The sequence below is a fragment of the Carettochelys insculpta genome, chromosome 1 (genome assembly GCF_033958435.1).
Source record: "Carettochelys insculpta isolate YL-2023 chromosome 1, ASM3395843v1, whole genome shotgun sequence".
NCBI lineage: Eukaryota > Metazoa > Chordata > Testudines > Carettochelyidae > Carettochelys > Carettochelys insculpta.
The window spans coordinates 17,569,872-17,625,587 of record NC_134137.1 but is presented as its reverse complement, the minus strand read 5'-3'; the positions used below and the strand labels follow the sequence as shown (position 1 = coordinate 17,625,587).

The 55,716-nt window shown below is 47.5% G+C and overlaps 1 protein-coding gene across 1 annotated transcript; it reads right to left on the bottom strand.

Annotated features, from left to right (window-relative positions):
* Nucleotides 1-706: 706 nt before the first annotated feature.
* On the bottom strand, nucleotides 707-42,413 carry DGAT2 (diacylglycerol O-acyltransferase 2). Its single transcript, XM_074981141.1, has 8 exons — nucleotides 42,278-42,413; nucleotides 30,722-30,841; nucleotides 29,412-29,519; nucleotides 27,741-27,811; nucleotides 6,098-6,302; nucleotides 5,037-5,211; nucleotides 3,638-3,840; nucleotides 707-2,181 (listed from the first exon to the last, which is right to left on the bottom strand). Exons 1-8 carry the CDS (start codon nucleotides 42,315-42,317, stop codon nucleotides 2,027-2,029), a joined length of 1,077 nt encoding a protein of 358 aa, XP_074837242.1. The 5' UTR covers nucleotides 42,318-42,413; the 3' UTR covers nucleotides 707-2,026.
* Nucleotides 42,414-55,716: the final 13,303 nt, after the last annotated feature.

Sequence of the window (55,716 nt, the reverse complement as noted above, 5' to 3'; positions counted from 1 at the left end):
TTATGAAGTGTTTCAGCATTTTGCAGGGCTGTCCTCCAAACATGGAACTCATGAAGGACCTCAGAGAATTAACAGTCTTAATTTCTGATAGGTAGAGAGGGGAAGAGTCAAAATTCACTACTGGTTAACCTGTAAGTTGTTACTGATTTAATGCACATGCACCCAGAGTGCGTTAAGAGCACTTGCAACACAGTCTTAAAAAAAAAAAAAAAAAAGGCAGTCAAGTAGCACTTTAAAGACTAACAAAATAATTTATTAGGTGAGCTTTTGTGGGACAGACCCACTTCTTCAGACCATAGCCATACTAGAACATACTCCATATTTAAGGCACAGAAAACCAAAAACAGTAATCAAGGTGGACAAATCAGAAAAAAAAAAATCACCTTGATCATTTTTTTTCTGATTTGTCCACCTTGATTACTGTTTTTGTTCTCTGTGCCTTAAATATTGAATCTCTTCTGGTAGGGCTATGATCTGAAGAAGTCGGTCTGTCCCACGAAAGCTCACCTAATAAATTATTTTGTTTGTCTTTAAAGTGCTACTTGACTGCTTTTTTGTTTTGATAGTACATAGACTAGGACGGCTCCCTCTCTTTTACTAGTCTAAGTAAAATAATCCAAAATAACTAAAGATATTTAAGGAAACCAGCCACACATTTGTATGATGCACAAGAGAGTAATGGCGCAGGAGAAAAGGGTCTGAACAATGTTTGCTCAGATTTATTTCTGTAAATGTGTACAAAAAGTTTGGAAGTAGAATAATATTACATCAGATATGAAAGGATGAACACTTAATTTTGATGCAAGATTCCAGGACTGTCTTCTTGCACAATACAAAGGCACGTTTCAGAGCTTAAATACACTCAACAATGAGCTGCTGAAGAAGGCAAGTTACACGTGCAGTAGTGCAACAGTTTAAATTATATACACACATACACATTGTATTCTGAATAATAAATCTCACTACAAGCATCAGTGTCAACATCCATGTAAACATTTAAAAAGTCACTAAATGTATATCCTGTGCAGAGAGGCTACTCCCTTACATTCACAGCATGGAATAGATTAAATATATTTTTAACAGTATCTTTAAAAGAGCAGAAATCACTCCCAACATTATATTTGGACCCTAGTCGTGTAAACACGTGTATCACATTCTGCATACGAATGGTCCCATTGGATTTACCCTGTCGCACATCCCTATGTGTTTGCAGGATCAGAGCCACTGTTACCATTCACATCAAATTGCACCTCCCAATACTTCTAAAGTTTGTTTAAAGTTTTGCTGGCTAATACTGAGCACTTCCAACATTTTCTCCTACAGCACACATTCAAGTCCCATCTAAAGTCAGACCTGCTTATAAAGACATTCAATATTAAAATTATATATCTTGGGAAGCGAAATATACAATATAATGTATAGAAACAGCATGGTCCATTAGTTATAAATTCTTTTGGTTTCCAACCCCATGCACAGCAGAAGCCATAAACTGGGGCCCAGCCACCGAGTTGCATTGTTTGTGCTTTCAGACGGGGCTTTTTCCAGTTAGAAATGCCCTTGTGCTATGTCACTACACTGAAAAGCAATTCCTGTGCAATGCTCCTACAATACGGGGGTCACTATCAAATAAGTGCTTTCTTTGGGATGGGTTGCAAAAGGAACAGATCCTACTTCTCCAGCAGAATCTGTGCCATTGCTGGTAATATACGGTAGCAGCAGGAATAAAGTCTGTCATCAGAAATATTACATATCAGATCACACGTTCTTCTGTCTCCATTCCCACAGCTATGGAGAATTGTAGTGTTCCTCTTGATAGCAATTTGTAATGGGCTGTATCCAAAGCAAAATTGTTTTTATTTTTAAAAAGGTCTAACTTTTGACTAGTTTAACAGCTTTTTCTTTTAAAAACAGACACCCATTCACACATGCTGTCAGATTTTATAGAACAAAGACCATGTGGACTTCTGGAGACACCATCTCCAACTCTGATTGTGAGCAACTCGCCGTCAGGCTAAAAGTAGCTCTCTCAGTTGATGTCCAATACCTCAGTCTCTGGCAGACCAAACTTCATCTTGTACTTGTCAAAGAGTTTAATCAGAGAGCTCACATACATGCTGTGATAAAAATCTATCTCCTTCTGGCTTGGGTGGTCGATTTTTGGGACTGTGATAGGCTCCCCCACTGAAATGGAAACAGAAACAATCCAGAATGTTAGACAGGTTTTCTCCCAAGGGAGGACTGGAGATTCCCACACTGTCTAGAGACCCCTCTTTGCTGGAGTTTTGCACTGGGGTAGCTACATTTATGCAGCCCCTGATGTAGATGGCCAGCGAGAGTGAAGATACGGCTTGCACCAGAAGTCTCTAAGAGCAGCTATTGCAAAGGTTCCCACTGCTTTCGAGGGCTCAGTCAGGGTGCTAGTCACACTGGTACAATCCCTGGTTGCCAGTCGTGCATTATGTCTTCATTAGCAAATTACTGGACTGTAGCAGAATGAATGCAAGTCCCTGCCACTGCACCAGGTGGCGTCAGACCTTCTGCTGCTTCAGAGCAGCAGTTTACTACCCCTGCTACATCCCTCTAGGACAATGTCTCCTAGTGCAGTGAAGCTCATGCATTGCCCAGGACTGAAAGGCAGAATGTAGCCCACTGAACTGTCTCGGACAGTCCACACCAAGTACATTGATCTTCTCTACTCTGCTGACTTGGCTGTTGGTTCGCGTGCTGTTCCTATCTGGGTCCGGAGCAGAGATGCTACTGTACAATACCGTGAATAGGATATTCCCACAGCATCCACATGGAGGGAGAGGGGAATGGGGTACGGAGCAATGACAACTTCGGACTGCATATGGAGCTTAAACCATGGGGTGGGCCATGTGCCTGGTGGGCTGCCACCCACTAGGATTTACCTGGACCTCCGCAGGTAAAGGCGATTGCAGCTCCCATCAGCCGCAGATCGCCATTCTTGGCCAATGGGAGCTGCAGGATGCAGTGTGGACGTGGACACCGCTTCCTGCAGCTTCTCTTGGCTGGGAACAGTGATCCACAGCCAACAAGAGCTGCAGTCACTGGTACCTGCCAGGAGCTAACCCTGGGGAACCAGAGCCAGCCTGCAGGCTGGTGTATTCACACCCCATCTTAGACAGTTGCCATAGGATGGGTGATTCATTCGCTGTGGCTCCATTAGCTGACTTCAGAAGTCTTAGTTTCTGATAGAGCCAAGCAACGACTGTGTTATTAAAAACTGATTGGAGACTTGATCAGTATGCTGCGGTGGAAACACCAGGAGAGAACTAGGCTGCTTTTCCCTCCTGAAAAGCCTGGTGCTTTGGGCAGGGAAGAGTAGAGGGGGCTCCATGTTGAAACAACCAGTCCAGAGCAGGCTCCAAACACAAAGCTGGATTCCAGAGAGAGAGCCAGTGTAACAACTTCTCCCAGACCAACAGGGAAACAACATGAAACTTAGCTATTTATAGAAGGATAAAGGGCTATGTTGGCCCTCCTGGAATCTGAGCCCTTAGTTCTGGGGAGTCTAGTTATCCAAACCTCAGCACGGGCTACTAAACCAGTCTCTTCACCAGTCAAACAGACCAGCACAATGCTGTATGTCATGTAGATGTTCAAAGCCAGCGCTTACCAACAGTGGTGATGGGCTTAGAATAAGGTAGCAGTCCCCAGGTGTTAGGGGAGAAAAGGCCACGGCCATGGAATATACAAGGAGCAAAACCAATGTGTTTCTGAAACTTCTTCTGCACCCATCTTCCCCAGGATCCCTCCTCGAAGATCACCTGCTTGTAAACCTCGTTCTCACCAAACGAATACACGGGGACCAAATCCGCTCTGCAAAGAGAGAAACCAGTCGTGTGTCAAAACCTTGGTTCCAGGTTCAGTGCCAACAGACCTACATCTGAACAGAGAAGAGCAGCAGAAGAGGCTTTTTCTGATTTTCTGCATGATGTATTCACTGCAACTTGGTCTGCAATACACACAACCAGCCTTTGCTTTTGCTAGGAGTTACTATGGTTCACAAGATACAAAAATGTGGGTACCCTGTCAGGTGTTCAGATAGTTACAGCTCTGCATGAATACAAAATATGTATCCACTTCTGCATCCATATTTGCCAAAATGAGCCATGGATAGCTGCATCCATATCTGCTGATGCAGATATCTGCAAATTTGCAGGGTTCTAGATACAAAATTTGTATCCAAATCTTTATCTGCAGAAAGGAGCCATGGATACCTGCAGACATAAAGCGGACATCCATGGATTTGCAGGGCTCTACAGATAATCAGAAAACAAAGTCCAAATCCAAGAGGGAGGATGCTATTGTGAATAAGACACCAGATGCACTCATGAGATCTGGGTTCGATTTCTGGCTCTGCTATGGATTCCTTACAAGACCTTAGGCCAATCATTTAATTTTTCTGTTTCTCATCTGAAAGGAAGAATTTCTCCCATTTTTCTCTGTCTTGCAAGATCTGCAGGGCTGGGCTTGCCCAGGTACATGTACAGCCCCTAGCACAGTGATTAGAAAAAGCTGAGCTAGCCACAGATCACTTACACTAAAACAGCACTTCATGGGAAAGACTGAAGCAAGCACCTGACATGTCAGATTCACACAGGTGCGCACACACAAAAAGTGAATCCAGAGCAAGGCTCTGGAACTGGAACAAAGTAAAGGACTGCACGGGCTTTGGAATAGCATCAGAGCCTTACTGCATTTGTGCAATGGCACAGTGGCAACTGTGGATGCTGCAAAAGCTGTTTGATATCAAAGCAATAACAAAGGAAGATGATGCCTCAGGTGAAATAGCTCCATTACCCTAAGCCAGCTGCTTCCATTACAAACTGCTTCCCCTATATGCTGCCCCAAAGGGAAACCCAAGAGCAAGTTTTCATTCCCGAAATCCAAGGAATTCATTTCTTCATGTAATGACTGAGGTAGAGCATACAGGAAGAGGCTATTACAAAATCTACCCCCTACAGATGTGCTGTAAATTAAAGTGTTATGGATTTAGCGGATTTCTCTTTTACCCATGTCGTAAAGCCAGCTTTACAAATCCCTTCCGATTTTTCAGAGTCACCGAGTTCTTCCCCGGCGTGCAGTTCAGGGACTCCGCAGCTCCCCCAACCACAATGACAATTGCATTTCCACTGCCGTTCTTGGATAGGATATAATCAATGCTGTCACGATTCACAGGACAGATACCTGAGTGTTCCAGGAAAGAAAAAAATCTGGCTAGGAATTATTGAAGACTTGCTGTTTGCAGTGCACAAGATGAGTGGGTAAGGAGCCACTTTTGGTTTTCAGAACACAAAGCTCCTCATAATCTCCAACTTTAAGAGTATCTCCCTGGACCCCACAGCGCAAAAGATGGCACATTCAGTTCCAGTTGTTACAGATTGGCTGGATGGTCCTAAATACGCTGACCATCCTCCTAATTTAGGGTGAACAGCTAAAGAACAGCACAGAACACCAAGAGCCAGGACTGGTGGCTGGAAACAAACTTTATGGGATTACAGGAAACTTGGTCACACCCATGACAAGTGGTAGTCCAGCTAACTAAAATCATGCCAGATTATGGATGTTGCTGGGATGAGAGAGTTCCAGATTAAAGAGGTTCAACCTGCACTAACAATTTTCAATAGCTCTTCTGGTAATTACTGTAAATATAACAGGACTGAGAAGCAAAGTTAACCACCGTATTAAAATATCAAGCACTGAAGAGGACACAGTTGCTAGACAAATCTGGTGTGTTTTTTCTCACCACCTCCAACTGCTCAACAGCTCTTAGGAGCTGGAAGAGGCTTATTGCCTACTTTAGCCCACGTCCATTCAAGCCACTGGTGGATCGGTCACTTGCAGTGTTTCTTAGAACTATGGCAAGACATGAACTTCAATGTTCCTTTATCTTCATGCAAAAGAACCCTCAGTCTCAGCCAATCCAGATTCTGGAAATAAACCAATTTGAACCTCAGGCTTTGGACGAGGCTAGGAGCAGCCACAGAGGGACTGGGGGGATTTCTGGAAGCTTTGTTAGACACCGAAATAGAGACCAGGAGAGAGGAAGACAAGCCAGATCTTGTGCTCTTACCGCCAGACATTAAGTAATCCCTCAAGATAGGCATTCTGAAGTTCCCAGCTAGCGTGGCAAGGTATGGTCTGATACCAGGAAACTTGTGGCCAACACCTGTGGCTTCTGTGCTGAAGTTGCAGAATGCGCCTAAGCCCATGATTCCATGCGGGTGGTAACCAAAAATGTAATTCCTGTTGGTTAGCAGATTGTGGGTTTTCACCAGCTGAGAAAGAGAAAAGGAAAAGTTGAACAATTGTTTGTTTAAAGTGCCAGTGAAACTGCATGCAGAAATCCTCTTGCATGAGGCAGCGTGGGGCTAAGAGAAAAGGAAGGTTTGAAAACATGCATTTGACACTAAATTCTGAAATCCACCAAGTGCCAACAGTGCCCAATTCAACAATGCACATATTACTTCCTCAGCCCTACAATTAACCTCTCATCATCAGCCACCAAAACAAGATGTGTCATCTGGAGTTCAGCTGGGAAGAAGGAAATGAAAGAGAAATCCAACAGGAAGATCCAACAGGACAAATTGAAGAGACAAATATTGCAGGGATGGGCATTCCCTGTCACGAGACCACAGGCTCACTTTGCCACTGTTAAGGGAGCCACTGTGTTTAGGTAAATACCATTTCCCTTCAATGCCCCTTCTGCCATCTCTGCACCCCTCCTGCCCTGAAATCATATTCTTTGCTGTCTTAGAAGCAGCAGCTTGTACTTCATGTCACAAAAGCCCTTGACACTGAACTCCTACACAGGGCTGCTACAGGGACTAACATTTCTTGTATTCACGATCCTCATAGCTGGTAACAAAATGAAAAGTTTTCTGAGTACCCGACTGCAGGCTTGGTGACTTCCTAACACCCACAAGGTGGGCTGCTTTGTGCTTCTAGAGCAGTTTACTTATAGCCAGCTCACCACATAAGCAGCCTTGACTTTCAATTGGCAGCAGAGAGGTCTGAACATTTCTCTTCCCATGTGAGATCTTTGCTTTCCTCTTGCAGCCTTTTCCAACACTTCTAAAAAGCCCAGGGCAAGTGCATATGGCCTTCCTAACCCATGGCTGATACTGGTCAGTTGCTGGAGGAAATGGACAGGAATCCAAGTGCCAAGCCTTTTCAAGTCAACATTGGGAGTGTTTCTGACCATTGGAAAATAGAGAGAAGAAAGACCAGCACAGACTCAACCCCTCCTGGACAGACTCCAATTTCATCAGTGCATGTCAGTTCTCAGCCACACAAAGTGCAGAGAAGAACCTGAGTCCCTCCTGAAGCCATGCCAGTGGCAAACAGGTTTCACTTACACAGTAGAACACCTGCTGCTATTTAGCACAAAGGCAAAGCCTGAGTGGGAAGGACAATCCAATAACAGACCTATGGTTCAGTGTGCCTCTACTCACAGTACATGGCTGTGCTGATGTGAATGACCCTCTCTGCCACTAAAACCTGGATACCTTATACAGGCTGTCAGCTGGTCTTTCACAAGGCAGAACAGAATTACCCGGGGGCTGCAGGAACAGCGACTGGCTTTGTTTCACATGGTGTATGCACAATCAGACTGTACAGATTCCGCCAGGTTCCAGAAAAGCAGAAACTTTTGCTGCTCTGGGATAGTACAGGCTACAGCACACTACAGTCTGAAGGCTGGTGTCCGATATCTATCTGCATCTTGCATTATAGTCAGATTAATGGGGGAACTGCAGAGGGAGCTGCACTTATTTATGGGTCCTGTGGCAGCATTCACAAGCCATAGTCATGAACCAGGATCCCAGAGCTAGGTGCTGTACAAGGAGAACAAAAAAGCATTTCCTTCCCCAAAGAGCTTACCAGTCTCTCCTGTGTCTGAGGGCAGAATAGAGTCCTGCGTATACATGTGGAATAATTTGTACTAGAAAGAGTACACCTCTCTCCACCTCCCCTGCAAAAAACCCCCCACAAGGATGCCCATCATGTTGCACCATCATAGCTGATTAAAGCCAAGAAGTTTTTGGCAGTATACCAACACGGCTAAACAAATTGACAGAGCACTGACACCCTTCTCTGTGGGCCTAATGTGTTGCAATTAATCAAATGGCCACATGTTTGTATGCACGTGCAATAGGTTACATTGACGAGTATGCAGCAGCTTTCCAAATAGCTGATGAAAGCAGGTTTGCCCCATCACAATGCATTTCAGCCAAGGGGTTTCCAGAAAGTAGATGTCAATTCAGGACAAGACTTAACAAGAGCAGAGATCACCAAAAAGCACCTAATCAATCAAGTACCCACGAGTTTGAATCACACAGAGGATGGTACCCTCTAAAACAACGTGCCACACAGAGGCTGTATTTCAGGGGTAGCCAACCTGTGGCTCTCAAGCCACATGCAGCTCTTTGAGCCATTAAATGCGTCTCCTCCTCAGAGCTGCATGACAGGAATGCCATCTGCCACTCCGCACACGCACCCCAGCGCCTGATGCAAGAAGTGCATGATGGCATTGGTGGCCCCAGTGAGTCACCAGCATCAAGTTAGAGCGGGGAGGGACTGAAGGTACGCAGCTCTGGGAGAGAGGGAGGGTATTGAGATAGAATGGGGAGAAGGCGAGCGGGGGTGGGAGGGGTGCCTGGTTCTGGGAGAAGGTGAAGGCACTGAGCTACATATTATGTTTCTCGCTCTCAATATACATTATATCAATATAGATAGATAAAATAAATATATAACATGTGGCTCTTTGCACTCTATCCACATGGCTCTTAGTCTCTATCTTGTTGGCCACCCCTACTGTACTTGTTCTGAAAAGCACGTAAATGATAGTAGGTCAAACACATAGATTATCTTCTGCAGGGACCGTCTCTCTCTGAGAGCCTAATATACGGGTTATAAACATGCTCAGAGATTTACTCGGTTCTGGTAGCAGTGAAGAATTCCTGCCCATAAGGGGACCCTATTTTTGCTAAGTGCTACCCCCCTTGCTCTCTGAGTCAAGCTTACCACTTTATAAATTAGAGCAATATTCATCAGTGTTTTCTTCCCTTTTAATCTAACGAAAAAGAACCACCAGCAAGATGACATGATGCAAGTCTATCTTCCCCTCTCTGGAAGGAGAAACCCCAAGGGCCCATCTTTGGGGACCCAGAAGATAATCTCTATCTGTATTTCTGAAGATGCTCAGTTATTTATTGTTTGTACTGCAGTTATATCCACTCCCAGATCAGGACCCCATTGTGCCAGGCGCTGTCCACACCCGGAACAAAAAGACAGTCCCTGCCCTAAGGAGCTTCGTATTGTATCATGGCACTCAGAGTTTGAGAATCAGGCACTCCGTGCTTTTGGAGTTAAAATGTTCCACATCTGGATCAGCAGACAAAGAGATGGATACACTGTTTCTGCACTGAACACACAGCTAGGCATTGTTAAGTGGCTCTGCAGTGCTTGTCCTGCTGTCTTGCCTTGTTCCAGCACCTGGACAGAGCAGGAAGAACATTCCACATCTTCATGGCTTTGAGAGAAAAGCAAATGTCAGGAGCCCACACTGCTTTTCAGGAGCATCAGGGTTGGTTAAGTGGAGGAGAACGGGTGGAGACAGTGAAAATTCCACTCTGGGTCCAATAGCATTATCTGATTTCTTCTGCCCTCGTACAGGGAGACAAGTAGCAAACAGGCATTAGGAGCCCAGGGCCAGGAATGTGCCCACAGTACACCCAGAGTTTGGGTTAACCATTCTCAGAGCCTAGAGGTTACATGGAGTAGGTTTATTCATAGTCTTAGTGCTTTAGGCTCTCGGCAGTTAATGTGCTAAAACTCCTCTATCCTTTTAACTTAGGCGAATCTGATTATCCCTTTGCCGTCAGGCTAGCAGTACAAACAAGTAAGGACAGCTCTCCTACAGCTGGGGGAGTCTAGGTAGTAGAGGAGGACATGGAGTCAGGAGTCATGGGTTCCACTGCCAGCTCTGCCACTGACTTTCCGTACGACCTGGGAAAGTTATTTGATCTCAGCGGCTCAGTTTCCTCAGCTGTGAAGGGAGGAGGCCATGCCCCTCTTTCAGGAGCAAGTCTGCTCTGGGGTACAGTTCAGAGACCCTCTAATTAAAGATACTGTGAGGGCTGGGTTACATTTCTGCATTCTAATGATGCCCATGCAGAGCCTGCCTCAGTGATCCCACAATGAGGGGGGGGACAAGAGAGCCAGCTCATTCCCGCAGCTGTGCTCTCTCACCCAGGATCCCACATGCTAATGTTTATCCAGAAGTCACTTGAGGAGGGCATTCATGCCCTTCAGGGGGCTCTGAAAGCTGTGCTACAGCTGTGTCTGTTTCCACCGGACAGGAGGCCTGGCTACATCCCTGCCAGCCTTTGGAAGGCCAACACAGCAATGAGGAAGGCCTCGTTACTACTGCTGCACCCTTCTGAAAGAACTGTGAATGGACTATAGAAAACACACAGGCATGCCTGCATTGCCGTGGGGAGGTGGCAATGCATCCTGGACAAAGACCTGAGCTAGTTTTGAGTGAGCCAGCTCACTAACAGTAACAGCATAGCTGGGGTGGGACAGACTAACCACTCAAGTACAGTCCCGCCCTAGGGCTCTCGGCACTCCCTTGGCGAGCTGGCCCCAGCCCCTACAGTAGTAGGATTACCTTAGGTGGTGCTGGTACACCTATGGCCCTGTGCCTTCTGCAGTCACCCCTCCTGAGTGCAATGCAGACAGCTGCCAAGAAACAGGTGCAGCATCATGCTGAACAGAACAAGGCCCCGTTGGTGTTGCAGTGCCAGTTCCAGGGATCTGAGCACCATGCACAGCTTTTGTGTGTGGAAGATGGCCACACATGTCCCACACCACCTCCAACCTGGTGGACATGTGGCACAGCAGACAACCATGTCAGAAAAGAACATCCTTCCTTCTCCCCTCTTTATTATACCACAACTCATTGCCACTCCTTCCGGCAGCAGCACAGAAAGGTGGATCAGGCCAGCTGGTTTCTATAATGCTGCTAATCAGGGAAAGCGCCTGGGGACTACAGTGGATGAGAGCCTGGATATGATTCAACAGTGTGCCCTTGTGGCCAAGAAGGCTAGTGGCATAGCGGGGTGCATTAGAAGAAGCATTTCCTGCAGCTCTAGAGAAGTTATTTCCCTCTACTCAGCTCTGGTGAGGCAGAGTGACTGTTCTCACTGGTGACAGATGGCAGAACAAGGAGCGATGGTCTGAAGTTACAGGGAGAGAGGAGTATGTTGGATATTAGGAAAAACTGTTTCACCAGGAGGGTGGTGAAGGACTGGAATGCGTTACCAAAAGAAGTGGTGGAATCTCCATCCCTATAGGTTTTTAAGTCTCCGCTTGACATAGTCATGGCTGGGACGACTTAGATGGGTGGATCCTGCTTTAGGCAGGGAGCTGGACGAGATGACCTCCTGAGGTCCCTTCCAACCCTAGAGTTCTATGATTCTAAAGGGGGAGGGGGGTTCAGACAGTTGTATCCTGAACAGAGGCTATGAAAAGCCACACCTGGGGGCGATGTGGCATTTCCAACAAAGCAAGGTGGCTTCCAAAGGGGAACATTCGGGCAGAGGAGGAAGAAAAATCCAGAATGAAAATAATTAAAAGGACATGAGTTTTGGAAGCACAATAGATGCTTCTGCACCAGGGCTTCAGCCAAACCCACATGCAGCAGACTACAAGGAAACTTGTCCTGGGGGAATGTTACCCAGGACAAGTTCTGCAAGATATCTTCTACCTTCCTCTAAAGCAGTGGCAAAACTAGACTAGATGGACTCCTGGCCTGTGTGTGGCTGTTTCCACATTGGCCTGCAAGGCATGCCTGCTGATTAACAGTCAGGAAAACAAAACCTCGGCTGCTGTGAACTGTTCTAAGTACCCTGCTTTAAGTCAGAGATCCTGAAGCCTCCCGTTGCCCCCCAGTACCTCACTCTCTGATCCCTCTGAAGCCCTCTTCCTCCATTGATTTTCCAGCCCTCACTTGGTAAAAGGTTCCCTAATGTAAAGCTCAGCAGCATGGAATCTACACTTCCTCTTGCCTCATGCAGCTCAGCAGTGACTAAAGAGATATTTCAATAGGGTTACCGCCCCAGACTGAGGCTACGACCTTCGGCCCAGTGCCCTGAGGTTGGACTTTCGTCCCTGCCACTAATAAAACTGATGCAAACATGACTCTGGGTACCCTGGGAAGACAGGCAGCCGTCACATCTAATGCAGTGATGGAGCATGTGCTGAGACATGCACATTGCCAAAACAACAGGACATGGTGCAAACAGAGGGCATCAGCAGCCTGCAGTGTAAGAGTTTGAACACCTTCCACCCCGAGGAACAAACAGGCCTTGCCCCTAAGACTTTGGTGTCCAAACTGATTTGTAGACCAAAGCTATGTCTACCTGAAGTGGGAGGTGCTTGAGGAGATGTACTCACGCTGGCAGGACAGCACAGTAGGAGAGGTGTGGTGCACCAGCTGCCCTCTGCGATATGCCTAGCACATAGCCAGCTGACCCATCCCACTGCCCCCACCACTCCTACACCATTGCTAGGTCAGGCACGCATTGGGTCTTGCCCTGTGCACAGGGTGCATCTGCTCAAGCTGGTGCTACCATCCACAGGTGGACTCGAACCTAGAACCTCAGCACACAAGCTGCTACAGTTTGAGCTAAAAGCCAGCTGGCTCTCTGCTAAGGCTTGTTCTTTCTCTGTGTAAGTGATCTTAGCGCTGCTGCATGGAACAGTGAACTACCCCCAGTTGGCCTGTGAGTTACACTGGGACTTCACATGCCCCCAAGAGCAAAGGAAAGAAATGCAGCTACAAGCAGGGGGCCAGAGGTAACAGGGGATACAGGGCTAGTTCCTGTTCATATTTATTCCTCTGCATGCTGGACCAGCATGGACCATGTGTGTGTTTGCATGTGTGTGGAGTGGGGGAGTTGGAACAAGCAACCAGAGCAAGGCGTGGTGAGGACTGTGAGGGAGAAATGGCCAGACAGTAAGAGAGCTCCCAGGGCTGCACGCGGGCTGCTGACATCACTTGGACCCAAAGCATCCGGAGCAACTGATAGCAGCCAGGCAGCGTCCTGGTTCATGGTGCCAGGAATGCCCCTGCCACTCACAGAGGCAAGTTTGAGTTTGTCCTACTGTGCTTTCTTTGCAGCCCAATCTCTTGCGCCAAGAATGGAGTGCTAAGAACCAAAGCCCAGCTAGCACTCCTCTGGTTCAGCAGAGCAGCTGGGTGTTACTGAAATTAGGGACCAAAGAAAATCTGCTTCATCGAGTGCAGGACATGCAAGCCTCTGCTTCAGTTCTGCTGCAGCACACCAACTTAGGAGGAAGGAAAATGGTCTCCTGTATGCCAACTAGGCCAGCCAGATCAAAGGGATTTGGGAGCCAGCTGGAAAAGCTCTTACAAGCCTCATTTGGCATGCATGGAGCAAGGCCACCTTTGACTCTGCTAGTAAGGTAATTGTCTGGGGCTTATTTGAAATAGTATAAGCAGAAGCTGGCTGCAGCCACAGTCTCTGCTCTCCAGTGGCTTCAGCAGACCTTTAAGTAGCCAGTCTTAAAAGACACACAGCGTTTTGACTGTGCATCTCTTCTGGTAAAGCAGGCACTTCATAAACTGAGCAGTCAAGGGTCAATAAGCATAATCACTGGTTTAGAGCAGCAGTTCACATAGGCCTTCCAAGGGGATACATTAACTCATCTAAGCTAAGGCTACACTGCCACTTTACTGCACTGCAACTTTCTACCTCAGATGTGAAAGAATGCCCCCTTTTTCCCCCAAGCACAGCAAGTTACAGCATTTTGAAGTACCAGTGCAAACTGGGTTACAGCACTGGGAGCTGCACTTCCAGGTCAGTTAGCTACTTCCCTGGTGGAGGTGGTTTACACAGGATGCTCCCACTGCTCCTGCTAGAGGCCCTTACTTTCACCTTAAAGCGCTGCCCCAGCTCCACTTGAATTTTAGAAGTATAGACAAAGCCTTGGCGTTTACTCAGTTTTACAACAGGCTACAGAAAAGCAACTAGCCAATCAGTACCAAGTACAATTTCCTATCTACCCTGAATTGTTTATATAGCTAAATCTGGGGGTGAGGCTTCCCACAATTGTAATAATTCTGCGGTCAGCAATTTCAGTAACAGTGGCACTGCAGTACTTTGTGCCTGCTTTTGTAAGCTGGTAGTTTTTAGGGGAGGTGAAGCTTGGGGTCTGCAAGAAAACTCACATGCCAGAAAAGGGAACAGCAGTCTGGAAAGCCAGCCAGCCACGAGTTTATGGAGAGGAACTGTGTCAAGTGCCAATGTGCACCAACCTTTATTAATGGGGCATGTTCCTTGAGAAAATGCAGGCCTTTAGTTTCTGGCCCAAGACCAAGTTACATAATTACCAGAATGTTATAATGACCGTAACCAGATAAGCAAGCCCAGCTTAGCAGAGCACACTTGGTAATTAGACACTCCAACAGGAGACTGCAGATACAGGTAAATATTAATCATGGCACCTGGCTTAGATTGACAGCACCAAAAGGTTAGGCCTTATCTTGACTGACACCCCAGGCTGCAGCACTCCAGAAATTGTTCTAGAACAGCCATTTACCTACATTGCTAAGCTCCAAGAACTGCTACTTCCAGGGCAAGGCACTAAGTAGGTAGCAGACATAAGCCTTCCTAAGCCAACAGCTTCCTAAGCTTATTTCTGCCCCACTAACTGAAGTTATTTGCTCTCTTACATGCTGACCTCACTAAATATATCCCCTACGCTTTTGGCAGCAGGTCAGTTGTGCATCCATCTGAAAGAGAGGACCTGGGATTCACACCTAGCCTCCTCTGCTTCCCAAGCCTTGGCATTTTCAAAATACAGCACAACCTCTACGACAGGCACCTTGCAAGGCAGAAGGACCAACCCTCACCTTCTCAGAGGCTTTGGGTACTAGGTTTCATCAGAGGCGAAGCAGGCCACACCCGTGAGTATTCCATTCGGCCACATGGCAAACTTGGCAATAGGGATTGCCAAAAACAATCAAGGCAGGACATTTTGATGAGAACGTGACTCTGGCTGGCTTCCTTGCTAATTCACAAAAGGTCCCTCTGCACCATCCCTCCCAACTAATTCCAGCAATCATTGGTCCTCCCACAGTATGCTCCTGTACAGTTGCAGACCCTGCCAGACTAGCTCTTCAATCACTGTGCATGTGTTTTAAAATTTAACAGTTGTTTGGTTACACTAACCTCTCGTGGCACCATGGCTCAGTGCTCTACGTATTAGTGGGAGGTAGGTGGAACCCCAGCTTGAAGGGATTTACAGCCTAAATAGACAGGATATCCAAAAATGGGGTGTGTGGGGTGGGGGTGATAGCAGAAGTGAAAAAACAATCACAGAGTTGATGTGACAAGTGAAGATCACAGAGCAGCTGCCTGTAAGGCTTAGATCTGAACTTAGCCCTGCACTGACTGACTAGCTCTCACTCCCTCCACTGTATACTTCGTTTCTAGTGCCCCGTACCCTATCTAAGGCTGCTTTATCCATGGCAATTTGCCTATGGGAGAGATACAAGTTGATGGTGGTAGGATACCCACCACACACACCATAGGGATGCAAATATTTGACACGGTTTTGCACCTTAAGAAGGTTTGCTTTGAAATATAATGAGTCTGGTACTGCTGCACCCCTCACTTTTACAAAACTGGCCTGTTTGACTGTGTAGATCAGACCAGGAGGAGGAGAACTAGGTGGTGATTGTAAAAGCTGGAGGCAGACATGGAAGATAGCACTGTAACTCAATGACAATGGAAGAGAGTCAACCAGAAGGAACTTCTCTATCAAGAAGCATGGTTCTTCCCCTCACTACCTTAATTAAGCACCGCAATGGACTAAGATCCTGCACAATTCTACTGCCCTCTGCATGACACCCATTACATGGCTATGTAAGTGCTGACAAACGTTCAGAGCACTTTCTCATGGGGCCTTTATCCCCAGCATCCTCCCTCTACACTAGGCACAGCTGTGCACAATCCAGTGTCCAGTTTCGTTGGGGGTCACCAGCTTGAGCAGGTTGGTTTAAAGTGACATTTCACCATTACACTTGGAAATGAGGACATATTTCTGTTCTGGACAGGTGATTAAAACTGCACTCAGTGGCATCTGAGCACCTCCAGTAGGTTATTTGTACTTCCTCCTACTCCCAAGCAGTCATAGGACCACCCCTGCTCCTGCTGCTTCCAAAGCCTCCCTGTCTTAGCATCAGGCAGCCAGTTGTGGATTAACATAAGGGCAAAAATGGCAGTGACCCTAGGGCCCTCAGGCATGAGGGGCCCCAAGGCTCCATAACTCCATTTTGTTTAAACAACTCACTAACAAAAACGTGTCACATTATTCTTATTTTAAAATTAAAGTGAAGTATTACGTATCATGAGCAATACTAAGTATGAATAGATTTTAAAGCATAAATAATGACATTTCATTAATATTTTAATATATTGGGGGGGTGGGGGGGCTTGTGACTGTGTTGTCCCAAGGCACCACCTGTTCTGAATCCACCCCTGCAGGCAGCTACCCAACCGCACCTACTTATGCATTTCTCTCAGCACCCCCATCTCCACTGCTACAAATGCCATCTCACATGGTCATTTCTGCTGGCTAACAATGGTTTATGGACAGGATCAGCATCAAGAGAATGCTGCTTTCACGGCTGTTCAGCCACATGGCGACAGCCAAGTTAAGTCTTTCAGAGGCAATAGTGGGACTTAGAGTAAAATTTGGTCAGGATTTGTCTGAAGCCAGAGAACATAATTAGAGAGTCAGACTGGCTTGCTTTCTCCTGCGAGCCTCTTAAGAGGCAACAGAAGCTTGTTCGGTATCAGCCATATGCAAAGCAAAGTGTGTGGCTTGTAGCCCCATAACACATTTCACCTGTTCTTTATGGTATATTTAGCTGCTCACTACTTGAGATCAGTTCCTTTTTCATGTAAGAGGCTCCCCTCTCATCTGCACCTAGACACTCTAATACACAGCCCTCATTTATATAAGGGTTACCATATTTGAACTTTCAAAAAAGACGACACCCCGCGAGGGTACACATCTATCAACTCAACACTGCATTAATGTACTAGTTGGTAGATACTGATGCACTCCTGAGAGGGAGTGTCCTCTTTTTTGGACATTCAAATAGGGTAACCCTAATTTATGTTTACATAAAACCTTCCCTCCTAAGGCTGGAGTTTGCCGATGGCTGTTCAGATTAACCCAGGCTCTGATCAGAATCACAGATACCAAATTGCACCATGTACTGTCTCAGATCCTACCCCAGGGCACATTTGACCCATTTTAGACACTGAGCAATCCCTGCCAGTCTTAAGCAGGTTTGTAAATGACATGGTCCTTACCCCCTTAACTCTGCCCAGGCATCACTGTTGCCTCTTCCAGTTTATCTGCCGTCTGATGGGAAAGCAGACACTGCCCCGTGTGGCAGACCCATGAGGGAACGGGTGTTCTTACCCACTCAAGTTGATCACACCCACTATAATGTTAGCCATTTAACACACTACAGAATGTACCTGCCTCTCAGAGGCCGCGTCTACACGTGCACGCTACTTCGAAGTAGCAGCGCCAACTTCGAAATAGCACCCGTCAGGGCTACACATGTTGGGTGCTATTTTGAAGTTGAAATCGACGTTAAGCGGCGAGACGTCGAAGTCACTAACCCCATGAGGGGATGGGAATAGCGCCCTACTTCGAAGTTGAACGTCGAAGTAGGGCACGTGTAGCCGATCCGCGTCCCGCAACATCGAAATAGCGGGGTCCGCCATGGCGGCCATCAGCTGAGGGGTTGAGAGATACTCTCTCCAGCCCCTGCAGGGCTCTATGGTCACCGTGGGCAGCAGCCCTTAGCCCAGGGCTTCTGGCTGCTGCAGCTGGGGATCCATGCTGCATGCACAGGGTCTGCAACCAGTTGTCAGCTCTGTGGATCTTGTGTTGTTTAGTGCAACTGTGTCTGGGAGGGGCCCTTTAAGGGAGCGGCTTGCTGTTGAGTCCGCCCTGTGACCCTGTCTGCAGCTGTTCCTGGCACCCTTATTTTGATGTATGCCACTTTGGCGTGTAGACATTCCCTCGCAGTGCCCATTTCGATGTGGTGCTGCCCAACGTTGAAGTTGAACGTCGAAGTTGCCAGCCCTGGAGGACGTGTAGACGTTATTCATCGAAATAGCTTATATCAATGTCGCTACATCGAAATAAGCTATTTTGATGTAGAGTGCATGTGTAGACAGCCAGAAATCAGCAGCAGGGGATGTGTCTGCACTAACTGTTCTGAAAGCTTGCCCACCACTGCTCATCTCGTGCTGCACTGCTTCACAACCTGGGGTTGTGCAGAGAACTCATCTTTTCTGGGAAGTGGGAATCCCCCACAGAGGGCAGGATACTTGCTATCAACAGGGGAGCTAGGCCATGGACAGCAGGAACAGGAGAGTGTAGCCAGGTTCCAAGACCACTGGGTACCAGGGGAATACTGGAATATTTAAAAGGTACACAGCTTCCAATCTCTGGAGAGAAAGGGCTAGTTGTGCTGCTGGCTGTTCAGCAGCCTCACCCTGTAGCTCATGTGTCAAGGTTGGAGAGGAAGAGTGCCAGTGCCAGAAAGCTGTAGTTGTGTAAGACATGCATCTTTCAGACTCACTTCTCGCTAAGCGGGACTTTATCCCTGCTGCTCTACAGCAGTATTTCTCAGCCAGGGGTACGTGTAGCCCTTAGGGGTACAGAGAGGGCTTCTGTGGGGTACATCAATGCTTCTAGATGTTTGCTGAGTTTTACAACATGCTACATAAAAAAAACCCACAGCAGTAGAGTTAGTACTAGCTAAAAGTTCTTTCAGAGAATGGACTAGTTTCTACTGCTTCATATGCTGAAATGTGAGTACAATATTTCTGTTCCAATTCATTTATTTGATAAGATGGTAGAAAACCAGCAAGTTGCCAGTAGTTGTCTTCTGTGATATTTTTGTAAGCAAGTAGTTTAAGTGAGGTGTAACTTGGTGGTATGCAAAACAAATCGACTCCTGAGAAGGATACAGTAATCTGGACAGGTTGAATGGCACTTGTTGCAAGAGCTCAGATTACCTTTGGATCATGTTTCTTATGCTGTGGTATGCATAGCCTTAGGGGTATGCAAGGGAAGTCTGGGGTACTTATTTTTTGAAAAAGCAGTACTTAATTAAAAAAAAAAAAAAAAGAGGTGAGAAACACCGCTCTAGGGGAGGGGTGGCCCTTGCATTGCCATTCAAACAGGACCCTACCCTGCAAAAACTCAGGATTGCGTGCAACTGCTTTACATCCCTGTCACACCGTCAGGAGCACTCACTTTGACAAGGCTGGGTCACAGGCATAGGCCTGGCCTGCGTCTGTCCTCTGGTCTTCACTCCTTCTCCAGACTGAGTTATATGCACTAGTGACAGAAGAGGGGGCAGCATTTGGCTACACTAGAGGGGGCTCAGGAGGAGAATGACACATGCTGCAGCCCTGGAGCAGGTACCACACCTGCATACTCCAGCAAGAGAGATCAGTGGCTGCAGCTTTGCTAGCCCCACCTGAAGAGGCCTGCCCATTTGCCACTTTGGCTCTTTGTAAGACCAGTGCTCTCTGCCCACCTCAAAGTGGCAGATGGCTGCTGCTGAGACTGCAGAGTTAGAAGATAATCCAGCCAGTGTACAGGACAGCTGAAGGGACCTAGCAAATAGCTGTTCCTCCATTTAATAGCCTCTTCCCCACCACTGCCTTCTTGCTGCATGACATTATCTGGCACAGATGTCCCTGGTCTGTGGTGAATCAGTTGCTGACTTCACACTCCACTGTTTGTGTGGCCAGTAATCAGTGCTTATCTACATGCAGGGCCCAAGGTTCAGTGAAGCAGCTGTACACTCCCACATAGCTGCAGAGAGATGACAAGTCAGCAGGAGTCCCCTGGGTTTAAGAAATGGCATGGGGAGGGAGGTGTTCAACATGCTTATCACAGACAACTCAAAAGTAGTTTTGACAAGGTGCTGCTCTTTAATGTGCTTAGTTTTGTAGCAATGCAATCCGATTACTAAAGCCAGCAAGGGTCACCATTAAAAAAGACAAGTTACTCACCGTAGTAACGGTGGTTCTTCGAGATGTGTCCCCGTGGGTGCTCCACAATAGGTGTCGGGCTTGCCCGGCGCCGCAGATCGGATCTTCCAAGCAGTTTCTGCCAGACCGCGCATGCACCAGTGCGCGCCGCTCCCTTGCGCGCTCCTGGCCATGTGCGCGATCCGGTCCCCGCCAGTTCCTCGACCAACCGCCTCGGGTGCCCCTGCAAAACACTAACAGAGATCCGAAGCGGGGAGGATGGGCGGGTAGTGGAGCACCCACGGGGACACATCTCGAAGAACCACTGTTACTACGGTGAGTAACTTGTCTTTCTTCTTCGAGTGTCCCCGTGGGTGCTCCACAATAGGTGACTACCCAGCAGTAACCCAAGATAGGAGGTGGGTAATCGGATTATGTGCAGCTTGTCCCCGAGAGGACCGCTGCAGAGAGACGGGTATCCTCTTGGAATACCCTGTGAAGGGCGTAATGTTTGGCGAAGGTGTCGTAGGATGACCAGGTCGCCGCTCTGCAAATGTCTTAACGCAACGCCCTTGAAAAAGGCTGTTGATGCCGCCACCGCCCTAGTGGAATGAGCCCTGGGAGTGGCCGATAAAGGAGTCTTTTTGAGCTCGTAGCACATTTTTATGCAGGATGCAATGTGCTTTGAGATTCTCTGCGAGGAGAGACCTTCTCCTTTCGATTTGGGAGCGAGGGAGACTAGGAGTCTATCCGTTTTCCGGAAGGACTTGGTCCTTTCTACGTAGAAGGCTAGCGCCCTCCTCACGTCCAGGAGGTGTAGGCGCGCCTCTTCGTTGGAGTTGAGGCTTTGGATAAAACGAGGGTAGAACAATAGGTTCGTTAATGTGAAACTCGGAAGAAACTTTGGGAACAAAGGCTGGATGCAGCCGTATGGTTACCACCTCCTTAGAAAAAACAGTGCAGGGTGGCGTTGCCATGACTGCCGCGAGCTCACTCACCCTACGAGCTGACGTAATTGCAAGAAGAAAGGTCGTCTTTATTGTAAGGAGGCGGAGGGGAACTGTGGCCAAGGGCTCGAACGGTGGTCCCATTAGCGTGGTAAGCACCAGGTCCAAGTTCCACGAAGGTGGAATCGGTTTCTGAGGGGGGTATAGGTTTACCAACCCTTTGAGGAACCTGGTAACCATAGGGTGGGCGAACACCGTGTGCCCTTCCTCCTCATGTCTGAACGCCGAGATGGCGGCAAGGTGGACCTTCAACGAGGATAGCGAGAGTCCTCCTCTCTTGAGGTCCAGTAAATACTCTAGTATTGTAGGTATAGGCACCAAAAAGGAGGGCCAGCTGTTTGGAAGAACACCAAGCCGTGAAGCGAGTCCATTTTTGCTTGTAGGTCTTCCTGGTGGAAGTCCTCCTGCTACTTTCTAGGACTTGCTGTACTTCCACTGTGCACGTGCTCTCTAGGGAGCTGAGCCATGGATTAACCACGCTTGCAGTCGCAGGCTTTGGGGGTGCGGGTGCACTATGGACCCCTGGGCTTGCGTGAGCAGATCCAGCGCCACCGGAAGAGGCATCGGTGGACGGTCCGACATGCGCAGGAGTAGGGGGAACCATTGTTGTCGATCCCACGTTGGGACTATCAGGATCATCCAGGCCCTTTCCCTCCTGACTTTCTGCAAGACTTTGTGGATCAGCACTGTGGGAGGAAACGCATAAAGCAGGGGGCCCCTCCACGGGATCGCGAACGCGTCCCCCAGGGACCCCCATCCCAGTCCTGCCCTGGAGCAGAATCATGGGCACTTCTTGTTGTGCTGAGTGGCAAACAGGTCTATTTGGGGAAAACCCCATGCGTGGAAAATTGGCCGTAGCAGATCGGGACGGATCTGCCACTCGTGTGTGAGTGCAAAACGCCTGCTCAGCTGGTCTGCCTTCACATTGTGCGCACCCGGCAAGTATGAGGCTTTCAAGATTATATTGTTGGCGATGCACCAGTTCCATAAGCGGATTGCTTCCGCGCATAAGGCACGGGATTGAGCTCCTCCTTTCCTGTTTATATAAAACATGGTGGAGGTATTGTCTGTACTGATCCCGACGACTTTGCCTTGTATGTGGTCTCGAAAGTGTCTGCAGGCGTTGAACACTGCTCTGAACTCCAGTATATTTATGTGTAGTGACTGTTCCGTGGGTGACCACAGTCCTTGAGTCACCTCTTCGCCCATGTGCGCTCCCCACCCTATGAGGGAGGCATCTGTAGTGAGAAAAACCGATATTTGCGGCTGGTGGAAGGGTACCCCTGTTAGCAGGTTCCTGGGGTTTACCCACCATTGTAGGGATTTGCGCACCCCGGCTGTGGGCGACACCACCCTGTGAACAGTGTGTACTGCCGGTTTGTATACACTCGCCAGCCAGTGCAGCATGCTGCGCATGTGTAACCTGGCGTTCTGTACTACGAACGTCGCCGCTGCCATGTGGCCCAGCAGCTGCAAGCACGTCAAGACCGGCACCGTAGGGCTGAAGGTGATGACCTGCACGAAGGAACCGATGGCCCGAAAGCGAGCCTCTGGTAGATATACTCTCGCTGTAACTGAGTTTATGCGAGCCCCTATGAACTCTATGTCCTGTGTGGGGTCTATTTTCGATTTTGCCAGATTGATAACCAGGCCGAGTGAAGAGAACGTGTTTGCTGTGACGCGTATCATGCGCAGAACCTCCCCCTTTGAGGCCCCTTTGAGCAGGCAGTCGTCCAGATACGGGAAAATAAATACCCCCCGTCTGTGCAGGTAGGCTGACACCACTGCCAAGGTCTTGGTGAAGACTCTGGGGGCCGAGGAGAGGCCAAATGGTAGGACCTTGTATTGGAAGTGTTCGTTGCCTACCATGAACCGGAGGAATCGCCGGTGAGCCGGATGGATAGTTATGTGGAAGTACGCGTCTTGTAAATCGAGGGCTGCGAACCAGTCTCCATCGTCCAGTGCTGTAAGGATGGAGGTGATTGTGGTCAAACTTGTGGCCTTTGGCCCCGCCCCGAGGACGCACGGCTCTGTTGTGAACGTCGCCTGGGAGTTCTGTACTGCTGGTGCTGTTGATGTCGCCCTTGCTCGTAACCCCTGTGGTACTGGGGGCACTGTTGCTGGTACTGGTACCATCTTTGTTGAGGGTAGTACCTTTTCTTTGTGTATGGAGGGGTGTAAATCCCCAGGGTCCTGAGTGTGGCTCTTGAATTTTTACTGGAATGAAGGACCGAGTTAGTTGATTCAGCAAACAGCTTCTGCGAGTCGAAGGGAAGGTCAACTATCTTCGCCTGCAGATCCCTCGGTATACCCGAAGTCTGGAGCCAGGACTCCCTTCGCATCACCACTGCCGTTGCTGTGGAACGTGCTGCTGTGTCCGCAACGTCCAGGGCGATCTGAACTCCCGTCCTCGAGGCCGCATAGCCTTCTTGCACTATGGCCTTGAGCACCGGCTTTTTGTCCTCTGGAAGCGAGTCCATGAGGGAGGTTAACCTGGAATAGTTGTCGAAATTATGGTTCGCTAAGTGCGCTGCGTAATTTGCCATTCGCAACGTTAAAGTGGAGGAAGAGTAGACCTTTCTGCCGAACAGCTCTAGCTTCTTGGCATCTTTGTTCCCCGTCCTGAATTGAGATGTCTTTGATCTTTCTTGCGACGACTCCACCACCAAGGAATTTGGCTGTGGGTGGCTGAACAGGAACTCCATGCCCTTCGCCGGCACGAAGTATTTCTTATCCGCTCTGTTTTGGACAGGCAGAATAGTCGCAGGGGTCTGCCATATCGTAGTGGCGGACTCTAAGATCGCTTCATCAAGCGGTATTGCTACTCTGGAGGAGGCCGGAGGTCTCAAATTTTTGAGGAGCTTATGGTGTTTCTCTTGCACCTCTGCTGTCTGGATGCCTTGCGTGAAGGCCACCCTCTTAAACAGCTCTTGAAACTGTTTGAGATCGTCCGGAGGATGGACGTCCCCTGGGGCCGTAGCCTCGTCCGGGGAGGAGAGCGAGGAACCGCTGGGGTACGTCTCTCTGGACCCTTCCGGTTCCTGCTGGTGATGGTACACCCTCTCGCTAGAGGTTTGCGAGGGAAAATCTCGGGGTTCCATAACCAGTCCCCCCTGAGATGCTTGAGTCTCTGTCCCCGGTCGCAATTTCCCTCGGGGGTACGAGATCGTCTGTGGGGATCTTCCCCTAGTAGATTGCCGATGGTGTCTATGCCCCGCGTGGTAGGGGCAACCATGGCAGTATAGGCACTGTTCTTGGGAAGGTGACCTAGACCACTCCCTTGGTGCATACCCTCTGCGTCTGGGGGAGGGAGATCGTCAAGACACTGGAGAGAGCGATTTTGCGTAATAGTCCAGTGGTTCAAACCCCAGGAAGGGTGAAGGTGGTCCCAGCCAGGGTGAGGCTGGTTGCAAAAATGGAGAAGGGGGCTCCGGGTAGGCTAGGGGGGGACCCCTGCCTTCTGGTTGGAGTCTGCAACATAAGCGGAGGGCTGTGAGAAAGCAACTCCACAGCCCTGTCCGGAGAGGGGCTGCAATGCCTCCTCTTGTGTGCAGCCTTCCCCCTCCCTGGAGGAGGTAACTCCGCCCCCTGACGCACAGGGGATCCCGGCCCCGTCCGCACCGTGCTAGGCACGCTCGAAGGTGGTGCCGCACGTGTGGTGTCCTTCAGTGCCTGCAGGCTGCGTGCCTGCGCGCTCTGCACTGCTGGTTCCCCGGGGGTCGGTGCCGCTGCCTGCGGTGCCGCCGATACCGGTGCTTGTTTAGCCGCCGCCCTGCCTGCAGTGCGGGGCGGCTGGCTGATTATCGGAGGCTGAGCCGCTTCCACGTGGCTCTCCGTGCCGCCGCCGATCAGCTATTGCTGCGGCTGGGGGCTGCTCACTCCTCCCGTCCCGCTCGCTGTTGCTGCCGGCAGGGATCGGGCTGGGGAGGCTTTCCTCCGTTTTTGCGCTGATGGGGTGAGGGAGGCAGCTTTCCTTTTATGGGCCCCGGAGGGTCCCTCCTGCTGCGGCCGCTCCGGCACATCTGGCTGGAGGGCCTTATCAAAAAGCAGCATTTTAAGCCGCATCTCCCTGTCTCTCCTTGCTCTGGCTGTTAATTTAGCACAGAAGGAGCATTTCTGTGCAACATGGGACTCCCCAAGGCACCTTATGCATAGACTGTGCCCATCGGACGCTGGCATCGCCTCTCGGCAGGACTCACATTTTTTAAATCCTGAAGAGGACGTTGTTGGTGAGTCTTTCAGTTGTTAAACGGGTACTTAGCACCTTCTCTGTGCTGTTTTCCCCTTCCGATGGCCTGCCGCAGCAGGAGGGCTGATGGCCCTATGCTCCTGGCCTCCGGCGCTTGTTACTGGGACTGGATTGAAGCTGTCCCGCTTGTAGTTTGTTTGTTGCTTTTGGTTTTTTTTTGTTTTTTTTTGCGCAAAAATAACAACCGGCTAACTTGCAGTAGCCTAAGTACTTGAAAAACTTTAAAGAAAAACAGTTATTGAATACGCTACTTGGCCTTAGCCTAGTTCGGATTCCGTCTGCAGCCAACGGCGGTTAAGAGGAACTGGTGGGGACCGGATCGCGCACATGGCCAGGAGCGCGCAAGGGAGCGGCGCGCGCCAGCGCATGCGCGGTCCGGCAGAAACTGCTTGGAAGATCCGATCTGTGGCGCCGGGCAAGCCCGACACCTATTGTGGAGCACCCACGGGGACACTCGAAGAAGTAGTCAATAAAATTCATCTATTCTGTGCATAGGGAAAGTGACCTCATATTAGGGATGTATATAGTGTTTGTTGGCAAATACTGGCTTTAATAGCTACCACTATACCTAGAACAAGTACCTTGAGCTTTCTTCCATGCCTCCAGCAGACCCCTTCCCAGCCTCAAGCCCAAAAGAGTCCACATCTCCACAGCAGGGCTACTTCCATCTACAGTTTTCCAGTCTCGTGCACTTGTCAGTCCTTCTTTCTACTCCAGGGACCAGCCTAGCCAGGTCTGCATTATTAGCTGAGAAACTGGTTCCATGTGGTAGGAGGTACACAGATGAGAGGATTTGCAAGATCAAAGCAGTGATTCCAGGTTCAAGTCACCACCATCTTCCATGGCTGGAGTCCCTCCCAAAGCAGCTATAAACACAGAGCCTGCTCCACTGCAGAAGTGGCCAGATCCACAGGAGACCCATATGCGGGGGTGGGGGGAGGGGTGCATTTATCATCCCCATGGAGCACCCCTCCCTCACCACTCCACCCCATCATCCCTGACGACCCCTAGCCTCCTCCCAGACCTGGCCAGGGATTATTGACATAGGGGCCAGGCAGTGGATGATGGCCACAGGGGATCACCTCCCCGAAGCTCCTTTGCCCTCCCCACATTCACATCACAGCACTGTGCCGAAGCCTTCTGACTCCCTGGAGGCCTCCCAGCCACTAGCTGAGAAGTGGTGCGCAGCAGGCCAGGAGGGAGCAGAGCAGTGCTGCGTGGTGAGCACTTGGGAGGCGATTCCCTGTGACTTCAGCGCCGCAACTACCTCCCACCCCTTTTCTCATGTGATCCCCCCTCTCCCAGGCCAGGTGGCTGGGGTGAGGGGGAATCTTCAGGCCGAGTGGGGAGGGGCACAAACCATGGGTGGCTGGAAGGGTATGAGGGAGACAGGGCCAGCAGGAAAGCCAGAGGTGGGGGAGGGAGTGGTCCACATTTACAAAAAAAAAATCACACGTGCATGTGCCCTACTCCACAAATGTCTGCATACAGCACCTGCAGAAGGTTCAGGTCCATTTCCGTTGATGCAGACTGTTAACTCCAAGACCCTTCCCCAGCGACTGCCTATACACTGGGCTGTGAAGTAGAATCCTGCTAATTCCAAAGTCTTGTGCAGCAAAGCGGCATACAGAGCACCTTGAATTCTTCCCTTGTAACCTGCTATGTTGTAGCTTAACAACTAGTAAGTCTCAACCCTGGCTACCAACATCGAACAGCAGCTCAGGAGTGCAGACACAAAACAGCTACTTATTGAGGTCTAGCAAGCAGGTGCCATAAAGATAATGGTCACCCCTTTGGACATTTTGCATATGGATAATAAAAGCAGACTTTAGAGTTATCATTCCCATTCTGCCAGAAAACCTTATGGGCAATGGACTACATCTTGGTCTTCAGCTGAATTCTATGAAACAAGTATGACATGAATGCCATTCTCTTTGCATATTACAATGGGGTGGAGCAGAAGAGATGAACAGGCAAAGCCATTGTTTATAGGATCATCTTGCACCACCAGATTTCTCCAAGGCAAACTGGTGCCTTGAGTCAACAGGGAGTCATCATGGAAGCAAATGACGTTCCTATCAGAATTGATTAGTGATGCAGAAGATGACGGTTTCAGAGAAACACATCACGTGGAGGGGATCCTAAATAAAGTGCATTTTACTATCTTGGGATTTCAGTGTCAGCTAAGGATAAAGCAAGGCCTGTGTAGTGAGCAAGCACTGGTTTCCTCATGTCAAAGACAGTGCCCCCCCCCACCCACACAAGGGGTTACTGCAAGACATATCTTTAAGAGGAAGAGACGAGCTCTCAGTACAGTCAGGAGTAGAGCAAGAAAAACAAAAGCTTATTTACCCGTATTGGAAAATAGTCTCTGAAGTATCTCCATATGGTCCAGTTTCTGACCCACTGGGATCTTCTTCCACCTTGGTGGAGGGGTGAGGACAGGAGCAGGAGAGAAAAAAAGGTAGTTTGAGAATACTCAGTAGCAGCTTGTAAAGACACCTCCACTGATGCCAATTATCAGATCTCAGGACAGGACTGAAGGTAGGTATTACTTCACTTTGGACACCTGCACAAAGCCTACTGAGGGCTCATTTTCAGAGTCCAGGAGCACCTGCCCCTCCCCTTGGCTTCAGCAATTATACAAAAAACCAGGCCTCAAGCAACAGCTGCATAACAGAGCTGCCAATTGACCTCAGGAGTTCCAAATTCCAGTGCTGCTAGAACCGACACTACAAACCCTTGTGTTCAAGGCATCCACATTCACCATCAGGTCACCATTTGACCACAGTCTTCTACTGAAGAAGTCCCATTAGCTCAACCAAGGATTCATTTGTACTGAAACCTACATGGAGTTTAGGTCTGGCTGAGACATTAAATCTAATGTCTGATGATCCTAATTGACTTGTCTTGTTACAGGAACTCCCTGTTCCCCTCTTACAAACAAAGCTTAAAGCAAGAGAACTGTATTCAAGTGTTGACTAGTATCCTAAGACTCTCCTAGATCATTCACTAATGCAGACCCCCAATTACCCCCCAAACCATTCATGGACCCCCCAAAGCCAATTCTACCTATGTACTCTTCATTAAATGAAAAAGGAAACCACAACTTAGACTTTTTTAAAAAAAAAAAAAGACGCAGTTAATAATTTTGGAAGATAGTTGATTGTAACTTTGCAATATAAAGCTTATTTCATTTCTCTTTTCTTCTCCTCCCCCCCTCACAGATCCCCTGCGATACCCTTGTGGACCCCAGGGGTCCACAGACCACAGGATGGGAACCCACTGTTCTAGACCTGCCCGTCAGACAGTAAGTCAAAAAACAAACCCTCCTGAAGACATGTGTTTTGCTAACCAAAGCAGTCACTCCATCTTAACTAGAAGATCAACTTAATTTCAGCTTCCCCCTTGGCTTTTCCCCAAGTCCAGTTTTAATTTAATTTAAGCTTGCAAGATTCAGAGACCTCTGAAACTTGTAGAAGTGTAGACACAAGTCAGTAGCCTGTGGAACTCACTGCTACACAACATCCTTGATGGTGAGAGCTTAGCAGGGTTTAGAGAAGGGTTATATGCTTAGAGGACAGGAGAATTTGCAGTCGCTTAGGTATGAAGAAGGGCTAGTCTACAGTGTACATCAACTTCCCTGTGAAGTGGAGTGAGAGTTTAAAGCATATTAGCTACACTAATTCCCTAACAGTGTCCTCATGTGGCTTAGCTCTGTATACTTCCCTAGTCCATTAGGTTAACCCACACAGAGGCACTGTAACAGACCACATAAAGAGCTAGTGAGGAGTAACCTGCATGTACCAACTACTGCTTGGCTGCACATGGTGGGGACTCCCAGCATTTACACAGTGCAAGCCAGCCACAGACAAGCTCCCTCCTCCCCCACCTCCACTTCTGCCTGCAACATGTAGACATTTCCATAAGCGTCTATTGTGGCAAGTCTTGCAGCTTCTTTGGCTTATGACATTTCCTGTCTAAAGCCCTGCTCCCCCATTACACTACATTTTAACAACTTACCTTTCTTTGGAGTATTCCAGTCAAACACCAGCCATGCCAAGTAGACAGCAGCAATCGCCCAGCAGTCTGTACAGAGTATGTACATGAGGATTAGCGTGCAAGCAACACCTGGAGTGGCCAGAAGGACAGAAAAGAAGTGGCATTAAAACCCTCATTTTTGCAGAGCGGGTATCTCAGCACCACTACCCCTTGCCTTTTGATCCTGCCATATTTAGGGCTTTTTAAACAAAAGCCGATTTAGTTGTTACAGATTAGTGACATCAGACAGAGGAGACTAAGCCTTTGGTAGGACTAAGGCCAAGTTATTTCCCCATCTCTGCCTCAGACCCACAGGTTCTCCCATCACAACAGCAGGGTCTTTGGACCTCTTTCTTTGGAGGTCAGCTGCTGGCTCAGTTCTCTTATCACACATAAGATTCCCAGTGCCCTGGATAATCCCTAACACAAGAGAACTCCCCACACTCTTCTTCACGCTGCACTGGGCCTTCTCCACATAGCTAGTGTTGATTTTAAATTATGAGAGGGGTGAAAAATTCTACCTGTCCCACCAGCCTGTCTGGGACAAAACAAGAGGGAAATTCTGCCTGTTGGGAGGTTTTGGATGTCTACAAGCAGTGAACAAGAAGTTTTTCACAAGCATGCAGATGGTGGCTCAACTCAGACTTGGTGAGATGGTCACATGCAATCAGTGCTTGAAGAGACTAACCACCTTTGAGTTACTTTACTGCTATGAGTATTAAATCAAAAACAAGCAAAAATGCTCCTCTTCCTCCCACTCAGAGCTCCTCTTAACTAGGAAGGTTGCAGAAGCGTCACCTGCTAGATGGCTAACTGGAAGCCCTCCCAAAAGCGCGTTTTACTGGATTGAAATCTCCAGGAAAGAGAGTCACATTGTGAGGTGATTAAGAACTAGACTGAACAAAGCTCAGAATATACTATAAACAGCAACCCACCACATTATTTCACATTCTTGAAATGGCTGCCAACAGAAAACCAGATTTGTTATTTTTTCCTCCCAACTAGTGTGGGGTATTCATGGCAAGACAGGTTTATCTTCAGAGCACAGATTGTATACAAAGGAGGATTTTAAAAGATCTGCACCCTTCTGCTCAAATGTCTTCAGACCAGCCCTGCTTACATGTGTGTAGTAATCCTTCCTATGCGTTTTGTTTATCTAGCAATAGTACCACCCCGTTCTTAAGCAACAGAGGGAAACCTAATAGGTTTTACCTTAGCTGTTAATACCCAAGAGTTGATTTCTGCCAGTGCAGTTTTAATTAACCTTTATTTTCAAAATGCAAGTTTCTTACCCATGACAAGGAAAGTAAGGACCCATTGCATCACAGATATAATTTGAAGTTGTTTCTCTACTTTGGATTTGGACAGCCAGGATAAATCCTGCAGTGCAGAGAGTATGCTTGATCCAGTACCTATGAACACAAAAATAAAGAAAAAAAAAAAGTTTCTCTGTGCATGTATTTAGATTGCAAGTGAAAAACAGAAGGCAGTGAACCTTGATTCATGCAATGTCTCTTCTGGTTTGAAATTAATGTAGAACTATATAAATCCCATTCAGTAGTGTCTGACATTTCATTGCATTAAGGAAAAAAAACCTGAAGGTAAAACCTGTTATTTTAGTAACAGCTCAGTTTCTAGTCCTATAAATGCTTGTCAGGACTGCTACAAAGAAGCAGAAATCCTCTTCAGTGCCCGCAAGTGCAGTAACATGGAGCATATGACTCAAATCCTACATACAATGTTGTTGTTCTCTGGGCCAGCACCCTTGGGACCTCCGTGGTCCTGGATGAGGGACTTTGCTGGATCAGGGACGGTGAATCCCACACCCCAGGCCTGCACGGGGACGTCAGCTCCAAAACAACATTTGTACTGTATAAGCCACCATCATTCAGAAGCTCATACAAAGCTTTCAGATTTTTTTTTGGCAAGTTAAATTTTTGCTTTCTGCTTACAAGCAGATTTTTGACTCTTAAGCAGAAAGTTACACATTTACAGATCTAAAACAAGAAATTTCAAGTGTAAAGGAATTGGGCTTGTGGTTAACCATTCACACTGGGATTTTAAAGTGTATAATATGCTATCTGATAGCATTCAAATCTTTTGCTTGCAGTAGGTGTCAATATGTATAAAAACTGTTGACCATGAGCGTAAGTGATGCAGAAGTCTGACAATTTACTGAAAGTATGAATTTAGAAACAAGTTCTACATTAAAAGCAGCATGTTGCTATAACCAAAAACTATCAAGCCATGATTAGTTGAGAAGATTAATGTAGCACAAACAAGTGACAAAATATACTGCTATTTCATACCAGACTTAAACTAAGCCCTCTAGACTGAAGGAGCACACCTGCAGGTGCTAGCTGCTAATACTGGATTTCACATGATGCGCGATTAAAAGAGTCCCATTGAATTGATTAGATGCTTACGATATAGCCTTACAATTGGTTGACTTATGCACCGGTGCTATATGCTAATATTAGTTAGCCACTTGTCTTAATATTCAAGTCCAAGCATCTTTACATTTTCCTTTGAAGTAAGTCAAGCCAAGTCAGATACCATAAGAGATGAGAAGTGCATTTGTGTGCACTGAGCTATTCCATAGACAGGAGAACTAGGAGGAGAGTCAGTAACTGGAGAGGAAGCTTTCCTCTTCACTGGTCTGAACGGAGCTCAAGTTGGTCCTTAGGCAGACTCAGGTAGCTTGCAAAAAGCGTCTCAGTTCAGTTCTTGAAGGACACATCAGTTCACAGGCTACAACTAATTGGTCCCCTTGCAGGCAATCCCAGGAGAGGTGTTAAGGGCTGAATGCATATTAAGGCACAGAAGTGAAACAGCACTGGAAGGCCATGGGGATTAGGAGAGATCTCTGAAGTCAAAGGCATTGTGGAGTGCAAGCCAGACTATTAGACTACCCTCTGGGAAAGTACTTGATTTAATAGCATCTCTTGTGGTAATATCGGAATGGTAATCTCTCATAGTTGAGATGAAGGCATTCATATCACTTACAATACTGGCATACCAGACCCTAGAACAGGTGTTTAGAACCTTTAGGAGGTTGTGAGCAGTCACCTTCCACCCCAAACCCTGCTTTGCCGCCAGCATTTTTGGGGCTGAACACCACCTTACCCAGTCGGACCATTTCCTCCAGGAGACAGCCATCAATTTGTTTATGCCAGAGGCATGAAAACCTAACCCTTGTAATTAGATCATAGGATAGCTGCAGGTGCTGCTATTCAGCAGTATCTTTACTTATGGTTGATTAAGTGCCTGTACATGCCACTCAGAATCGGTACCTATCTTTTTTCTCACCTAAACCAAGCACCTGTTTAATCCCCCGTTAGACTTGTTCAGCACTTCTGGGTGGCTATAAAACAGATGGGCTATTTACTGACCATCCCTAATGTTGGATAGATAATATGCTACTGTAACTGCCCACAGGCAGACTCCAACCTGGGACCTCTGGAGCTCAGTGCAGGAGCCACTACAGTTTGTGCTAAAAGCCAGCTGGCACTCAGCTTAGGATGGCAGAGAGTGATTCTCTGTGTAAATGGTCTAGGTGCTGCTACATGGGACAGCCAACCACACCCTAGGGGTGAGGTTTACACTACCACCACCAGCCTGAAACTGCATGATGCACCGTGAGAGTAAGCAGGTTCTAGGGGAAGAGACTTGGTGTGTTTACATAACTACAGCCCTGACGGCCGGTATAAGCAGCAGGGAAGATAAGGCCTTCCCAAACTGCCAGTTCAGTTGTGCCCACACACTACCTCCAGTCCCTGCCCACCTCGGTACATTTCCCCCAGGGCTGTTTTGGATTCAGCCCCACTGTGGCTGGGGCTGTACCACCAGCTCTCCAGGGAAGCTTGAGCCAGGAGCCATCTGCCTTCCCTCTCTTCAGTGCTCTGGCTAGGGCTGAGGAAAGCTGGAGCTGTGCACCATCCCACCTCACCCACCTGCTATGCTCTCACCAGACCTGGGGAAAATGTCCCATCCTCCCACCCTACCCATGAGTTCTGGCCAGGGCCACACATCATGTGCCCTTCCCCCCACACCATGCTCTCATGTAGGGGGAGGCTAGGCCTAGATGGACTGCCCCTACATTTGGGGGGGAAGGGCAGTTGGCTCCCACAGATCCTGGGTGGCAGGGGTGGGGCTAGGGGCTTGCCCCACCCCTACATTCACCCACTGCCTATGACAACAACACTTGCTCCCCTTTTGCTTGGAGTTGCTAGCTATTGAGCTGACAGAGCACTGTTGTGCTTATAGTAACTATCCTGGCTGGCACCGGGTTACAAAAGGTTCACACTAAATGCAGGAATTGTGAACTGTGGTCACCCTTTACCATGCTTGTCATTATAGGCAGAATACAAAAGAGACTGCTCTTTCCCTCCTTTGAAAGAGCTTAACATGGTCAGTTTGAAGAACCTCTGCTGAAGAAGGGCTTAAATGTCAGAGTTCAGGGAGGGTAAGAGGGGAGGACAGGAAGTCCAACAAGCAACCAGCAGGGCCAGTAAAATGCCAATTTACTTCTCCCACCCAGAATGGGAGGTGAATGCTGCCAGTGCACCTCAACTCTGGCTTTGCACTGACCAAAGGGGCAGAGTAGGGTAAGACATGAAGGGGACCTTTAGATTGCTGGATTTAAGAACCAGGGAGGGAAAGGACACTACACAGCCTAATTGGGGTGGGACTTTTATTCCCAGTTTATGTTTATGAACCCATTTGTGGAGTTCCCAAATTAAAGCCAAGTTACTCCCCCCCACCCCACTTAATAAAAAGATTCCCCCGCACAGCCTCTGCTTGCTAACGGGTAATTATTGTGTAAATTTCTCAAGGGCGGGGGGGGGCGGAAACTCAACAGTTCTGTGTTGAATCAATGAAAAGAAGCCCCTAAATACTGAACCCAGCTTCTGCTACAACTGGCTATAGCATGGTGAAGTGATATGCACACCAGCATAAGTGCACAGTAATGAAACCTCCTTCTGATGAGTAGCTTTTAACAGGTTGCCAAGTGTTAGGTCTTCAGAAAGCGACTCAGTTACAAACATTAATCCAACAAATAAAAAACCTATTATGAAGTATTTGCAGAAGTAATTCAGAGGGTTTTTCCAAGAGGGATTGCATTTAAGCTGAACTGTCAGGGGGAGTTACTCATGTTTGTTCTGAAAGCTTAAATAGTCTTGTGGTATGGAAAGTTTTAGATTGTTTGCTGAGAATCCAGACTAAGTACTTTCCATCCTATTCGCATGGGGCAGCACATCTTCCAGGATATCAGAGGTCACAGTATCTTTTTGGTAGTACTAGGTTTGTTAAGAGTTCCCAGAGGAGGCTGGAACATTTTTAAAGGTAAATTAAGATATACCTCCAAGTTGACTACTCTGTGTTGCTTAATTACTGGTGGCCTTAAAGTGTAAGTCTTCCTCATCTTCTGCTCACAAGGAATCTCCAAACAAGTCAAAGGAGTTAACCAAGGAGTCTTCCCCCGCCCCACCACCCGACACACAAACCCAACCTAAATACTAGGTGTTATGCCACCTAAATTATTCATGTAATGTACATCTCTGATCAGGCTTGCTCATAGTTCAGCCATAAGTATTGTGTATAGTCTGAATGTACTTAACTAGAAGTTACAAAAGATGCCCACACACCCAGCTTCCCTTTCCATTTCTGCAACAAAATGGGACTGGTTCTATTTAGACACCTGTGGTTAGTTCATACGTGAAGGGACACACAAGAGATATGGACTGACCTGGTCTTTGATCATCATTTACATTAATTACTTCTCTGGGTCCAAAGTTTAATCTTGTAAAAATAGACATGTCCATCTTCTACTAAAGCCGTAACAAGACAGTTAGCTTAATGGGACCAAAGGGCAGTTACTATCTGCTCCACTTTGGAATGTTTACTGGCTGCAGTTATGGCCGATCATTCCAGAATTGGACAAGAGACAGCACAATCCCCCACCCAACAGTATGGAACACATCCTGAGCAATTGTGCCTCATAGGTAAAGCTCTTTGAGTGACAGGTCCCTGAATGACACCACTGTCCAGGCCCAACTGCATAAGAACAGCCATACTGGACCAGACCAAAGGGCCATCTAGCCCAGCATCATGTTTACTGACAGTGGCCAAGGACAGGTACCCCAGAGGGAATGAATGCAGCAGGCAATCACCCATTCCCAGCTTCGGACAGACAGGCTACCAACAACATTCCTACCCGTCCTAGCTAGTAGCTATTGATGGACCTATCCTCCCTGTCTGTATCCAGTTTTTTTGCTGACTGTGCACTGTCTGAAGAAATACTTCCTTTTGTTTGTTTTAAACCTGCTACCTATTCACTTCTTTCAGTGGCCCCTAGTTCTTGTGTTATGGGTGCAAATAAATATGGTGTTCCTTATTTACTTTCTTCACATCAGTCAAGATTTTATAGACCTCTATCATATTCCCCCTTTCTCTCCTCTTTTCTAAGCTGAAAAGTCCCACTCCGCTTATTCCCTCCTCATATAGCAGTCATTCCAAACCAACCCCCCCCCCCCACCTTTTTTTTTCCACCCTTTTCTGAACTTCTGCCAATTCCATGAGCTATTGGAGCACTTCTCTACATTATCCAGGACTTAAATGAGGTGTATCTGCCTTGCTTCAATGGTAGCCAAAAATGAAGTACAAGTAGTGCAGAAAGAGCATCAAGCATCTGTTGTCAGTGAAGGAACAGCACTGCCTCCAAAATCCCCATCCAGTGCTTGTCAACTTGCAAGACAGTTAGGCTGTTTCTACACATGCTGCTTTCTCTGCAAGTGGCATGCTAATAAACAGCCTAAAATATGATAATGAGGCATGTATGTAAATTTGCAGCACCTCATTGGCATAAGGTCACATGATTTGGAGTCCAGAAGATGCTCTTCCGGACTCCAAAACAGCAGGTAGAAGTGCAGCCCCCGGGAGGGGTGGGGGTTGTCCTTTTCGAAGGGGGGGGGGGTCCTTCTTCCAGAGGCCCCTTCTTCCCAAAGGACTTCCTTCTGGAAGACCTCACCCCCCTCTCCCCCCAGGGGCCACGCTTCTACACACAGTTTTGGAGTCCAGAAGAGCGTCTTCTGGATTCCAAAAATCACGTGACCTTATGCTAATGAGGCACTGGGAATTTACATATGTGCCTCATTAGCATATTTCAGGCTGTTTATTAGCATGCCACTTTCAGAGAAAGTGGCATGTCTAGAAACAGCCCTAGAGAGGAAGGTCTCAATACATGTGCAGTGGACACAAGATCATATGAAGCGAAAGACCTCCCGTGAGAAGTAAAACCAGGACCAGTGAGAGAACCAAAAGCAGCACTAAACTCGGTAATTTATAGCTACTCATGGATAGATTTCACATAACATTTTCCCACCCCCTCCTTCCACACACCTATCAGCTCATGCCCCATTTTCTTCCATGAGCTTGGACGTTCTAATTCTAAGCCAGCCCTGTCAGAGAGCTTTTAAGAAGTAGGTATGTTGTAATATTTCCTCAAGCTCTGAGTGATGCGCAGACCTGGAAAAAACTGGCATACTTTAATGATTTCCTGAGTAGTAGCATCCTGCAAGGAAGCAGATACCAAAGTGTATTGTCTAGAAAAAGGAAAGATTCCCCATCAGTGCTTTCAAGGGGAGGCAAACAATAGTAAGGGTTGCCCCACAAGGCATTCCAGTGGCACGGCTTGTTATTTTAAGAGGAACAGGGGAAAAAAAAGAAAATTGCAAGTGATCTATGATACTGAGTTGGTTGCATCTTTTTACCAGGCTTCAACATTCCCCTCTCTTCAGTCAAATTAACACTCACCTACTCTTACAGCCTCTTCCAATTCGCACTGGATACCTGAAACTACAAGCAGAATAAATAGCTGTTGATCTTTAAGCCTGATCTTACAGTGGGTTTTAAGCCACCACTGTAAACTCTCGTGAAGACACTATTTCCAACAGTCCATTTTCACTTGTACTAGTGCACTTTATCCTGGTGTCAAACCTGGGTAAATGGCACTGGGGCAAATAAAAGCCCCTAAATCTTTTTTATATTGTGTCCTTACAGAAAAAAACTGTCCCAAACACCTGTTGCTACTTTTTAATTAAGATTTGCTATGAAGATTAATATGCAAGTGCTACAACTAAAATACACTGAAGGCTTGTTAAAATACAATAGAAATCACACTTGAAGCTTCACTTAAGAGGAATTAGCATTTCAGTTTGATGGGAATGATATTTTACAGTAGGCCTTATTCTGTCTCCTATGACTAAGAACTGGACTCTAGATTTACTCCGCATGGCCACAGAAACAAGGAACAGTGGGTTAATCCTCACTCCATATGAGCTGGACTAACACCAGTGAAGCCACTACCACTGCACTAACACCAGCTGCATACATCTGTGCTGGTTTACACCAGCAGGGAATCTGCCCACACATATTACAACAGTTATTTACTAACTGAAGGAAAGTGATTATTTCATAAGGGAACAGTAAGTCCTGTGGCACCTTACAGACTAACATTTTGGAGCACAAATGTTTTCGTGGGCAAAAACCCACTTCATCAGATGCATGAGTAAGGCACCTGATGGAGCATAAGCTTTCGTGGGCAAAGACCTGCTTCAAAATATCTGTTAGTCTATAAGGTGCCACAGGACTTCTCTTTGCTCTTGAAGATACAGACTAACACAGCTACCTCTCAGATACTATTTCAGAAGGGTGTTTTGCAATTACAGTAGGTACGTCTGCCAAGGCCAATACATGAGTCATTGACCAGAGACATGGACAGCACCGCAGTGCATGCAGCGGGAACAAGCCTTTACAACCCAGCACAGAAGACTCTGATCTGATGCTTAGCAGCAAACTGGTAAGTCTACTACCCACTTCCAATTGTTGCTCTGTAACATTTTGTTCTCTGTGAGAGTTTCATTTCACAAAACGTGTGTACATACTGTTTGGGATGGTTACATCTGAACTCAGGCCGATTCAGAAGACTGATGTTTGCACAGAAGCAGGGGCTTTTTGTAGCATGGTATGCCTATGGCGAAGTCTTGCTAGATTCCTACAGAGCTCAATTATTTTAGAGTTCAGTTTTACCTCCAGATATGCTTCAGCCCAGCAGCGGCCAGGGGCAATGCTTAGTTCCAGAGAACAGCAGCACCAGGCAGGGCCACCTGAGCCTAGAGTGTCTGGTGACACACATCAAGGGCCTGAAGTTAGAATGAGACCTTGTCAAGGCCATTTAAGCTTCAAGTCCAACTACAGCATCAGTGCTGGCAAGAGCCTCTTGGCTCGCACTGTGCACTATGGGACAACACAGGAAGCCCTTGATGTGCATACAGTCCAGCAGCAAGGCTCTCACAAGCCCTGTTTGACCTGCACCCCCAAAGGCATCAGTGCATGAGGGACAAAGCCGGAGAGGCAAGGGCTTAAGGCACAACTGAAGCTGGACAGGGGATTGTGATAGTAAAGGGGCTGGTGGGGCCCACTGAGTGGATGTGGGAGGCAGAGGCCCTTCCTGGAGTGAAGAGAAAAGGAGATGGTGGGAGGCTGAAAATAAGATAGAGCAGCTCCTGCACCACACACCTGTACCTCTCCCAGCTGGCATTAGGTCCTGCCAAAGATAACAGCACGCAGCACATCCTGGGGAGCCCATGTAAGGGATATGAACAGACAGAAGGTAAGAGGAACATCTTTTCCCCAAAGCAGCAGGCCTAAGGCTCACTGTGCCTCTGGTGACTGTCAGGCAGTTCTCTCCTGCCTTCCTCCAGCAGTAACCCCAAAATGCAACAGAACATGTGTTCAGACCCTGCAGCACTCAGAGGCACCTGGGCCCTGGCTTATCAGTACTGTCCTGGGCATCTCTGGACTCTGCATCACTTGTGTGCAGCAAGGTCTCAGACCACCACAAATCCACTGAGCCAAAAATACCGCCACCAAGCCCCCATACCCAGCCACCCAGTGAAACAAAACCCATACCACAACAGGGGAAACAGCAGCTTTAGTGCTAAAAGCCTTCTCGTACCACCCCTCAGCCCAAAGACTGTTTTCCAGGAATTTGTCCATACTAGACATCTTTTACTTTGACTTGATTGGCCTCAGTTTCCTCACTTCAGAGTCCAGTGCAGACAAATCCATGCAGTGAATTCTTACTGGGCTTCAACCCATCCCTAGTATTTGGTGTACTTCCCTGCACAGAGAAATATTTTGAGGAAATATTTTAAATCCATTCCACCAACACCCCCTCTTCTGGAGCAAAAGGGGCTAATTTAAAAAAAAAACCCACCACCTGCTGACCCATCATTTGGGTGGGGCAACCCATTTTTTCCCCCCAATGAATAGGCCTGGAAACTCCAAGTGACTATTAGAATTACAGCAGCTCCTGGAAGCTATGACAGACTAGGACCTCATTGTGCTTGGCACTGCACAAACACCTAGTGACAGACAGCTCCTGCCCAAACAAGGGCAAAGGATGGAGGGAAACTAAGGTGAAGTGATTTGCACAGCCTCACACAGCAGACAAATGGCAAAACTGGGAATATAATCCTAGACTCCTGACTTCAAACTCAACACACCATCCACAAGATTGTGGAATTTCTAAATTCCCTACAAGGTGACTCCTACTCAGTCCAGTTTCTGTAAGAGACTGGACTCATTCCAGTAGTACAAGAGGAATCACAAGGCTCCAGAACATCTCTAGATGGGGCCCTTCTGTTTACAGACAGGGTTTTAAAATGGGTGTGTCTCCCTAAGTAAATTTACACAGCTGTGAACAGCTTGCAAGCCTAGGAAGTGATGACATTTAATTAACTTGCACCATGAAAAGAAGCTGCAGTTACCAACGTAATGCCATCCACCCTGTCTTACAGCTTCCAAGGTGAACATCTCAGACTTGTGGAAAAGAATTTCCACATGCACCAGTGCAGGCCTGAAGACAAGCCAACTTGCATGAAGCATTAAAGACAGCTTTCCATCTCTATATCCGATTACTCCGAGTTAAGGCCAGTGACACTGTCCCTAAACCATGGGTCATTTTAAAATATTCACTTGCCCTAAATACATTAACCTATTGGCTCAGAATGGGCCTCACAAAAGAGGAGCCTATCAGATGAATGTTACATATTTTATGCCTTTCATGAATGATTTAGTCTTTTCTTACTAGAATAAGTAAAATACAAAAACCGGACTGTTGCAGTTTACAATGCACTGTCAGCCCACGTGAGGGGCTCTTTCCTCTCCAAAGGGCACTGGGGAAGACTGCTGCTTTTTATCAGTTTAGCTCTTGGTTTTATTTAAGTGCCAACAATGCTCTCAATGCCAAAACAGGACAGCAAAATACAGTCTCTTTCCAAGACCCTGCAATCAGCTCTGCCTGTTAGCTAACCCTGGACAAGTCTTCTTACTTGGTCTTGTACCTGCTCAGTTCTTCAGAGCTGTCTCAACAGGTACAAAAACCAGCACTCAGCACAATGGAACTGCCAGGCCTTACTGCGATACAGTTCATCACAGTGCCAGTTTATCAAAGTTTGGTAACACGTTAACTGTGTGGAAGCCCCCTCCACTGTAAGGTGCCTGTAAACATGTTTCTGCAGAGGACAAGGAGCTAGCTCTGAGGAGTAAACATTTGCACTTGGCTAAGTTTATTGCCACTACACCTCTGGAGGCCTTGTTTCCTGATATTCAAGGCAGCTGTAACAAAAGCTTCTCCACACTATTTCCAGTGACTTACACCCTCAGGTAAAGGTCTGACTATCCTTAAATGGGGTATTCAGTATCTGTAGCAGATAGTCTCCTTCAGACATAGGCTGACTTAAATGTCTCCTGACCAATAGCTGACACCACAGATGAGAATCAGCAACCCACTTCTCTATTGAAATGAGAATGGGGGTTTGCATGGGGGAGAGAAGTGAAAGGAAGCCTTGGGCATTAACTTATGCTGCGCTAGATAAAAGCCTGTTTTTAAACTTAATCTTTAAGATGTTTTAGGGAGATGGCCATCAGTCACTCTTTCTGGCTTCTCCTCCAGCTACTGACACAGGTGAGGAGGAATTTCAGAAACTAAATTAAGTTTTCATGGCTGGTTTCCAGCACAACTGTCCTTTGCAGCAGCAATGCTGCTAAGAGCAGCTCTTGTACACCTCTTCCTCCTGCACGCACACAAACACCTGTTTGCTGGTAAGAAAAGGAAACCTCAGAACGCTGTGCTAGAAGCGCATCAGATAGGGAAAGAGACACCAGCGACAGGCTCTGAGGCATCAGTCTGACAAAAGCAGCAGTGATCCCAAGGCTCTCTGGGGAGCAAGACCCCAGCAAAGGGCTGCAAAAGCCTCTAACAGCATTAGCCAATGCTCGAGCCATTTGCCTTTCCCGAACGTCCAGCGCCACCGCCATGGGGAGTGAGAGAGATGCAGCCTCCCGCGACCTCCAGCTCTAAGGCGCTGGCTCTAGCAACCCACCCACCATGCCAAGTCAGGGCATTAGCCCCCTGCCAGCATGCACCTGCCACAATCAGGCCACTGACACCCCACCAGCGCACCTTACTCAGCCACGGGCATGAAGGGACCCCCCCACCCCCACGCAGCGGGGGGGGGGGGAGGCGCACAAAACCCAGTGCACCACAGCTACCCCTCGGATTTTGCTAGCTCCCCACAGCGCCCTGCACGCACAGTGCAGCTCCAAGCCTGCAGGAGCATCACATCTGCCCCGCCCCCCTCGGGAGAGAGGCGAGCCGGGCGTTGAGACCTGGGCGACTGCACGGGGGGGGGCGGGGGGGTTCGCCCGCGGCTGGTCCATACAGGGCCACATGGCCCGGCGAGGCTCGTGCCCGGCCGCCCACGCTAGGAAGGCCGCGGTACCTCGCAAAACGCCCGAGTAGGCGGCGATGATGGTCTTCATGATTCAGCGTCGGCGCCCCCCGGCCAGGTCCATAACGCGCCGGGCATCCGCGGGTGACACGGACCGGAACGCGGCCGCCGCACAGCCCGGCCAGGCGCGCCGCACGGCGCCGCTTTATAGTGGCTGCCCAGGAGGCGGGGAGCGGCGCGCAGGCGTCCTGCCTGCCGCTCCCGGGGGGGATTGTGATGCAGCTGCAGGGCCCGCGGCTGGCAGCCCGCCACGCTGTGTGCGCGCGTGTGCGTGCGTGCCCGAGGGAGCGGTGTCAAATCGACAGGCTGCTCAATGGTGTTGCTCAAGAGCCCGGTTGTTGCAAGGCTGGGGGGAGGCGCGAGCGCAAGCCCGAGGAAACGCGCCCCCACGTCCCGCGTGGGAGGTGCGTGCAGCCACCCGAACCGCGGGCGAGTTTCAGCGGGGGATCCCCCTGCTTCGACCCCCGCAGGCACTGGGCAGCAGGACGCCTGGGGTCTCCCCGCCCCGGCTGCTGCCTGGTTGTGGTAACCCTAGGGTTACCATATCTGAGCTTCCCAAAAAAGAGGCGATTCCCCTGAGGAGGAATGTGGCTGCATCAGTATCTGCCCGCTCAACGTGCATAACACATTAATACAGCCTGAGTGGGTAGATATTGATACGCTCCCTCTCAGGGTGTCCCACTCCTGTAGAGCAAACCCTTGCCCTGTAGATGGAACAACACTGTGTATGGCCTAGGGAAATATGATCACCCTAGTTCTTATCCTCCCCTCCTGCAAGCCCTTAACAGCTCTTTGAAGAACTTGGCCAAGTCACTTAGGGAGGGATTTTGAAAGGTATTTAGGTGCCAGAAGATGGAGAGGGCACCTAGTGAGATTTTTCTTAAGTGCCCAGGTGCCTAATTGCATCAGTTTCAATGGGAGCTAGGTGCCTTTGGGAAATCCTAGGAGGTGCCAGCTGCATCTTCAGGCACCAACATGATTTTTAGAATCTGACCACTAGGGCCTGCTCCAGCTTCCCTTAAAATCAGTAGGATTCTCATCCTGGATAGCAGTGGGACTTAGGTCTGGTCCTTAGAGTCTGATCCTGCACTGAAAATGGGAGTTTTGATATTGACTCCAGAGGGAGCAGGTTCAGGCTCTTCCCTCTTCACATCTCCCTCTCATTTTCTGTAATGTGGGGATAATCTTTATCCACCTTGCTAGAGCCCTTTGAGATCTAATGTTTGTGCTGAGCATTGCTATTACTTTTCTGTAGTCCCTACACATTCTGATGTGGTTCATGAAATCTGATGCAGTTCAACAAAGAGAAGTGTAGAGTCCTGCTCCTGGGATGGAAGAATCCCAAACATTGTTATAGGCTGGGGATCAACTAGCTAAGCAGCAGAACAGCAGAAAGGAACCTAGGGGTTATGGTGAGTGAAAGGCTGGATATGAGTAAACAGTGTGCCATTGTAGCCAAGAAGGCTAACCGCATTCTAGGGTGCATTAGGAGGAGCATTTCATGCAGATCTAGAGAAGTAGTTGTTCCCCTCCATTCAGCATTGGTGAGGCCGCATCTGGAATATTGTATCCAGTTTTGGGCACTCCAGTATAAAAAGGATGTGGATGTGCTGCAGCAGGTTCAGTGGAGGGCAACAAAAATGATTAAGGGGCTGGGGCACAAGACCTATGAGGATAGGCTGAGGGATTTGGGCTTGTTTAGTTTACAGAAGAGAAGACTAAAGGGTGATTTAATAGCAGCCTTCAACTTCCTGAAGGAGAGCTCTAAAGAAGAAGGTGAGAAACTGTTCTCAGTAGTGTCAGATGGCAGAACAAGGTGCAATGGTCTGATGTTAAAGAGGGAGATGTGTAGGTTGGATATTAGGCAAAACTACTTCACCAGGATTGTGGTGAAGCATTGGAATGCGTTGTCTAGAGAGGTGGTGGAGTTTCCGTCCCTCAAGGTTTATAAGTCCCAGCTTGACAAAGTCCTGGCTGGGATGACTTAGTTGGGGTTGATCCTGCTTGAAGCAGGGGGCTAGACTAGATGACCTCCCAAGGTCCCTTCCAGCCCTATGATTCTATGATTCATTCAGCATGGGCTGCAGCAGTGCTAGCTTCCTCCAGCTGCTTCAGTCTGTAACTCACCTCAGCTACCTTTAGGGGCGAGCTTGAGCTATTTTCTTGTCCATGCAGCCAGAGCATCCCTGCTGGCAGTAGGGCAACCTGTGAAAGTAACTTTCTGGCATGGGGACACCCATGTGGGAGGATCTGGAGTGAGGTCAACAGCTCGTTTCACAATAAGGTGACCAGACAGTCAACAGATTGTTTCAACTTTTGGCCACCACCATCCTGTGCAGAACTCAAATCCATCCAGGGTGAAAGGTATTGGATTTGCCCCATAAGAATCCCCTGAGCCGTTACTGTACAAACCATTTGGTGCCAAAAGGGCATTTGAACTGTCACAATATCCTGTTGTAATATGTACCAATGGGGAATATTACAACAGGATGTCTGGAAGATTTGTCTTGCCCACACGCTACTAGGGGTAAATTACAGAGCTGCCTCCTGGATGGAAAAACCCGTAGTTGCATCATGCTTTAAGAGTATGATATAGGAAAAAGGATTGGTAAGGAGGAATAAGTTCTCTGGGTTCTGTTATATAGATTAAAGAATCACAAGGGTCCCTTCTAACCTTGGGTTCTATAATCATTGATTTATGAACATCCCTTGCATTATGTTTGGCAGTGACTGAGAGAACTCCATTAATGAGATCACCAACCAGGTCCTATGTGTTTTCGCCCAGGGTGTACAACTAACTCCTTATTCTCCTCCAAATCTTTTCCCAAAACTCTTCTTTGCCCCAATGCCTGAAAGAGCTTGACAGCATTTTCACTGCCTAGCATGCGAAACACGCTGTTTCCTTATATTCTACCACGACTCATGTGCATCCATCTTATAGTTAGATTGCAAGATGTCTTTGGAGTAGGGAGTGTCATTTGGTTCTGTGTACAGCAGCCAGCACAATGGGGTTCTAATCTAACTAACAGTGATATAGGTAAGTGCAATGAATAGAGATGTGGATTACCAGGGCTAACTTTTGAGGCTGGAATTATTGGGTTTCTCTCATTGCACCCCACTAACCCTGTGAATATAATTTTCTACCCAGGTTTATTCGTAGAAAGAGTTTGGGTCACTTAAAATCTAAGAATTGGCAGCTACAAACCAGGTGCCCAAATTAACAAGTGACAGTTAGTGTTGGCCTAAATAACTGCAGCACCATATAATTACATGTAATTATTTGTGCTGGCATTTTCCAGGTGTGCAACATGAGACCAGTTCATGAAAATCTGGCCCCAGATCTGCCAGTGATTTCAGCTCTGGGCCTTGCAACAAGAATCTCAGTATGCACCAGCGTGGATTCTCATAGAATAATTGCAGACCCCAGCATTGGTCTGGGCTTTAGTTCTGTCTTTGAACTACAGCACTGCTGAATCCTAGCCTGTGAGCTATCTGGGGCAAGTCGCAATTACTAATATCCCAGTCCATCAGGCGTAGTGGTCAGACCAGGAGTCAGACACTGGAGCATAGGTTCAGAGTAAAAATCAAGCCAAGGGCTGGATCCAGATTCAGTAACCAAATGTAAGGCATAGAAGCAGGGCTCTAGAACAAGGCAGGAATGGGGCAGGGATCTGGAACAAAATTCTGGAAGTCAGACAATGTAGTGACTAGGCTAAGATTCATTCAGCAGTTGCTCAGACAACTTTCTGTCCTTCCTGTCTTAAATAAAGAGCCAGTCAGAGAGGCTAGACATCTCCAATCTGGACTTTTGCAGATGGTATATCTGGTGAGCTAAGGTACAGTGACTGCTGTCTGAGGCCTCCCTATAGAACATGGTCCAGGGTTAGACACCAGTGATCCTTCATACATGGTCTGCTTCTGTTTGGATTATTTGTATACTGCCTATGTGCAACTGGACCCTGACTCCACGAGAATTCTTAAATGCTACTGCAGTAGCAATAATAAGCAGCAGCAGCAGCAATGTCAATGTATACTTGAGTAACAGGATGTGGGAAAAAAGAGGATTGTAAGCTAGGTTCTGCCTCCCTTACTTTCACTGAGTAGTGCCTTATTCTTCTTTGAAGAGTGTCCATGCTGGGGCTCCGCTTCAGGTCTTGTGGCATCTCTGTGCCTCTACTTGGAGATTTAAGGTAGCAGTGCTTCCAAAAGACATCCTGTATGGTGAGCTAGCCTCTGGCAAAAGACCTCCCGGACACCCCCAGTTGCGCTAAAAAGATGTCTGCAAGAGAAACCTCAGAGAGGTAGACATCGAGCTGGACAACTGGGAAGAACTAGCAGACGACCGCAGCAGATGGAGGCAGGGGTTACACAAGGGCCTTCAGAAGGGCGAGATGAAGATCAGACAGCTAGCAGAGGAGAAGCGAGCACACAGAAAGCACCATAAGGACTTGCCAGACACCCACTACATCTGCAAGAGATGCAGCAAGGACTGTCACTCTCGTGTGGGTCTTCATAGTCACAATAGACGCTGTAAATGAAGTCCTCAATTGAAACTTTAAAGGGCGCGATCCATAGTCTATGCAGACTGAAGGATGCCTGCTGCTGCTGCTCCAGGGGCCACATGTGTTGACAGCTGGTTTGTGCTGGTTTGGGGCTGCTATCATGCACATAGGGTCAACAGCCCCCCCCCCCCCACTTTAGTTCCTTCTAACTGCCCCAGCAATTGGTCAGAACAGTTAGTGCTCCCTCCGTTAATAGTTTTTCAATAACAAATATACCAAGGTTATCTCTCCTGTTGTTCGTTAGTTAGACAGTAGTAGTTATAGTGTTTAAAATATTCTTAGTGAGTTATACAGGTTGAACCTCACAAGTCTGGTGACCTCAGGACCTGACTAATGCTGAACAGGAGGATTTGCCAAACCATGTAGGGTCAATATTGTTGAGCACATTACCAACACTTCCACTGCTTAGTGGGCTCTGAGGAGTCATTTAGGGGTAAATTACAGCTAAATATTGGCACAGAACACTGAGATCTAGGATTGGTGGCTGTAAACAAACTTTATGGGACCACAGGAAACTCAGCCACACTCATGATAAGTGGACGTCTGGCTAACTAAAATCATTCCAGACCATGGATGTTGCCAGACAAAAGAGTGCCGGAGCAGAGGTTCAGCCTGCAGTGTGAGTTAAGAGCTCACAGTTAAGTTTGGATCCCCAGGCTCTGTCTTACCTGCAAGATGGCAATTCCTGTTTCAGATGGACATTCACAATGTCAGTCAAAAATGCCCCCATTTTAAGAAATTAATGGCACATGTTAGAAAGGTGAGGGACCTCCAGCTCAAGATTATGCATATGGAGAAATCATTCAGTCCAGCATCTGCCCCTGGGCGGTCCTCCTTTTCTGAACTTCAGTCACCAACCACATCCTCCATGAGATCAGCACCAGCAGGTCGCAGGAGTGATCTCTCCACAAAGTCAAGCTCAAAACAGTACCAACAGGCTGATAAGAATGAACCTCCAGCCAAAAGGCATGCTCCTGCTGAGAAAACGACCTTGGTACTGTTGGCACCAGCAATCCCGGAACAGTGTCACTCAGGACTGTCCAACACCAGCGCCACAATGGCACAGAGAAGTTGGAACACTGAAACACTCAGCACAGATAAGTTTGCACTGCTAGCACCAATGCAAAGGAAGACTAACACCTTGATGCCACCACCAGCAACAGTGTTCTCAGCACTGACATGTGCAACAAGAGCCTCGCCATCAGCACGCCTCTTTCCAACTCAAGCAGTACTGGGGACCATACAAGTTTCCGTACAGCTACCAGGAGCAACGACCTTATTGATACCGATAACCGTGCAAATGATGGCATCGATGATAGCACCAGTGATGACACTGATCATGACACTGATGATAGCATCAGTGACTACAATAATACAGCACCAATGGCGGTGCCGATACAAACTCAGATGAAGCTACCGATGCTAATATCTACTGTACAATACAGCAGCACACAGACAATCCAGGAAGTTTCTGGAGAATGTCGGGGATAATTTCCTGGTACAAGTGCTGAAGGAACCAACCGGGGCCAGGTGCAGCTTGACTTGCTGCTCACAAACAAGGAAGCAATAGTAGGAGAAATAGAAGTGGGCGGCAACCTGGGCTTCAGTGATTGTAAGAGGGCAGATTTCAGGATTCTTACAAAAGGAAGAAAGGCGAGCAGTAAAATACAGACCCTTGATTTCAGAAGAGCAGACTTCAACTGTCTGAGAGAACTGATGGGTAAAATCCCTTGGGAAGTTAATATGAAGGGTAAAGTTGTTCAGGAGAACTGGCAGTATTTTAAAGAAGTCTTATTGAAGGCGCAGGAACGAACCATCCAGATGCACAGTAAGGAAAGCAAATATGGTAGGCAACCAGCTTGGCTTACAAGGGAAATCCTTGGTGAGCTTAAACTGAAAAAGGATGCGTATAAGAACTGGAAACTTGGACAGATGACTAAGGAAGAGTATAAATATGTGCTGGAGAATGCTGTGGGGGGAGGGGGAATCAGGAAAAAGAAAGCACAGTTAGAGCTGCAGCTAGCAAGGAATGTGAAGACCAACAAGAATGTCTTCTACAGGTATGTTAACAATAAGAGGGTTATCAGGGAAGGTGTGAGGTCATTACTGGATAAGGGAGGTAATCTGTTGACAGACGTGTGAAAGGCTGAATTACTCAATGCTTTTTTTTGCCTCAGTCTTCAAGGACTAGGTCAGCTCCCCAACTATGGCACTAGGCAATGCGGTATGGGAAGGAGGTGGGCAGCCCTTGGTGGGGAAAGAATGGGTTAAGAGCTATTTAGAAAAGCTAGACACACACAAATCCATGGGTCCAGACCTCCTGAGGTCCCTTCAAGTCATAGGAGATGTGTATCTCCAATTATAATTATAAAGAGGAGAGGGATAGCTCAGTGGTTTGAGCACTATCTTGCTAAACCCAGGGTTGTGAGCTCAATCTCTGAGGAGGCCATTTAGGGATTGGGGCAAATAGATTTAATACAGCCATGGGTACAGAGGAAAATGACAGATGTTATTGCAGAACCTTTGGCTATTATCTTTGAAAACTTGTGGAGATTGGGAGAGGTCCCACGTGACTGGAAAAAGGCAAATATAGAGCCCATCTTTAAAAAAGGAAACAAGAACAATCCAGGGAACTATAGACCAGTCAGCCTCATCTCAGTCCCCGGAAAAATCATGAAGAGGATCCTCAAGGATTCCATTTTGGAGCACTTGAAAGAGGGGAAAGTGATCAAGAGTAGTCAACCAAGGGCAAGTCATGCCTGACCAATTTGATTTGCTTCTTTGATGAGGTAACTGGCTCTGTGGACATGGGGAAGTCACTGGATGTGATATACCTTGACTTTAGCAAAGCTTTGTATACAGTCTCCCACAACATTCTTGCCCATAAGTTAAGGAAGTATGGATTGGATACATGTACTGTAAGATGGACAGAAAACTGGCTTGATGGACAGTCCCAATGGGAAGTACACAGTGGCTCAGTGTCTGGCTGGCAGTCTGTTTCAAGTGGAGTGCCCCAAGGATCAGTTCTAGGGCCAGTACTATTCAACATCTTTATTAATGACCTGGATGAGGGGATGGATTGCACCCTCAGCAATTTGCAGATGAAACTAACCTAGGGAGTCAGGTAGATCAATTGGAGGGTAAGGATAGGGTCCAGAGTGATCAACACAAATTGGAAGACTGGGCCAAAAGAAATCTGATGAGGTTCAACGAGGACAAGTGCAGAGTGCTGCACTTGGGACACAAGAATCCTAACCACTCCTACAGGCTGGGGATTGACTGGCTAAGTAACAGTGCAGCAGAAAAGGACCTGAGGATTACAGTGGACGAGAGCCTGGATATGAGTCAACAGTGTGCCTTTGTAGCCAAAAAGTCTAACAGTATATTGGGGTACATTAGGAGAAGCAGTTCCAGCAGATCCAGAGAAGTTATTATTCCCTTCTACTTGGCACTGGTGAGGCCATATCTGGAGTACTGCATCCGGTTCTGGGCCACCCAGTATAGAAAGGATGTGGACACACTGGAGAGGGTTCAGCATAGCAAAAATTAGGGGTCTGGAGCACATGTCCTATGAGGAGAGGCTGAGGGATTTGGACTTATTTAGTTTGCAGAAGAGAAGACAGGAGATTTGATAGCAGTCTTCAACTTTCTGAAAGGGGGCTCTAAAGAGGATGGAGAGAGACTGTTCTCAATGGTGACGGATGGCAGAACAAGGAGCAATGGTCTGAAGTGGAGGTGGAGGTAGAGGTTGGATATTAGGAAAAACTATTTCACCAGGAGGGTGGTGAAGGACTGGAATGTGTTACCTAGAGAGGTGGTAGAATCTCCATCCCTAGAGGTTTTTAAGTCCCGGCTTGACATAGTCATGGCTGGGATGATTTAGTTGGGGTTGATCCTGCTTTAGGGAGGGGACTAGACTAGATGACCTCCTGAGGTCCCTTCCAGCCCTAGAATTCTATGATTTTATGATACATACACCTTAAGGGTTTTCAACAACATCTGATTTCCCCATAACCTCAGCGTCTGGAACCACCACTGTTTGGGACGGATGGTAACCCGGTACATCAAGATTCAATCTGTTCATAGTGCCAAGCACACCAGTAGGTCTGGTGCCACTTTTATTGAGTGAGTATGAGGATGAAGGGTCATTGCTGGAGATTTAAACTCCTTCTCACCTAAACAGACAATGCCACAACAGCAACCACAATGACAATCAGCTCAGTGACCTCCTCAAGCAGTTCTAGCAAAGCCAGGCTGGGCCTACTGGGACTCTTGGGTGGCATACCAGGCACAGGTGGTCCAACCATCCCAGACTGCACCACCTGCCCCCACACCCTAAACAATGCCATTACCATCACCATCCTCTTCACTAGTGGACTCAAAGGAGGTATTAGAGGAGTGATTGGAGCAATCTTTATGAAAGGAATGTGGAAGCAGAAGTTGCTATTGTCTGTGTAAATAAATAGTTGTTTTGTTTGCAAGATCTGCTGGATAGCAGATGAAGCAGTGGCGTTTCACCTATTGTAAACAACTTGTTGTTGTAAAGTCACAATTTAATAGTGTACGAATTGTGGAATATCACCAATGCTTGCAATTATTGTGGGGATAAATGGCAGTCATCACTGCTGTGTAAGATGTGTTTCACACAGGGCTCCCCTCAGCAGGACACTGTGGGGCAAAATGGGAAAGGGGATACTGGTTGAACCAGCTGGGAGCCTGCTGGCCCTGCAGCCATAAGTCTGGTTTGGCTACTCCTTCCATCCATTGTTCAAAGACAGAACTAAAGCCCAGACCAATGCTGGGGTCTGTAATTATTCTGTGAGAATCCACTCTGGTACATACTGAGATTCTTGTGGCTAGTCCAAGAGCTGAAGTTACAGGGTTTTGCTTAGAACCAAACCCACAAAGCAGCAGACAAGAGGCTAGTAGGGGAGGCCGGCAGAGAGCAGTGAACATGCGGCCATCGCGGTAGCTGGTGGAGAGCAGTGGGCAAGCAGCCAGCAGAGGCGGCTGGCCAAGAGCAATGGGCAAGAGGCTGACGGGGGTGATTTACATAGACACACCCTGAAACTCTTCCCCTTACATGTAAGTGATCTGTCAAGAACACATTCCTCAAACTCCTGCTTCCACATTCCTTATATCATCCCACCAATCAAGAATTTGTCATCCTGGCAAATCACACTTCTGATTATACCATCCACATGAATTCCCCTCTAAGGGCCTGAGGAAACCCACTATGGCTTCCATAAGCCTGTGTGCCAGATATATCACATCGTCCCCAACCAATCCAGGTGTGTCATAAGTTACCTATTTACTGGCCTTATAACTATATCACGCCTATTGGGAGTGGGCATAGCAAAGGCTGTGGAAACCTCATCTGAGGACAGGAGTAAGGAAGACTTTCAGAATGAACTTGATACATTGCAGGGGCCCTGGCAACCCCAATTTTCCATGTGCCACTGAAAGTTTTTATCTCACTTGGAACTGCAAAGAGTCCACATCCTGTGCCAGTTCACATAGCACCACAAAAGTTTTGTCCTCTTCTCAAGGTCTGTGCCCACACATACAACACCTTGTTAGAGAATCAATGGCTTTTGTTAGAGTGACCTCAATAAAACTCTCCTGAATGGCCTCAGGTATCCCTAATACTAATAGACAATTCCTTGGGTCAATATTCAGCTCCTAACACCAATCTTTGAGCATGCAGACAGCCGTTATGCAAATTCTGACTTATCCTGCAGCGAGAAGACTGTTCTCCACAATGGTCTATATAGATGTGCTTGCGAGGGGTATTACCCAGCAACAGTATCAGAACAACATATCTTAGCGAATAGCCTCAATGAAAGATAAAACTGTATTGTGGTTAGATAATATCATCCATTGTTGTTTGAGGAGCCCTACCCAATCTCAAGGCATTAGGAAATAGGTGGATCTACAGTCTTCAGATTTCTACATGAATTGTACTTTGACCCCAGAATCCTCTTAGTGATAGCAACAGTAAATGAGTTTAGTTTGAATATAGGAAACACTATTTTTTATTTACATTACATACTAACTTGAAGATAAAGGAAATATATAAATAGGGAATTTGAACTTGAATGAGAGAACCAGCAGGTTTATTTTGTTAAATTGCCAAAATGATAAAAGACACAGAAAACTTGTCGTAACTGTTGCTTTGGTTGCTGTTTTACCTGCCACTCATTTTACTCATGCCTATGTCTTTTTGCTCTATATAGCATATGGAGTTCCTACTCATGCTTGCTGATGTCTAATGCTCTGTGACCAAACAGTAACTCAGCCACCTTTAATGAAGATGTTCCCGCTTCCCCCATCAGTGAGTCTGGTATAGAGTCCAGTGATTATTCACTCAAGCTTGAGTGTAACGTGATCTCTGAGATACCATCTGTAGAGAAAGCCCTTTCTGATGCTACACTTGCAGGTATGGAAACTAGAGATGAAAGCACTTGTTAGGTTATCAAGTCCATCTTCTGACTCAGCAGGATCATAAGCTACCATAGAGCTTCAAAGGTTAGGTGCAGAGATAGATGAAACTCCATGAGACCTTCTGCTATTTGTCTGATTCCCCCCACCCGCTCCTTTAATGTCTTAATTTTGGTGCTAGCAGAGGGACCAGATCGACGGATTTGATGTCTGAAGTCCTGCTTCCAAAGATGTTCTGTGGATACAACAGTGACAGTTTCTCCACATTACCCTCATCAATAGACCATAACTTTAAAGTTGAAGGAGCACCTGTATAATAGAGACAGGGCAGCTTTCTAGCCAGTTCATTTACTACATATTGCCAGTTCCAGACACCATAAAGAGACAGGTTAATGCTGCTATTCCTATTTTACAGAAGTGAAAAGTGAGAGACACTGAGTGGAGAAATGATTTGTCCAAGGTCACATCACAAATCAGTGTGTCCCAACTTTCAGTCCTGATCCTCATGCAGAAAGAAATGCTGCCTCCCTCAAAAAGATACTATAATGTTCAAATCAATATGTGATTGTTATATGATCAGCCGGCCATCACTTGCCCTTGGTTTACACCACTGACTTCAAAGCAGTCACTTCTGTGGGGTTGGGATAAGGGTGGAAACAGAGTATTGGGCTCCCAATGTTTTGCGTTTGTTTAAATAAGACAGAACTCCAGTACCACAAACTGAGCTGTAACCAGAATCCAACAACAAAACCAGGTTTTCCCATCTGCTGGAACACATCTTCTGTTATGGTTGGGTTGCGTCTGATGTGTCCTTTGTCAGCTTCTTCAATCAAAGCATTCTGAGCACATAATTGCTCCAGAGTAGATGAGCAGCCAGTGACAGACCATTACATGCACTCATTAGAAGAGGGATTTCCTGTTACAAGAACACCTTTACTTCAGGACAGTAAAGACTCACCTGGCATATACAAGAGGGGCTTTGATCTAGTAATAGGAACGACCTGTTACTTGACTGTAATGCCTATTTCCCAGCCTCTGTGAAAACTAGAACAATATTTGATTTCATGTTTACATACAGAATATGAGAGCAGGAGCACAAGGTGGATGCATCAATACAGCATCTACCATGCCCTCAACAGCAACTCATACACAACCATGGGCACTAGTAGTTATACTATAAACTTCCCAGTGTTAATTCAAGGGTGGCAAGGGACTGTACACAACTTTTCTCTTCCATGTCATCTCTTGGAAACAGATAGGTATAGTAGTAGCAGTAGTATTCCCAGTTTTCAGATTGGGTGGAAGTGAGTGGACCCTGGGCAGGTGAAGTCCAGTCCCCAAGTCCCAGCCATGGTGGATGCTGAGCCATTAATAGCTCCTACGCAGAATGCTTTTAGTGGATAGCTGTGTAGGCTAGTGGGCTGAGCACTGGTCTTCGGGGTGTCTCGGTTTCCCCAACTGAGTCAGGCAGAGGAGGACCATGTATGGACCATGCAGGTGGCTTAGTACCTAGAGTGGGGAGTAGCAGCGTGCATGGCCCCAGGGAAGAATCTTAGGTACCAAGGAAACTTTTAGCTTGCAAACTTAGGTCCTGATCAAGTTTTGTTTATTGGGTTGAATCAAAGTAGAGAGTAAAGTGTCACTCCAGATACAGGGCTTGTCTACACAGCACCACAGTCTGGACTATGTGGCATGTACAGTTGAGTAGTCTTTTGTGCTCTAACTGGCACCTAGTTCATTTCAGCGGAGTCCTGGTTGAAACTGGAGTACATCAGTGTGAAGTAGGTACCATCTGGGTCACACAGCAGAGGCTGCACAGAGCACCGCACACATTAGAGCAATCAGCAGTTCATGTCCCCTGGAGCCCACACTGCTGTGCTGTGTAAACAAACACTAAAGAACCTAAATCCCAGAGTTAGGAGCACAAGTACCTTTGTGAGTCCTTTCTTGGAGACAGATTAAGTATTCTTATTTCTTAAGCCTTCTCTCCCCCACCCATAGCTTCCTAACATCACTTGGGTTTTACAAGGGGCTATGTGTATGTTTTAAACGCCACCCTTATAATGTCTTGTTCCTTGGTGATCTTATTGAAAGCGTGCTTATCCTATTTGTCCTTCAAAGAACTTGCTTAGAAAAAGGAAGATCAGCAGCACACTGGTGTTATCCCTCAGTCTTTTGGAAAAATGTATTTTGCTGTTGACTATGATGTGTCCATCACTTTATTATACAAAATGGGAGCACAGCAGAAAGGACACAGTACTTTAACCAATGCCTACACACCCTTCTGGGATGTATTAACAGGAGTGTTATAAGCAAAACAGGAGAAGTTATTCTTCTGCTCTACGTAATGCTGATTAGGCATCAGTTAAAGTATCGTGCCCACTTCTGTGTGCCACATTTCACCAAGGATGCAATCAAATGGGAGAA

Excerpts from the sequence above, each read along its gene's own strand:
- DGAT2 (XM_074981141.1), bottom strand. The coding sequence starts at position 42,317 with ATGAAGACCATCATCGCCGCCTACTCGGGCGTTTTGCGAG. Across the intron at positions 27,812-29,411 it reads CTGGAATACTCCAAAGAAAG|GTGGAAGAAGATCCCAGTGG; the intron begins GTAAGTTGTTAA and ends CCCTCCACCAAG. Across the intron at positions 6,303-27,740 it reads GAGACTATTTTCCAATACGG|CTGGTGAAAACCCACAATCT; the intron begins GTAAATAAGCTT and ends TCTCTTTCTCAG.